Below are 72,089 nucleotides of genomic sequence, written 5' to 3' on the forward strand. Positions count from 1 at the left end.
TTCATTATTGCGCGCACATGAGGCCAGACATTTTTCAAAACTTGTTTCAAGACACAGGAGAGGTTGGGTTGAAATATTACTGATGTTTCACGTTAAAAATGGACCAAAAGATTGATGCTAAACAACGTTTGACATGTTTGAACGAACGTAAATAGATTTTTTTTTTTACTTTTCGTCGTGACTTTTCCCTCCCATTTTGAGTAGCCTACCGAACGCGCTAACAACACGGAACAGCATGGAGTTATTTGGACATAAATTATGAACTTCATCGAAAAAAACAACATTTGTTCTAGACCTGAGATTCCTGGAAGTGCCTTCTGATGAAGATTATTAAAGGTAAGGGAATATTGCTAATGTTATTGATGGTTTTAGATGATTCCAACATAGCGGCTAGCTGTATAGCCTAGTGTATTTTTCTGACCAGAGTACTCAGATTATTGCAAAGTATGCTTTCCCAGTAAAGTTATTTTGAAATCTGTCAATGCTTTGAATAACAGTTTAATACCTTAACCACGTTTTGTAATGAGTATTTATTTGTAAATTCCCTGGCAGTTTTGGGGGAGACACATTTTCTCAACGACACGCGCCGATGTAAAATGCTGTTTTTGGATATAAATATGAACTTGATAGAACAAAAATGCATGTATTGTCTAACATAATGTCCTAGGAGTGTCATCTGATGAAGATTGTCAAAGGTTAGTGCATAATTTTAGCTGCTTTTCTGCTTTTGGTGACGCCTGTCCTTGAATTGAAAATGGATGTGTGTACTTTTTTGGCTATGTACTGTCCTAACATAATCTAACTTTATGCTTTCGCCGTAAAGCCTCTTTGAAAATCGGACAATGTGGTTCGATTAAGGAGATGTTTATCTTTTAAATGGTGTAAAATAGTTGATTGTTTGAGAAATTGAAATTATTAGATTTTTTATGTTTTGAATTTCCCGCCTTGCTAGCAATCCCGTCACAGGGATTAGGTTACCCTCGATCCCCAAGAGGTTTTAACCTGTTATGGCTAGGGGGCAGTATTTTCACAGCCGGATAAAAAAACGTACCCGATTTAATCTGATTATTACTCCTGCCCAGTAACTAGAATATGCATATAGTTATTAGCTTTGGATAGAAAACACTCCAAAGTTTCTAAAACTGTTTGAATGGTGTCTGTGAGTATAACAGAACTCATTTGGCAGGCCAAAACCTGAGAAGATTCCATGCAGGAAGTGGCCTGTCTGACAATTTCTTGCCCTTCTTGATTATCTCTATCCATTACAGAGGATCTCTGCTGTTACGTGACACTTCCTACGGCTCCCATGGGCTCTCAGAAGGCGGCAAAAAGCTGAATCGTGGCTTTGCAGGCTCTGGTTGAAAAAAAGTAGCACGTTTGGGTAGTGGCTGGTTACAGTACTGTGAGACTCAGGCTCGTGCCCGCGTCGACAGAATGCTTTGTTTTCTTTCGTCTGTTTACCTAAACGCAGATTCCCGGTCGGAATATTATCGCTTTTTTACGAGAAAAATGGCATAAAAATTGATTTTAAACAGCGGTTGACATGCTTCGAAGTACGGTAATGGAATATTTACAAATCTTTTGTCACGAATTGCGCCATGCTCGTGACCCTTATTTACACTTCGGATAGTGTCTTGAACGCACGAACAAAACGCCGCTATTTGGATATAACGATGGATTATTTTGGACCAAACCAACATTTGTTATTGAAGTAGCAGTCCTGGGAGTGCATTCTGACGAAGACAACAAAGGTAATCACACTTTTGTAATAGTAAATCGGAGTTTGGTCAGGGCTAAACTTGGTCGGTGTCTAAATGGCTAGCCGTGATGGCTGGGCTATCTACTGAGAATATTGCAAAATGTGCTTTCACCGAAAAGCTATTTTAAAATCGGACATATCGAGTGCATAGAGGAGTTCTGAATCTATAATTCTTAAAATAATTGTTATGCTTTTTGTGAACGTTTATCGTGAGTAATTTAGTAAATTCACCGGAGGTTTGCGGGGGTATGCTAGTTCTGAACGTCACATGCTAATGTAAAAAAGCTGGTTTTTGATATAAATATGAACTTGATTGAACAAAACATGCATGCATTGTATAACATAATGTCCTAGGGTTGTCATCTGATGAAGATCATCAAAGGTTAGTGCTGCATTTAGCTGTGGTTTTGTTTTTTGTGACATTATATGCTTGCTTGAAAAATGGGTGTCTGATTATTTCTGGCTGGGTACTCTGCTGACATAATCTAATGTTTTGCTTTCGCTGTAAAGCCTTTTTGAAATCGGACAGTGTGGTTAGATTAACGAGAGTCTTGTCTTTAAAATGCTGTAACATAGTCATATGTTTGAAAAATGGAAGTTTTCGGATTTTAGAGGAGTTTGTATTTCGCGCCACGCCCATCATTGGATATTGGAGCAGGTGTTCCGCTAGCGGAACGTCTAGATGTAAGAGGTTAACTAAACAGGAATTACTGAGTCTACCATTACATATATCCACTCATAAATCTTTACATAAATGAGATCATCAAAAACACGTTGAAATAGAATTAGGCTGAATTGGCTAAATAGCTTTCTTACCTAAAAGAAGTGCATTGCAGGGAGTCCACCATGTTGCAATGTAGCTGCTGGTTAGCTACCTGGGGATGTAAGCATCATATTGTATGGGTCCTTCCTTCCATTTAGCTAGTAGTGTATGTCGCTTGAGAACCTTTAGATGGAGTTGGCCAGTGCGAGTTCAGAGACAAAAGTGAAGAGGAAGAACCGGTGTTGATAGGTGTGGGGAAGGCTTCCGAGCCTCACCCCAATCAGCAGGAAAATGCCTGAGATGACTCTGGCCCAGTGGGGGAAGTGGAAGTGGAGTCATGTCTTTTGGCTGACCCTTTTCTGGCATCGGACTAGGTGGAGAAGAAGTTGGGTGTTAACACGGTCATAGTATACAGAAGTAGACTTATTTTGATTTTGTGTATGTCTTTCGCCCAGAAGGAGCAGGCGTTTTGCCTCACTTGCGTCGGGATAAGAGCTGTGTCTTGCTTTGCTCTCCAGAGCAGAGCACCGCTGAAAACAGTGATTTTGGGCGTGGCTTTGAGTTTGAAGTTCGATCAATGAAAGTTAAAGATACCTGGAGTCTGTGATGCACAACGTTTGGCGAGATTCAGACTTCGTGGCGAGCACAAGAAAGAAGAGACCCTGTCTCTTCTTTTGAGTTTTCATATTGAGTGTTTGACTGATAAAGTCATGCTAGGATATGTTATCCCGTGAGACCGTTTATTCCAAAGGTTATGGTCATGTAGCAGCAGTGTGTAGCATGAAGATGCCAAAGTGTGAGAAGTGTGCAGGAGGGCATGAGACCAAGGAGTGTGTAGTTTGCTGTGGATCAGGAATGTCCCATGCGAGTGAGACAGGTGGAGGTTGCTAGGGTTCGAACAGTGCAGAGCTTGTCATATGCTGAGGCAGTGAGGAAAGTAAAGGACGACCTGAACAGTTTGTGTTTTAGCAAGGTTGGTTTCTTGGAGTTCATTGCTATGGTAATTAACTGTACAGCACAGATGGAAAGGAAGTCACAGAAACTAAAAGTAGTAGTAGTAGCAGCAGCAGAAAAGTAATTGGGAGAGAAAGATTTTACGGCAGAAGAATTGCAGGAGGTATTGAAGGAAGGAGGTCCCGTCCTCCCACGCCGGTGGCCAGGAATAGGAACGGTTAGGGCAAAGTAGTGGGATACATAGGAGTTTTGGTTTTATAGTTGCAGGGGTATGGGTGGTGCAATTGAACATTTTTCCTGTTCCCTTTAAATGTTTCGTTTTGTCACAATGTGGAATGCACATTATGACCTGAGAAAGGCAGCAATATGCCAAAAAGTGTCTAGTCTGCCGGAAATTCACACAAAGAACAAGAATAACATGTCATTGTAGATTTGCGAGCACACAGAGATATCGCGCAAGCACAGCTGCATTTCAAGAAAGCGCAGGCGGAGGGGAAGGGTAAGAGATGCCCAACTCCGCGAAAAGTCTATGCCCCTACAGCAAGTGGTGCTTTTTCATTGTTTCGTATCCCAGGCAAGGAGTATTTATCAATGAGAGTTTGGTCAACAACCCAACAAATTCTAGGTTATTTGCTACGTTTATATGATGGAATAGAAGTTTCATAAGGCTTCAGTTATGAGTGTACTGATATACGTAAGTAGGACACGTTACATCCTGGCAAAAAAACACAAAACTTTATATCAGAGTTGTTTCGAGATGGCTATGCATATTCAGGGCATGAGGCTAGTAGCATAGCAACTCTCTCCTTACAGGTGGTTCACGTCAACAATTCTCATCTAATAATGAGCTATATCCACCAATCCAAAGAAGGGATAGATGGGATTGTGTCGAGGCACAGATCTGGGGAAGGGTACCAAAAATTGTCAGCAGCATTGAAGGTCCCCAAGAACACAGTGGCCTCCACCATTCTTAAATGGAACAATTTTGGAACCTCCAAGACTCTATCTAGAGCTGGCAGCCCAGCCAAACTGAGCAATCGGAGGAGAAGTGCCTTGATCAGGGAGGTGACCAAGAACCCGATGGTCACTCTGACAGAGCTCCAGAGTTCCTCTGTGGAGATGGGAGAAACTTTCAGAAGGACAAGCATCTCTGCTGCACTCCACCAAGCAAGCCTTTATGGTAGAGTGGCCAGACGGAAGCCACTCCTCAGTAAAAGGCACATGATAGCCCACTTGGAGTTTGCCAAAAAGGCACCAAAAGGACTCTGACAATAAGAAACAAGATTCTCTGGTATGACGAAGCCAAAATTGAACTCTTTGACCTGAATGCCAAGCGTCACGTCTGGAGGAAACCTGGCCCCAGCCCTATGGTGAAGCATGGTGCTGGCAGCATCATGCTGTGGGGATGTTTTTCAGCAGCAGGGACTGGGAGACTAGGCAAGATCAAGGGACAGGTGAACAGAGTAAAGGACAGAAAGATCCTTGGTAATGCACTGTATATACAGTAGAAGTTGGAAGTTTACATAAACTTAGGTTGGAGTCATTAAAAGTTGTTTTTTAACCACTCCACAAATTTCATGTTAACAAACTATAGTTTTGGCAGTTAGGATATCTACTTTTTGCATGACACAAGTAATTTATCCAGCAATTGTTTACAGACAGATTATTTCACTTATAATTCACTGCATCACAATTCCAGTGGGTCAGAAGTTTACATACACTAAGTTGACTGTGCTTTAAACAGCTTGGAAAATTCCAGAAAAAGATGTCATTGCTTTAGAAGCTTCTAATAGGCTAATTGACATAATTTGAGTCAATTGGAGGTGTACCTGTGGATGTATTTCAAGGCCTACCTTCAAACTCAGTGCCTCTTTGCTTGACATCATGGGAATTATTTTTTTTTAAATCAGCCAAGACCTCGGGAAAAAATATTGTAGACCTCCACATGTCTGGTTCATCCTTGGGGGAAATTTCCAAATGCCTGAAGATACCACATTAATTTGTACAAACAATAGTACGCAAGTCACAGCCGTCATACCGCTCAGGAAGGAGTCTGTCTCCTAGAGATGAACGTACTTTGATTTGCACTTTTCGCACCAATCCCAGAAAAACAGCAAAGGACCTTGTGAAGATGCTGGAGGACACAGGTACAAAAGTATCTATATCCACAGTAAAACGAGTCCAATATTGACATAACCTGAAAGGCCGCTCAGCAAGGAAGAAGCCACTGCTCCAAAACCACCATAAAAAAGCCAAACTACAGTTTCCAACTGCACATGGGGACAAAGATCACACTTTCTGGAGAAATGTCCTCTGGTCTGATGAAAGAAAAATAGAACTGTTTGGCCATAATGACCATTGTTATTGTTGGAGGAAAAAGGGGGAGGCTTGCATGCCGAAGAACACCATCCCAACCGGGAAGCACCATGTTGTGGGGGTGCTATGCTGCAGGAGAGACTGGTGCACTTCACAAAATAGATGGCATCATGAGGTAGGACAATTATATGGATATATTGAAGCAACATCTCAAGACATCAGTCAAGAAGTTAAATCTTGGTTGCAAATGGGTCTTCCAAATGGACAATGACCCCAAGCATACTTACAAAGTTGTGGCAAAATGGATTAAGTCAAGATATTGGAGTGGCCATCACAAAGCCCTGACCTCAATCCTACAGAACATTTCTGGGCAGAACTGAAAAAGTGTGTGCGAGCAAGGAGGCCTAAAAACATGACTCAGTTACAACAGCTCTGTCAGGAGGAATGGGCCAAAATTCACCCAACTTATTGTGGGAAGCTTGTGGAAAGCTATCTGAAACGTTTGACCCAAGTTAAACAATTTAAAGGCAACGCTACCAAATACTAATTGAGTGTATGTAAACTTCTGACCCACTGGGAATGTGATGAAAGAAATAAAAGCTGGAAAAAATCATTCTCTCTACTATTATTCTGACATTTCACATTCTTAAAATAAAGTGGTGATCCTAACTGACCTAAGACAGGGAATTCTTACTAGTGTCACGCCCTGACCATAGAGAGCCCTTGTTTCTCTATGGTGTAATAGGTCAGGGCGTGACTGGGGGGTATTCTAGTTTATTATTTCTATGTGGGGTTCTAGTTTATTATTTCTATGTTGGTGATTTGTATGATTCCCAATTAGAGGCAGCTGGGAATCGTTGTCTCTAATTGGGGATAATATTTAGGTAGCCTTTTTCCCACCTGTGTTTGTGGGATATTGTTTTGAGTTAGTGCACGTTCTTTGTTGTTTTGTGCGTTTCTAATATTAAATATGTGGAAACCATATCGCGCTGCACCTTGTTCCAATTATTACAATGAACGTGACAACTAGGATTAAATGTCAGGAATTGTGAAAAACTGAGTTTACATTTATTTGGCTAAGGTGAATGTAAACTTCCGACTTCAACTATGTGTATATATACACACACAATACAATATATATTATAACAGCCTCCACTCTTGTACAAAGGCTTTCCTCGAGATGTTGGAACATTACTGCGGGGACTTGCTTCCATTCAGCCACGAGCGTTAGTGAAGTCGGGCACTGATTTTGGGCAATTAGGTCAGGCTCGCAGCTGGCGTTCCAATTCATCCCAAAGGTTTTTGATGGGGTTGAGGTCAGGGCTCTGTGCAGTCCAGTCATGTTCTTCCACACCGATCTTGACAAACCATTTCTGTGTGGATCTCTCTTTGTGCATGAGGGCATTGTCACGCTGAAACAGGAAAGGGCCTTCCCCAAACAAGGTTGGAAGCACAGAATCATCTAGAATGTCATTGTATGCTGTAGCATTAAGATTTCCCTTCACTGGAACTATGGGGCCTTGCCCAAACCATGAAAAATAGCCCCAGAACATTATTCCTCCTCCACCAAACTTTACAGTTGGCACTATGTATTGGGGCAGGTAACGTTCTGCTGGCATCCTCCAAACACAGATTCGTCCATCGGACTGCCATATGGTGAAGCGTGATTCATCATTCTAGAGAATGCGTTTCCACTGCTCCAGAGTCCAATGGCGGCGAGCTCTAAACCACCCCAGGCGATGCCAGGCATTGCACATGATGATCTTAGGCTTGTGTGCAGCTGCTCGGCCATAGAAAACAATTTCGTGAAGCTCCAGATGAACAGATCTTATGCTGATGTTGCTTCCAGAGGCAGTTTGAAACTTGATAGTGAGTGTTGCAATTTGACGAACTGACTTGTTGGAAAGGTGGCATCCTATGATGGTCACTGAGCTCTTCAGGCCATTCTACTGCCTCTGTTTGTCTATAGGAGATTGCATGGCTGTGTGCTCGATTTTATACACCTGTCACCAAAGGGTGTGGCTGAAATAGCTGAATCCACTAATTTGAAGGGGTATCCACATACTTGTAACCATTATTAAGGTGCAGGGTTGAGTTACGGGGTGGTAGCCGACTAGTGACGGTGACTAAGTTCAGGGCAGGGTACTAGGTGCAGGCCGGTTAGTGATGGCTATTTAAGTCTGATGGCCTTGAGATAGAAGCTGTTTTTCAGTATCTCGGTTCCAGCTTTGATGCACCTGTACTGACCTCGCCTTCTGGATGATAATGGGGTGAACAGGCCGTTGCTTGGGTGGCTGAGGTATTTAATTACATTTTTGACCGGGTGCTGTAGATGCCTTGGAGGGCAGGCAGTGTGCCCCCGGTTATGCTTTGTGCAGACCGCACCACATTCTGGAGTGCCCCGAGGTTGAGGGCGGTGCAATTGCCATACCAGGTGGTGATACAGCCCGATAGGATGCTCTCAATGGTGCGTCTGTAAAAGTTTGTGAGGATCTTATGGGCCAAGCTGAATTTGTTCAGCCTCCTGTGACATGTATGCCGATGAACTTGAAGCTTTTCACCTTCTCTACTGCGGCCCTGTGAATGGGGCCATGCTCCCTCTGCTGTCTCCTGAAGTCCAAGATCAGCTCCTTAGTTTTGTTGATGTTGAGGGAGAGGCTATTTTCCTGGCACCACTCCGCCAGGACTTTCACCTTCTCCCTGTAGGCTTTCTCGTTGTTGTTGGTAATCAGGCCTACAGCAGTTGTCGTCTGCAAACTTGATGATTGAGTTGGAGGCATGCATGGCCATGCCTGAACAGGGAGTACAGGAAGGGGCTGAGCACGCACTCTTGTGGGGCCCCTGTCTTGAGCATCAGCATAGTGGAGTTGTTGTTGCCTACCTTCACCACCTTGTGGCCATCCGGTCAGGAAGTCCAGGACCCAGTTGCACAGGGCGGTGTTCAGACCCAGGGCCCCAAGCTTAATGATGAGCTTGGAGGGTACTATGGTGTTGAAGTCGTAGCTGTAGTCAATGAACAGCATTCTTACATAGGTATTTCTCTTGTCCAGATAGGGCAGTGTGCAATGCAAATTGCAGTGGGTCTATGGTGTCAAATCAAATCAAATTTGTCACATGCGCTGAATACAACAGGTGTAGGTAGACCTTACAGTGAAATCCTTACTTACATGTCCTTAACCAACAATACAGTTTTAAGAAAAATAAGTGTTAAAGTATTTACTAAAGTTAACTGAAGTAAAAAAATGAAAATATCAGTACAGAGTCAACGTTTGGGGGCACAGGTTAGTTGAGATAAATGTGATAATATGTACATGCAGGTAGAGGTAAAGTAACTATGCATGGATAATAAACAGAGTAGTAGAAGCGTAAAAATGGGGGTGGGGTCAATGCAAATAGTCTGGGAAGAAATTTGATTAGCTGTTCAGGAGTCTTATGACTTTGGGGTAGAAGCTGTTAAGAAGCCTTTGGACCTATAATTGCCATGCAGTAGCAGAGTGAAAAGTTTCTGATTAGTGTGGCTGGAGCCTTTGGCAATTTTTAGGGCCTTCCTCTGACACCGCCTGTTATAGAGGTCCTGGATGGCAGGAAGCTTGGCCCCAGTGATGTACTGTGCAGTACGCACTACCTTCCGTAGTGCCTTGCGGCCGAGCAGTTGCCATACCAGGCGGTGATGCACCCGGTCAGTATGCACTCGATGGTGCAGCTGTATAACTTTTTGAGGATCTGAGGACCAATGCCAAATATTTTGTGAATAAGAGTTGTCATGCCCTCTTCACGACTGTCTTGGTGTGTCCAGACCATGATAGTTTGTTGGGGATATGGACACTAAGGAACTTGAAGCTCTCAAACTGCTCCATTACAGCCCCATAGATGAGAATGGGGGTGTGCTCGGCCCTCCTTTTCCTATAGTCCACGATCATCTCCTTTGTCTTGATAAAGTTGAGGGCAAGGTTGTTAACTTGGTTCCACACTGCCAGGTCTCTGACCTCCTCCCTATAGGCTGTCTCATCATTGTCGGTCATGAAGCCTACCACTGTTGTGTCGTCGGCAAACTTAATGATGGTATTGGAGTCATGCTTGGCCATGCAGTCATGGGTGAATAGGGAGTACAGGAGGGGACTGAGCACGCACCCTGATGGGCCCCCGTGTTGAGGATCAGCATGGCAGATGTGTTGCTACCTACACTTACCACCTGGGGGCGGCCTGTCAGGAAGTCCAGGATCCAGTTGCAGAGGGAGGTGTTTACTCCCAGGGTCCTTAGCTTAGTTATGAGCTTTGAGGGCACTATGGTGTTTTACACTGAGCTGTAGTCAATGAATAGCATTCTCATGTAGGTGTTCCTTTTGTCCAGGAGGGAAAGGGCAGTGTGGAGTGCAATATGGAGTCCTGTCTGGGTTGGCGCCCCCCCTTGGGCTGTGCCGTGGCGGAGATCTTTGTGGGCTATACTCGGCCTTGTCCCGAGATGGTATGTTGGTGGTTGGAGATATCCCTCCAGTGGTGTGGAGGCTGTGCTTTGGCAAAGTGGGTGGGGTTATATCCTACCTGTTTGGCCCTGTCCAGGGGTTTCATCGGATGGGGCCACAGTGTCTCCTGACCCCTCCTGTCTCAGCCTCCAGTATTTATGCTGCAGTAGTTTATGTGTCGGGGGGCTAGGGTCAGTCTGTCACATCTGGAGTATTTCTCTTGTCTTTTCCGGTGTCCTGTGTGAATTTAAATATGCTCTCTCTAATTCTCTCTTTCTCTTTCTTTCTTTCTCTCTCTCGGAGGACCTGAGCCCTAGGACCATGCCTCAGGACTACCTGGCTTGATGACTCCTTGCTGTCCCCAGTTCACCTGGCCATGCTGCTGCTCAAGTTCCAACTGTTCTGCCTGCAGCTATAGAACCCTGACCTGTTCACCGGACGTGCTACCTGTCCCAGACCTGTTGTCCCAGACCTGCTGGAACCCTGACCTACTCACCGGACGTGCTACCTGTCCCAGACCTGCTGTTTTCAACTCTCTATAGACATCAGGAGCGGTTGAGATACTCTCAAAGATCGGCTATGAAAAAGCCAACTGACACTTACTCTTGTGTTACTGACTTGTTGCACCCTCGACAACTACTATGATTATTATTATTTGACAATGCTGATCATTTATGAACACTTGAACATCTAGGCCATGTGCTGTTAGAACCTCTCTAGGGTATGTGGGACGAAATCGTCCCACCTACTAAACAGCCAGTGGAATCGAGTGGCGCGATATTCAAATACCTTAAAAATGCTATTACTTCAATTTCTCAAACATATGACTATTTTAAACAATTTTAAAGACAAGACACTCCTTTATCTAACCACATTGTCCGATTTCAAAAAGGCTTTACAACGAAAGCAAAACATTAGATTATGTCAGGAGAGTACCCAGCCAGAAATAATCACACACCCATTTTTCAAGCTAGCATATATTGTCACAAAAAACAAAACCACAGCTAAATGCAGCACTAACCTTTGATGATCTTCATCAGATGACACTCCTAGGACATTATGTTATACAATACATGCATGTTTTGCTCAACCAAGTTCATATTTATATCAAATACCAGCTTTTTACATTAGCATGTGACGTTCAGAACTAGCAAACTTACCGAAAACTTCCGGTGAATTTACTAAATTACTCACGATAAACGTTCACAAAAAACATAACAATTATTTTAAGAATTATAGATACAGAACTCCTTTTTTAAAATAGCTTTTCGGCAAAAGCACATTTTGCAATATTCTGAGTAGATAGCTCGCCATCACGGGCTAGCTAATTTGACACCCACCAAGTTTGGCACTCACCAAACTCAGATTTACTATAAGAAAAATTGGATTACCTTTGCTGTTCTTTGTCAGAATGCACTCCCAGGACTTCTACTTCATCCACAAATGTTGTTTTGGTTCAAAATAATCCATAGTTATATTCAAATATCCTCTGTTTTGTTCTTGCGCTCAAGACACTATCCGAACGGTGACGCGCAGACGCATGTCGTGACAAAAAAATCCAAAATATTCCATTACCGTTCTTCGAAGCATGTCAAACGCTGTTTAAAATCAATTTTTATGCGATTTTTCTCATAAAATAGCGATAATATTCCGACCGGGAGACGTCTTTTTTGTTCAAAGACTGAAAATGTAAAATGGACGCTTCACGTGCATGCGCACCCCCGTCTCATTGTTCTCAGATCGACCACTATCCAAATGCGCTACTGTTTTTCATCCTGGGACTGCAAAGTCATCATTCAACGTTCTGGCGCCTTCTGAGAGCCTATGGGAGCCTTAGAAAGTGTCACGTTACAGCAGAGATCCTCTGTTTTAAATAAAGAGGGTATAGAAGGCCAAGAAATGGTCAGAGAGGGCACTTCCTGTACAGAATCTTCTCAGGTTTTTGCCTGCCATATGAGGTCTGTTATACTCACAGACACCATTCAAACAGTTTTAGAAACTTTAGGGTGTTTTCTATCCAAATCAAACAATTATATGCATATTCTAGTTTCTGTGCAGTAGTAATAACCAGATTAAATCGGGTACGTTTTTTATCCGGATGTGAACATACTGCCCCCTACCCTAGAGAGGATAATCTCCTACCGGCACAGCCAGAAGAGGACTGGCCACCCCCTCATAGCCTGGTTCCTCTCTAGGTTTCTTCCTAGGTTTTGGCCTTTCTAAGGAGTTTTTCCTAGCCACCGTGCTTCTACACCTGCATTGCTTGCTGTTTGGGGTTTTAGGCTGGGTTTCTGTACAGCACTTTGAGATATCAGCTGATGTAAGAAGGGCTATATAAATCAATTTGATTTGAATTTGATTTGAATAGAGATTGCGTCATCTGTGGATCTGTTGGGGGGGTATGCAAATTGTGTGGGTCTAGGGTTTCTGGGATAATAGTGTGGATGTCAGCCATGACCAGCCTTTCAAAGCACTTCATGGCTACAGATTTGAGTGCTATGGGTCGGTAGTCATTTAGGCAGGTTACCGTGGTGTTCTTCGGCACAGGGACTATGGTGGTCTGCTTGAAACATGTTGGTATTGCAGTCTCGGTTAGGGACAGGTTGAAAATGTCGGTGAAGACACTTGCCAGTTGGTCATGCCCTGCAGAATGTTGAACTGTTTAAAGGTCTTACTCATATCGGCTACGGAGAGCGTGATCAAACAGTCGTCCAGAACAGCTGGTGCTCTCATGCATGTTTCAATATTATTTGCCTCGATGCGAACATAGAAGTAATTTAGCTCGTCTGGTAGGCTCATGTCACTGGGCAGCTCTCGGCTGTGCTTTCCTTTGTAGTCTGTAATGGTTTGCATGCCCTGCCACATCCGACGAGTGTCGGAGCTGGTGTAGTATGATTCGATCTTAGTCCTGTATTGATGCTTTTCCTGATTAATGGTTTTTCGGAAGCAATAACAGGATTTTTATTAGCGTCCGGGTTAGAGTCCGCTCTTTGAAAGCGGCAGCTCTACTCTTTAGCTCAGTGCGGATGTTGCCTGTAATCCATGGCTTCTGGTTGGGGTATGTACGTACGGTCAATGTGGGGACGATGTCATCGATGCACTTATTGATGAAGCCAGTGACTGATGTGGTGTATTCCTCAATGCCGTTGGAAGAATCCCGGAACATAGTCCAGTCTGTGCCATTAAAACAGTCCTGTAGCTTAGCATCTGCTTCATCTGACCACTCTCATATTGAGCGACTCCCTGCTTGTACTCCCTGCTTTAGTTTTTGCTTGTAAGCAGGAATCAGGAGGATGGAGTTATGGTCAGATTTTCCAAATGGAGGGCAAGGAAGAGCTTAGTACACGTCTCTGTGTGTGGAGTAAAGGTGTTTTTTTCTCCTCTGGTTGTACATGTAACATGCTGGTAGAAATTAGTTGAAACAGATTTAAGTTTCCCTGCATTAAAGTCCCCGACCACTAGAACCGTCGCCTCTGGGTGAGAATTTTCTTGTTTGCTTATGGCCTTATATACAGTAGCTTGTTGAGTGCTGTCTTAGTGCCAGTTTGGTTTGTGGTAGTAAATAGACAGCTACGAAAAATATAGATGAAAACTCTCTTTGTAAATAGTGTGGTCTACAGCTTATCATGAGATATTCTACCTCAGGCAAGCAAAACCTCGAGACTTCCTTAATATTAGATTTCGTGCACCAGCTGTTATTGACAAATAGACACAGACTGCCACCACTTGTCTTACCGGAGGGAGCTGTTCTAGCTTGCCGATGCACTGAAAATCCAGCCAGCTGTATGTTACCCATGTCGTCGTTCAGCCACGACTTGGTGAAACATAAGATATTACAGTTTTTAATGTCCCGTTGTTAGGACAGACTTGATCGGAGCTCATCCAGTTTAAAAATCCAATGATTGCACGTTGGCTAATAGGACAGATGGTAGAGGCAGATTACCCACTTGCTGTCGGATCCTTACAAGGCACCCCGACCTACATCCCCTATATCTCCATCTCTTCTTCCTGCGAATGTCAGGGATTTGGGCCTTTTCCTGTGTCTGAAGTAAATCCTTTGCGTCCGACTCGTTAAAGAAAAAATCTTTGTCCAGTATGAGGTGAGTAATGGCTGTTCTGATATCCAGAATCTCTTTTCGGTCTCAAGAGACGGTGGCAAAAACATTATGTACAAAATAACACGAAAAACACACAATAGCACACAATTGGTTAGGAGCCCATAAAACGGCAGCCGTCTCCTCTGGAGCCATTCTATCAAAAGAATGTCAGGTAAGGTGGAGGGGATATGATCCTTAACTAGTATACTGTGAGCAGTGCTCAACACTTAATTTATTGCGCTCAATCCCACTTTCTGGCATTTTTGTTTAAGCTCTTATAACTCTCTCTTATAACTCTCTCTCAGCTCCTCAACATCCTCTGCGCCCTCAATGTTTTATCTGAACTTTCAATTCTTTCCACCCGCACTCAACAATATTTTCCACGTTCTCGTCATGCCCCCCTGCGCCATCAAAATGTGAGATGGAAAGGACGCCATAGTAAGGTAGAAAGTAATATCAGCCCAAAAATCAAGTGAACTGACGATTTGTAATGACGGCCAACGCACTCCTATCTTATGGTGAATCCCAAACCACCGCCTCGAACCTACCAACTCACTTGGAGGGCCCTCTGGTGTCACGTGTTTTGGACAAAACACCGAGGGTGACTTCCAGAGAGTGGCAGAGAGGATCAATAAACCCATCATCTTTGGGACACACTTGTGACATGAATGATGCAATTTATGATTTTTTTTTACAAAATATAAACCTTGGTAACAGTTAAACATATTTTACAACATCAGACAAACAAATGCTCGTGTCATATAATTAGGCACGCCTCTCCATTCTTTTGTGTGAAATTGAGCAAACTCCAAGAACGCGGTGCCAGATTCCACTTTGCTATGAAGCCAGCAGTGTTGCAGGCTCAGTCGAAGTACTTACCAGAGGGGCTAATTAGCCCATACACTCTGTCATTTTCACTCCCTCAGCTTCGGGGAATTTGTGCAAATCGCAGAGGTGCACGTGAACGCGGACGTGGAGGTGGAGGGGCGACGAGAAGGGTGTGATTTGGTATACAGCCTTAAACATTTGAACCGGGGACCGATGCTTATCGGTGAAACGTTACATCCCTAATTATTAGGCTAGTCCTGCTGTTTAATAAATGGTGATGAGCTATTTATTTAGTATGCACCCTCCTCTGCAAAGATTGTAACAACTCAGCACTTTTGTAGTTACACAAACTGAGGCCGTACCTCGGTCCCAGATCTATTCAGTGTTTTTCGACAGCCTCTTCTGACTATCCAAGACTGGGAAATCTTACAGCACACAACATCTTCCACCCCCTTACATGTACAGTATGTGAATACTATCCCCCTAATTGGCTGTGTAGGGAGAGACTGAGTAAATGGGAGGGTGAAGGGAAAGTGTAAAGGAGAGACCTTCACTTGGACTAAAGACTAATTTTAAAGTAACTTATTTAACTGTGAAAGCAAGTAATGTTTGTTTATTTTATTTAATTTCCAACAGCAGGATGTTCCATAGTCTGCGCTGATTGTCAATAGCACACACCCCAAATACTAATTGTCTTGTCAATCGTTTGTGTTCTGATTGGTTGTTTCCTTTCATGCTGGCAAACTGACACAAGTGCACATGATTTTAGCTAATTGGAGGTTCTTCAAGCAAGGTGATGGTTGTTACTGCCAATGGTTTTACTTGCGCTGCAGTTTTAAAATAAATTAAGTAATTTTGAACCTTTTTCATTAGTTATTGTTTTTAAAGGCCCTGTGCAGTCAATGTGATTTTCCTATGTTTTATATACAGTATATTTCCACAATGAGGTTGGAATAATACTGGAAAATTATGATAATGCCCTTTTAGTGTAAGAGCTGTTTGAAAGAAACCACCTTAAATTTCAGCCTGTTTTGGTTGGATGGAGTTTTGACCTAAATTAGTTAATAGATCAATAAAATAGAGTTCCAAACCACTAAGCCAATAACAGCTAGTTTTCAGTTTCCCCCTCCTCACTCAGACAGAGAAATTGGTCTTTGCTAAGAAGTAGTACTTTGGGAAATGAAGCTTCCTTAATCAGAGGTTTTGCAGCCAATTGTGTCAAATAGGTTCATTACATTATTTAGGTTGTTGTTCAACGAAACAATCTTCGGACGTCATTGATGACATACTTCTGACAAGGTGAATACAAGCATCGGTACACGTAACATCACTACTAAGAAGTGATTTTTGCTTATTTTTGACCATTTTAATTGAAAACAATCACAGTAAGGTACTTAATTGTCACCCAGAAATGATTTGATATTGAGATAAAACGGCTGCATTGGACCTTTTATGCCTTTTTAAGTGTTAGAGTAGGCCAGCTCTCTCACATGTTGTCAGCAGTGGGATTAGCCCAAGTCTACCACAGTGACCATGTTATTTTTGAGTTCGAACATGAAGCTTTAGCATCTTACAAATAGTTTTCATACTTCCAGTTTTTCCGAACTCCCTTCACTAGTGTATAAGAGGGAGGCTTGCGCTACCGGTACTGGCACATGTGCACATCAAATACACACCCGCTGGAACACTGATTCAACTTTTTACGTGTCCTTATAATTCGAAAGATTGCTCAGAAAACCAGGTGTTTTAATCGGTGTATGCTTACTTCGATTTTGACCTTACGCCGATTAAGATAAGCAGAGTAAGGTGTTTACTACTGCCATAATCAGTTTAATATTGAATTATTAGTGTGCATGTAAACATACTCAATATTTGCAACCATAGGTGATAATGGGCTCGTTTCTCTGCCCAGGCGTTGCTGACGCCTGCCAGAATTTACGACTCGTTAGGTATTTTACGTGTCAGCTAACCATATGTTAAAGCAATCTATCAGTCGATGACACAGTTCATGACGTGGCATGTATCCATTGGTTGATGCATGCAACGTTTGAGCAGGGGAACGCGACCAATATCTTTCTAGGAGCTGATCCGTTGTCAGTATTGGCAAATAATTCTAATGTTAATGAAGATTTTAATGGATGAAGCTAATCCTTGAGCAGTGCTGCCTTTCGATCCTATCAGTATCAACACATGCCTCAACGACGCACTTAGGTAAACGTTGTCTCTGCGTGGTGTTTTAGGAAACCATGTTACATCTTTGGCCATTGTAGGAAAGATGCATCGTTAAAAAACTTGTAAGCATAAATTCCATCGCTGTCGCAAAATCGGGCCCAGAACAGGATCTAACCTTTAATATAACCAGGAAAGTTCCATTGAGGTCAGAAGACATTATTCCCAAGGGATCTAATAGGAATAGGCCTATGTTAAATGTGTGAAAGAGGGAAGTTTCAACTGTGTGGATAATATCCAGTAGTGAGCAGCAGCAGTATGGAACAGAGTATGGAGCCGCTAGGCACACTGGGCTAGCTGAGATTAGATAAGAGGAAGTGCTGAATATGTGCTATACTGTTCCTCTGCCAGGGTCTGGTACACTGGGCAGTAAAGGAGCCAGCGTCGCACCCTCCTCTCAGTACTGCTGATAGACATAATTGAACAACCACGCTGATTATTGATATCTGACAAACACCCCAGCTGACTGTTTTTCGTTACATATTGGACTGCATGAGAGGGAGACATAAGATTCTATTTTTATACTTCGTGCGTTTGAAGTTGGAACATGGTTTCAAATGTATTAATTGTTTAAAATGATAGTGAGAACACACTCCATGTGTCTCTTTTTCACAAGACACAGTAAGTTCCCAAGAAGCCACTTTGATTATGTAGTCACAGTCTCTGACACACTTCTAGCTTCTTCTGTATCTACAACACATACATTTACAGCCAAGAGCTGGTGATGTGCAAGCACTGCCAACTACGCCAACTAGGTTTGAATAATTCCGGTAACTTGAACCTCCAAACCAGAATTTCTGGAATTGCCTTACATTTTACAACCCTAACAACTATTCATAATCCTGTTGGATTTTATGATAGCTTTAGTAATCGTATGAATGTACATAACAACATGTCATGCTACCATTGTTGTCTTAATTTATTGAGATTTGTGGAAGAGCTATGTGCTGTTGGGCAATTGCTAATCTAGCATGCCAATACATCCTCCGTTTCCAAACGTTTTGTTCCCAAGGCACCAAGTGAACACGACAAAGTTGTCCTTGTATCATGGACCCATGAATAACCTCTCTCTGTCCCTGTGTCCTCTCTCTCCCCTCTTCCAGCTGCTGTGCCAACCGTGCCCCGGTGGCTCTCTGCAGCGTGGGGGCAAGGAGGGTCAGCATTACATACCAGTAATGTGGAACACAAGGCCCATGGACAGGGCAGGACAGTCTGGCCCAGGAGGACCCTGAGATGTGGGGCCTGCTGCGGAAAGAGGACAGACAGTGCAGAGGACTGGAGCTCATCGCGTCAGAGGTAAACTGAGCTGTCAGGCTGGCACTGTCAGTTTAGTAATTACAAGACACACTTAGGCCTAATCCCATTCACTCTCAATCGGTGGCTGTATGCATCAAGAGTCTCAGTGTAGGAGTGCTGATTTAGGATCTGTTTAGCCTTTTAGATCACAATGAATACAATTACATGGACAAGGGGGACCTGATCCTAGATCAGCACTCCTACTCTGATACACTTGATAGCCTACATATGACCCCAGATCCTGATCATTAACTGACGTTCACACAGGCAGCCCAATTCTGATCTTTTTTCCACTAATTGGTCTTTTGACAAAATCACATCTGCCCTTTTTACATCAGATCTTTCTCAGATATCCGAACTGGGCTGCCTGTCTAAACGCTAGTCTCGGAAACCTTCCCTAGGCAACACAGTGACTAAGGTCTGGTTTCAATGATATGGGCTCTTTTAGAGGAACTACGTCACTGCCTGGGTCACTAGTTTATCCGCTTGAATAAAATACTAAATAGTAGCTAATGAGTGCATTTCACAAGTGGCTAATTTTCATCAACTACCTTAACCAAAAGAGTCCATCATTGAAACCAGACCCTAGTCCTTGTGTTGCTTAGGTTCAGGTTTTAAAGACTATCTAAATGCAGCCTAACTAATTTCCAATATATTTTCAAATAATATAATCTTTGAGAAGTAGAAACCACCTAAAGAAAAGCTAGACAATCAGGGAGAATCAAAAATTCTAAAAACGATTAATTTGTTTTTGGCATGGCTACCATAACGGAGCACGCAGGGTACATGCCCAATGTCCCCGATTGGGGTCCCCATTGGTTTTGTTATAATGTTTGAGCAGAAGGACACAGAATTAGCCATGGCAAAATGCTTAGAATTGTAAGAAATTAGCTTTCACACTGCAATATTCTCTTAGCTCCATGGAAAAATTCATAGAATTGCATGAAATTACCTGAATAACAGCACATTTTCCTCTGCCTCCAATTTCTGTCCGATTTAAGCCAGGCACCCAACCCCATCCCCCCTCCCCTCCATTGCCTTAGCTAAAAATAAAACATTGGGGGAAACACTGTACACGTCAATAGATAAATCAGTGCATATTTTTGTTTCCATTCCATAAACATTTGACGGAACCAGGAGATTTTTTACTATTCAAACAAAGACACATGGTGAAAGGACGTGACCCAACTCTGTGTTTGCTGGTCTGTGACCCACTGACACTGCCCCCGGTTAGAGGCTAATAAGGGAGCCCAAGAGTTAATACACACAGGAAACTTTATTCAAACACACACACAGAGAGAGAGAGCAAGAGATGTACATGGGGATGGGTCAGTAATACTGAAATGAAAGGAATACACATGGAGTGTGATGAATAGAGCAGGATGAATGTATGCATATCAAATGGAACACAACAGTGAATAGAAATGGAACAGAACAGCAATAGCACAATAGGTAAGGACTGTATCTAAGGTAATATGCATGTATTACACAGCAGTAATGTTAGCAATGGCTGCTAACAGTAATAAATGGCAGCAGTGCAAGAAAGGACTATTTACATGACAGTAAGTAACCTAAAGCAGAGCTACAAGCCAATGAGATGGCATACATACTTAACGTAGTAATTGCTAAATAATGATTACAGAGGTAAAGTATAGCCAAGCTAAACAACAATAACAACATGCACATAAGTCCACCCACGTTCTGAGACTGGAATATCACCGTCCAGGCCCTGGCTGTATTTATACACTTACTAGAGTGTGCCACGGACCTGTCCGGCCATTGCAGTGCTAGCGAGCATGCATGACCAGTGCATGAACAGTGTGTGGATGCATGGGGAGAGTCCAATTGGCTGAAGCAACGAGCTGGAGGGGATCGATATCTCTCAAGTGAGGGGGAGAGCTAAACTACGCGGCGCCAGCCAGACATAAACAAACACACGCTGGTAAATAGTCCTACAGCGCCCTCGGCAGGGAAATTCGTAACGCACGGGTCCTTTATATCCTGTGAGGTTCCTCATCCTCTCTCCTCCTCCCGCCATTCCTCCCTCCTTCCTTCCAGCCCTGCAAAACCTGCTCAGTGGAGTATATCAGCTTCCTCTCAACACAAAACTGGCCCACTTCAGTCTGAGATAAAGCTGATATCTTCATACCGCCTCCTTTCTCTCCTCTGAAACACAGACACACACCCTCGCCTCCTCTCGGCAGGCAGGCCACAGCCAAGGCTTCCTGGTTGAGGTGCCACTAGCTCAGCTTGCTGCTACTCCGCTTGCTTGCTTGTTTTAAAAGGACAACACGCAGGCAGCGATTGCATTTCCAAGTCTAATGTGAGGAGTGGGGTTGTTTCTCAGCATGGCACACGCACACAGCAGACAGCCGTTACGTGTGTGTGTGTGTGTGTGTGTGTGTGTGTGTGTGTGTGTGTGTGTGTGTGTGTGTGTGTGTGTGTGTGTGTGTGTGTGTGTGTGTCTGTAAGCTATTACCTGAGCCTTTATGTTATCTCTCATATCCTTCTCTAGTGGAGGTCCTGAGAGGCATTAGCATACAACCCTATAGGGAGGCCGCTGTGCCAGACATGTGTGTATCAGTGTGTGTGTGTGGCAGAGCGTGACCTGACACCCGACAGGCGCTGTGATAATCTGGGCTGGGAGTGTCAGAATGCCACACTGAGGTGCCTGTCTGTCCCCTGTCATCTCCATGACACTGTGAATAGTGCTTATAGTCCCCTCGCTCTTCATGGGTGGGAACTGACACTGTAGTTATGGTGGTTATAGCAGGCCTAGGATTCCCCACTAGCACCACTGGCAAAAAAAACTGTGAGGGTGTTCAGAATTCTGATTAAACGTTACACGGTGCATTACCACCGCTTAGTCTTCCCCCTACTTTATTTTCCATGCGGGGCCCAAAGGCGAACAAAGTATTATCCAGGACCTCTACCACCAAAACTGTCAATAGAACCCAAGTTCTCTTAGGCGGGGGGCAACCGAGCCAGGTGACTAGGAGGAGAAACTTTGCCACCGCTTATAGAAGTGGTTGTGCTTTTTCGCCCTTTTCTTTTTTGTTGTTGTAGATAAGTGTATGAAGACTGGGTTCGATAGTGTAATGATTGTTACTGGCTCCAGGGGAGACTTCTGCTAATCACTTAGCAGTTTTTAATTTAACAAGGTCTTGTCCTTCTGTCTCCTGCATTGATCTGATCCTGACGTACATGTTTCTTCTGGTTTTTCTCTCCTCCCTACAGAACTTCTGCAGACTGGCTGCTCTCGAGGCCCAGGGATCCTGCCTCAACAACAAGTACTCAGAGGGGTACCCTGGCAGGAGGCAAGACTGTGGATACTGTAGGACTAGGCACAGAACAGTGGTGTAAAGCAGTTTTTGTTGTTGTTAATTATTTGTGTATTTCACATTTTTGGCAGGCATTATGTTTCTCCCTCTCCATTATTTCCGTCCCCAGACGGTCCACTGCATTTACTACGTAATGAAATGGAATTACTGGGATTGTCAGATTGAATGACTAACAGATGGACAGAATATACTCTGTCCCCTGGTCCCCTCCCACCTCCTACACACGCACACCCAAACACACACACCTTTTCACCCAATTCCCATGAACATGTCAGCGCAAAAACCAAGCCATAAGGTCAAAGGAATTGACCATAGAGCTCCGAGATAGGATTGTGTCAAGGCACAGATCTGGGGAAGGGTACCAAAACATTTCTGTAGCATTGAAGGTCCCCAAGAACACAGTGGCCTCCATCATTCTTAAATGGAAGAAGTTTGGAACCACCGAGTCTCTCCCTAGAGCTGGCCAACCGGCCAAAGTGAGCAATCAGGGGAGAAGGGCCTTGGTCAGGGAGGTGACCAAGAACCCGATGGTCTCTGACAGAGCTCCAGAGTTCTGTAGAAATAGGAGAAACTTCCAGGAAGACAACCATCTCTGCAGCACTCCACCAATCAGGCCTTTATGGTAGAGTGGCCAGACGGAAGCCACTCAGTAAAAGGCACATGACAGCACGCTTGGAGTTTGCCAAAAAGGCACCTAAAGGACTCTCAGAATATGAGAAACAAGATTCTTTGGTCTGATGAAACCAAGATTGAACTCTTTGGCCTGAATGCTAAGCGTCACGTCTGGAGGAAATCTGGCCCCATCCCTACTGTGAAGCATGGTGGTGGCAGCATCCTGCTGGTCAGGATCGAGGGGAAAGATGAATGGAGCAAAGTACAAAGAGATCCTTGATGAAAACCTGCTCCAGAGCACTCAGGACCTCAGACTGGGGAGAAAGTTCACCTTTCAACAAGACAATGACCCTAAGCACACAGCCAAGACAACACAGGAGCGGCTTCGGGACAAGTCTCTGAATGTCTTTCAGTGGCCCAGCCAGAGCCCGGACTTGAACCCGATTGAACATCTCTGGAGAGACCTGAAAATAGCTGTGCAGCGACACTCCCCATCCCACCTGACAGCGCTTGAGAGGATCTGCAGAGAAAAATGGGAGAAACTTCCCAAATACAGGTGTGCCAAGCTTGTAGCGTCATACCCAAGGTGCTTCAACAAAATACTGAATACTAACATAAATGTGAAATTTCAGTTTTGTATTTTTTTAAATAAATTTGCAAACACATTTTTTTTATTTTTATAATACATGTTTTGTAATTTGGGGTATGTGTGTGTGTGTGTATATAAATGAGGGGGGAAAAAGCATTTTAATCCATTTTATTATTTTTATTTTATTTTTATTTTATTTTTATTTAACCAGGTAGGCCAGTTGAGAACAAGTTCTCAATTACAACTGCGACCTGGCCAAGATAAAGCAAAGCAGTGCGACACAAACAACACAGAGTTACACATGGGATAAACAAACGTACAGTCAAAAACACAATAGAAAAGTCTATATACAGTGTGTGCAAATGGAGTAAGATTCGGGAGGTAAGAAAATAAATAGGCCATAGTGGCGTAATAATTACAATTTAGCAATTAAACACTCGAGTGATAGATATGCAGAAGATGAATGTGCAAGTAGAGATACTGGGGTGCAAAGGAACAAAAAATAAATAACAATATGGGGATGAGGTAGTTGGGTGGGCTATTTACAGATGGGCTGTGTACAGGTGCAATGATCGGTAAGCTGCTCTGACAGCTGATGCTTAAAGTTAGTGAGGGAGATATAAGACTCCAACCAAGTCATTGGCAGCAGAGAACTGGAAGGAAAGGCGGCCAAAGAAAGAGTAGGCTTTGGGAATAAATAAGGCTGTACCGTAACAAAATGTTTTGTGCAATTAAAATAAGTAATGATTTAATTGAATTTAATGTTTACAAATTCGATGTGCTCAAATTAAAGCAATTTCCGAAAAGGAACACTCGGATTATAGTGATATTAATATCTTATCTTGAAAACAATGTAAAGTATGTATAGATGGGTGTAATTTAGAGCAAAGCATTTCGATTTTAAATTGTGTGGGTAACCTCTTGTTGAATTATGAGAGAGAATGTGACAACAGTAATGAATTATTAATGAGGCAGTCTAGACAGCGCAGTTTATGATTAGAGGTAGGCCTAGACAGAGGATGTTTTTGGTGGTTTCAGCCCTGTTCCAGCCCTTTATGTGAATTTAGTCATGTATGCAAATACAGCTAGTGTATTAGGCACATACTGTTCTTCATTTTTTTCAAAGTATAACAAAATACCAGATATACAAAAAAAGTATACAGGACCAGTCAAAAGTTTGGACACCTAGTCATTCAAGGGTGTTAACTTATTTTTACATTTACATTTTAGTCATTTAGCAGACGCTCTTATCCAGAGCAACTTACAGTAGTGAATGCATACATTTCATACAGTTTTCTCTGTACTCCCTACTGGTCCCACGTGGGAATTGAACCCACAACCTTGGCGTTGCAAACACCATGCTCTACCAACTGAGCCACGCAGGACCACATTGTAAAATAATAGTGAAGACATCAAAACTATGGAATCATGTAGTAATCAAAAATATATATATTTCTGATTCTTCAAAGTACCAACCCTTTGTCTTGATAACAGCTTTGCACACTCTTGGCATTCTCTCAACTAGGAGTTCCCACGTATGCTGAGCACTTGTTGGCTGCTTTTCCTTCACTCTGTGGTCCAACTCACCCCAAACTATCTAAATTGGGTTGAGATCGGGTAATTGTGGAGGCCAGGTCAACTGATGCAACACTCCATCACTCTCCTTCTTGGTCAAATAGCCCTTACACAGCCTGTAGGTGTGTTGGGTCATTGTCCTGTTGAAAAACAAATGATAGTCCCACAAAATGCAAACCAGATGGGATGTTTTTCCTCATAATCCTGGATTATCAGACCACCATTTTATTGCGTTTGCAATTGCAACAAATAATCTGCTCAGACCCCAACCAAGGAGCATTAAAAGTCGTGCTATAAATTCTCAGACAACCCAAAGATTCCTTGATGCCCTTCCAGACTCCCTCTGCCTACCCAAGGACGTCAGAGGACAAAAATCAGTTAACCACCTAACCGAGGAACTCAATTTAACCTTGCGCAATACCCTAGATGCAGTTGCACCCCTACAAATTAAAAACATCTGTCATAAGAAACTAGCTCCCTGGTATACAGAAATACACGAGCTCTGAAGCAAGCTTCCAGAAAATTGGAACGGAAATGGCGCCACACCAAACTGGAAGTCTTCCGACTAGCTTGGAAAGACAGTACCGTGCAGTATCGAAGAGCCCTCACTGCTGCTCGATCATCCTATTTTTCCAACTTAATTGAGGAAAATAAGAACAATCCGAAATTTATTTTTGATACTGTCGCAAAGCTAACTAAAAAGCAGCATTCGCAAATGGAGGATGGCTTTCACTTCAGCAGTAATACATTTATGAACCTCTTTGAGGAAAATATCATGATCATTAGAAAGCAAATTACGGACTCCTCTTTAAATCTGGGTATTCCTCCAAAGCTCCATTGTCCTGAGTCTGCACAACTCTGCCAGGACCTAGGATCAAGGGAGATACTAAAGTGTTTTAGTACTATATCTCTTGACACAATGATGAAAATAATCATGGCCTCAAAACCCTCAAGCTGCATACTGGACCCTATTCCAACTAAACTACTGAAAGAGCTGCTTCCTGTGCTTGGCCCTCCTATGTTGAACATAATAAATGGCTCTCTATCCACCGGATGTGTACCAAGCTCACTAAAAGTGGCAGTAATAAAGCCTCTCTTGAAAAAGCCGAATCTTGACCCCGAAATTATAAAAAATTATCGGCCTATATCGAGTCTTCCATTCCTCTCCAAAAAATGTTGAAAAAGCTGTTGCACAGCAACTCACTGCCTTCCTGAAGACAAACAATGTATACGAAACGCTTCAGTCTGGTTTTAGACCCCATCATAGCACTGAGACTGCACTTGTGAAGGTGGTAAATGACCTTTTAATGACGTCAGACCGAGGCTCTGCATCTGTCCTCGTGCTCCTAGATCTTAGTGCCGCTTTTGATACCATCGATCACCACATTCTTTTGGAGAGATTGGAAACCCAAATTGGTCTACATGGACAAGTTCTGGCCTGGTTTAGATCTTATCTGTCGGAAAGATATCAGTTTGTCTCTGTGAATGGTTTGTCCTCTGACAAATCAATTGTACATTTCGGTGTTCCTCAAGGTTCCGTTTTAGGACCACAATTGTTTTCACTATATATTTTACCTCTTGGGGATGTCATTCGAAAACATAATGTTAAATTTCACTGCTATGCGGACGACACACAGCTGTACATTTCAATGAAACATGGTGAAGCCCCAAAATTGCCCTCGCTAGAAGCCTGTGTTTCAGACATAAAGAAGTGGATGGCTGGAAACTTTCTACTTTTAAACTCGGACAAAACAGAGATGCTTGTTCTAGGTCCCAAGAAACAAAGAGATCTTCTGTTGAATCTGACAATTAATCTGGATGGTTGTACAGTTGTCTCAAATAAAACTGTCAAGGACCTCGGCGTTACTCTGGACCCTGATCTCTCTTTTGAAGAACATATCAAGACTGTTTCAAGGACAGCTTTTTTCCATCTACGTAACATTGCAAAAATCAGAAACTTTCTGTCCAAAAATTACGCAGAAAAATTAATCCATGCTTTTGTTACTTCTAGGCTGGACTACTGCAATGCTCTACTTTCCGGCCACCCGGATAAAGCACTAAATAAACTTCAGTTAGTGCTAAATACGGCTGCTAGAATCCTGACTAGAACCAAAAAATGTGATCATATTACTCCAGTGCTAGCCTCCCTACACTGGCTTCCTGTTAAGGCAAGGGCTGATTTCAAGGTTTTACTGCTAACCTACAAAGCATTACATGGGCTTGCTCCTACCTATCTTTCCGATTTGGTCCTGCCGTACATACCTACACGTACGCTACGGTCACAAGACGCAGGCCTCCTAATTGTCCCTAGAATTTCTAAGCAAACGGCTGGAGGTAGGGCTTTCTCCTATAGAGCTCAATTTTTATGGAATGAAGACTTATCTCTTCAGTAGGTCCTATGATTAACCTGTTGGGGATAGGGGGCAGTATTTACACAGCCGGATAAAAAACGTACCCGATTTAATCTGGTTACTACTCCTGCCCAGTAACTAGAATATGCATATAATTATTGGCTTTGGATAGAAAACACCCTAAAGTTTCTAAAACTGTTTGAATGGTGTCTGTGAGTATAACAGAACTCATATGGCAGGCAAAAACCTGAGAAGATTCTGAACAGGAAGTGGCCTGTCTAACAAATTGTTGTTCATCTTGGCTCTTTATATTGAAGACTGAGGATCTTCGCTGTAACGTGACACTTCCTACGGCTCCCATAGGCTCTCAGAACCCAGGAAAAAGCTGAATGATATCGAGGCAGCCCTAGGCTGAAACACATTAGCGCGTTTGGATAGTGGCCTGTCAGAGGACCATTAGACTGGGGCTGCCTGTTTTTATTTTCCCTCTCTTTGAACGAAAACCACCACTCCCGGTCGGAATATTATCGCTTTTTTATGAGAAAAATGGCATAAAAATTGATTTTAAACAGCGGTTGACATGCTTCGAAGTACGGTAATGGAATATTTCGATTTTTTTGGTCACGAAATGCGCCGTGCTCGTCACCCTTCTTTACCATTCGGATAGTGTCTTGAACGCACGAACAAAACGCCGCTATTAGGATATAACAATGGATTATTTGGGACCAAACCAACATTTGTTATTGAAGTAGAAGTCCTGGGAGTGCATTCTGACGAAGAACAGCAAAGGTAATAACATTTTTCTTATAGTAAATCTGCCTTTGGTGAGTGCTAAACTTACTGGGTGTCTAAATAGCTAGCCCTGTGATGCCGGGCTATCTACTGAGAATATTGCAAAATGTGCTTTCACCGAAAAGCTATTTTAAAATCGGACATAGCGAGTGCATAGAGGAGTTCTGTATCTATAATTCTTAAAATAATTGTTATGCTTTTTGTGAACGTTTATCGTGAGTAATTTAGTAAATTCACCGGCAGTGTTCGGTGGGAATGCTAGTCACATGCTAGTCACATGCTAATGTAAAAAGCTGGTATTTGATATAAATATGAACTTGATTGAACAAAACATGCATGTATTGTATAACATAATGACCTAGGGGTGAAATCTGATGAAGATCATCAAAGGTTAGTGCTGCATTTAGCTGTGGTTTGGGTTTATGTGACATTATATGCTAGCTTGAAAAATGGGTGTCTGATTATTTCTGGCTGGGTACTCTGCTGACATAATCTAATGTTTTGCTTTCGTTGTAAAGCCTTTCGTTGCAAGCGTCCCACCTAGCCCAGAGAGGTTAAGTATAGTCTGGCCCAGGAGTGTGAAGGTGAACGGAAAGGCTGGAGCAACGAACCGCCCTTGCTGTCTCTGCCTTGCCGGTTCCCCTCTCTCCACTGGGATTCTCTGCCTCTAACCCTATTACAGGGGCTGAGTCAGTTGGCGTACTGGTGTTCTTCCATGCCGTCCATGGGAGGGGTGCGTCACTTGAGTGGGCTGAGTCACTGACGTGGTCTTCCTGTCTGGGTTGGCACCCCGTCTTGGGTTGTGACGTGGCGGAGATCTTTGTGGGCTATACTCGGCCTTGTCTTAGGACGGTAAGTTGGTGGTTGGAGACATCCCTCTAGTGGTGTGGGGGCTGTGCTTTGGCAAAGTGGGTGGGGTTATATCCTGCCTGTTTGGCCCTGTCCGGGGGTTTAATCGGATGGGGCCACAGTGTCTCCTGATCCCTCCTGTCTCAGCCTCCAGTATTTATGCTGCAGTAGTTTATGTGTCGGGGGGGCTAGGGTCAGTCTGTTACATCTGGAGTATTTCTCTTGTCTTATCCGGTGTCCTGTGTGAATTTAAATATGCTCTCTCTAATCCTCTCTTTCTCTCCTTCTTTCTTTCTCTCGGAGGACCTGAGCCCTAGGACCATGCCTCAGGACTACCTGGCATGATGACTCCTTGCTGTCCCCAGTCCACCTGGCCGTGCTGCTGCTCCAGTTTCAACTGTTCTGCCTGCGGCTATGGAACCCTGACCTGTTCACCGGACGTGCTTGTTGCACCCTCGACAACTACTACGATTATTATTATTAGACCATGCTGGTCATTTATGAACATTTTCACATCTTGACCATGTTCTGTTATAATATCCACCCGGCACAGCCAGAAGAGGTCTGGCCACCCCTCATAGCCTGGTTCCTCTCTAGGTTTCTTCCTAGGTTTTTGGCCTTTCAAGGGAGTTTTTCCTAGCCACCGTGCTTCTTTCACATGCATTGCTTGCTGTTTGGGGTTTTAGGCTGGGTTTCTGTACAGCACTTTGAGATATCAGCTGATGTACGAAGGGCTATATCAATACATTTGATTTGATTTGGATGGCGTATCGCTGCAGAACGCTGTGGTAGCCATGCTGGTTAAGTGTGCCTTGAATTCTAAATCAATCACTGACAGTGTCACCAGCAAAGCACCCGCACACTTTCACACCACCTCCTCCATGCTTCACGGTGGGAACCACACATGCGGAGATCATCCGCTCACCTATTCTGCGTCTCACAAAGACACGGCATGTTGCTTAAACTCTGTGAAGCATTTATTTGGGCCACAATCTGAGGTGCAGTTAACTCTAATGAACTTATCCTCTGCAGCAGAGGTAATTCTGGGTCTTCCTTTCCTGTGGCGGTCCTCATGAGAGCCAGTTTCATCATTGCGCTTGATGGTTTTTGTGACTGCACTTGAAGAAACGGGAAAATTATTGAAATTTTATGGACTGACTGACCATGTCTTAAAGTAATGATGGACTGTCGTTTCTCTTTGTTTATTTGAGCTATTCTTGCCATAATTTAGACTTGGTATTTTACCAAATAGGGCTATCTTCTGTATACCACCCCTACCTTGTCACAACACAAATGATTGGCTCAAATGCATTAATTAAGAAGGAAAGAAATTCCACTGTCACGACTTCCGCCGAAGTCGGTCCCTCTCCTTGTTCGGGCGGTGTTCGGCGGTCGACGTCACCAACCTTCTAGCCATCACTGATCCATTTTTCATTTTCCATTGGTTTTGTCTTCTTTCACACCTGTTTCCAATCCCATAAATTACATGTTGTGTATTTAACCCTCTGTTTCCCCTCATGTCCTTGTCGGAGATTGTTTGATTGTATGTTTGTGCAAGTTATGTGTTGGTGCGCGACGGGTTTTATACCCACTTTGATTAGTTTATATATTTTGGTTTTTGGAGTTTTGTTAACTTTTATTAAACGACTCCATTTATACCAAGTTCGTTCTCCTGCGCCTGACTTCCCTGCCACCAACACACACCCTTTACAGAATCTCCGACCTAAAATATGGAGTCAGCAGGAGAAGGTACCCCGGCCATGGAGGTGGAGGAGCACGTCCAGGAGCATGCGGCTATGCTTCACCATCTGGGCGCCGCCATGGATCGCGTTGTCCAGACAATGGACCGCTGGGAGAGACAGGGAGTTCTTCCAGCGCCTCCACCAGCACAACCGGGGTCTCCCCTGAGCGCCCCTTTTCCGCCTGAGCCCAGTGGGATCCGTCTCTCCTTGCCACAGGAGTACGACTGGAGTGCTGCCAACTGCCAGGGTTTCCTCCTCCAACTAAACCTCTATCTGGCCACAGTCCACCCAGCTCCATCGGACCATGAGAGGGTGTCCGCCCTCGTCTCGTGCCTCACCGGGAAAGCCCTGGAGTGGGCCAACGCCGTGTGGACAGAGGGAGATGCGGCGTTGACCATTTTGAGGAGTTCACTCGCCGTTTCCGGGCAGTCTTCGACCATCCGCCCGAGGGCAGAGTGGCGGGGGAGCGCCTCTACCATCTGGGGCAGGAGATGAGGAGCACCCAGGAGTTTTCCCTGGAGTTTAGAACCCTGGCTGCCGGCGCGGGATGGAACAACAGGGCCCTGATCGACCACTACCGCTGAAGTCTGCGCGAGGACGTCCGTCTGGAGCTGGCCTGCAGGCGACACCACCCTCACTTTCGACCAGCTGGTGGACCTGTCCATCCGGCTGGACAACCTGCTGGCTACTCACGGATGTCCAGATCGGGGTCTGGTGGTTCCATCCTCCCGCAACCCCTCTCCGATACCCATGGAGCTAGGAGGGGCGGTGCGCAGGGAGACCGGAGGGGGTTTTTGCTTGTGCACAGGTCACACTGCTGGTCGGTGCCGGGTTGGTTCCTCTGGGAATCGTGGCAGCAGGCAGGGCGCTCTGGCATCACCCCAGGTGAGCTGGCACCATTCTCACCCAGTCCTCTGTTGCACATATGTTTGTCTGTCACTTTTCCTGAGTTTTCCCCGCATTCCCAGCATAAGGCGCTCGTAGATTCAAGCGCGGCTGGGAATTTCATTGATAGAGCATTAGCTCATAGTTTAGGGACCCCCATTGTTCCCGTGGATGTGCCCTTCCCCGTTCACGCCTTAGATAGTCGACCATTAGGGTCAGGGTTAATTAGGGAGGTCCCCGCTCCTTTGGGCATGGAGACGCAGGGGGGGTCACACGGAGAAAATTAGTATTTTTCCTTATAAGACTCTCCTGCGTTTCCTGTGGTGCTGGGCCTACCCTGGTTAGCTTGTCATAACCCCACTGTTTCTTTGCTACAGAGGACTCTCACGGGGTGGTCGCGAGAGTGCTCAGGTAGGTGTTTAGGGGTTTCCGTTGGTGCTACTACGTTGGAGAGTCCAGACCAGGTCTCCACCGTGCGCATTCCCCCTGAATATGCAGATTTGGCTCTCGCCTTCTCTAAAAAGAAGGCGACTCAATTACCATCTCATCGACGGGGCGATTGTGCGATTGATCTCCTGGTAGATGCTGCACTTCCCAGGAGTCACGTGTATCCCCTCTCACAAGCAGAGACGGAGGCTATGGAAACATATGTCTCTGAATCCCTGCGTCAGGGGTACATTTGGTCCTCCACTTCGCCCGTCTCCTAGAGTTTATTTTTTGTGAAGAAGAAGGAGGGAGGTCTGCGTCCGTGTATTGACTACCGGGGTCTAAATCAGATCATGGTGAGGTATAGTTACCCGCTACCACTCATAGCTACAGCGATAGAGTCAATGCACGGGGCGCGCTTTCACCAAACTAGATCTCAGGAGCGCTTACAATCTGGTGCGTATCCGAGAGGGAGACAAGTGGAAGATGGCTTTCAGTACCACCTCTACGCACTATGAGCACCTTGTCATGCCGTACGGTTGATGACTGCGCCATCAGTCTTCCAAGCTTTTGTAGACAAGATTTCCAGGGACCTGCACGGGCAGGGTGTAGCGGTGTATATTGATGACATTTTGAAATACTCCACTACACGCGCAGAGCATGTGTCCCTGGTGCGCAAAGTGCTTGGTCGCCTGTTGGAGCATGACCTGTACGTCAAGGCTGAGAAATGCCTGTTCTTCCAACAGACAGTCTCCTTCCTAGGGTATCGCATTTTCACATCAGGGGTGGAGATGGAGAGTGACCGCATTGCAGCCGTGCGTAATTGGCCGACTCCCACCACAGTAAAGGAGGTGCAGCGATTCTTTGGGTTTGCCAACTACTACCAGAGGTTTATCCGGGGTTTTGGTCAGGTAGCGGCTCCCATTACTTCACTGCTGAAGGGGAGCCCGGTGCGCTTGCAGTGGACAGCTGAGGCGGACAGGGCTTTCAGTCACCTGAGGGCTTTGTTTACCTCGGCTCCCGTGCTGGCCTATCCGGATCCCTCTTTGGCGTTCATAGTGGACGTGGACACGTCCGAGGCTGGGATAGGAGCTGCGCTCTCTCAGCGCTCGGGTATGCTACCGAAGCTCGCCCTTGTGCCTTCTTCTCGAAGAAGCTCAGCCCGGCGGCGCAAAACTATGACGTGGGGGACCGGGAGTTGTTGGCTGTTGTCAAGCCCTGAAGGCATGGAGACATTGGCTTGATGGGGCTAGACACCCTTTTCTCTTCTGGACTGACCACCGCAATCTGGAGTACATCCGGGCGGCGAGGAGACTGAACCCTCGCAGGCAAGGTGGGCCATGTTTTCCACCCGTTTTGTGTTTACCCTTTCTTACAGACCAGGCTCCCAGAACGTTAAGGCAGACGCATTGTCCCGGTTGTATGACACAGAGGAGCGGCCCATGGATCCCACTCCCATACTCCCCGCCTCTTGTTTGGTGGCGCCGGTAGTGTGGGAGCTGGATGCGGACATTGCGCGGGCATCACGTGCAGAGCCCGCTCCCCCTCAGTGTCCAGCTGGGCGTCTGTATGTTCCGTCTGCTGTCCTTGGCCCGGCTGATCTATTGGGCCCACACGTCACCCTCCTCTGGTCATCCTGGGATCGGTCGGACGGTGCGGGAAGTACTGGTGGCCCACCTTGGCTAAGGACGTGAGGGTTTATGTTTCCTCCTGCTCGGTGTGCGCCCAGTGCAAGGCTCCTAGACACCTGCCCAGAGGTAAGTTACAAACCTTACCCGTTACACAACGGCCGTGGTCGCACCTGTTGGTGGATTTCCTATTCGATCTTCCACCTTCACAGGGTAACACCACGATCCTGGTCATTGTGGATCGTTTTTCTAAGTCCTGTCGTCTCCTCCCTTTGCACGGTCTCCCTACGGCTCTACAAACTGCAGAGGCTCTGTTTACACACGTCTTCCGGCACTACGGGATGCCTGAGGATATAGTTTCTGACCGGGGTCCCCAGTTCACGTCAAGGGTCTGGAAGGCGTTCATGGAACGTCTGGGGGATTCGGTTAGCCTTACCTCAGGTTTTCACCCCGAGAGTAACGGGCAGGATGTGGGTAGGTTTTTGAGGTCTTATTGCCAGGACCGGCCGGAGGAGTGGGCGGCGTTCGTGCCCTGGGCAGAGATGGCCCAGAACTCGCTCCGCCACTCCTCCACTAACCTGTCTCCCTTCCAGTGTGTTTTGGGGTATCAGCCGGTTCTGACCCCTTGGCATCAGAGTCAGACCGAGGCTCCTGCGGTGGATGACTGGTTCCGGCGCGCGGAAGAAACATGGGACGCCGCCCATGTCCACCTTCAGCGCGCCGTACTGCGCCAGAAAGTTGCCGCAGACCATCACCGCAGTGAGGACCCGGTGTTCGCACCGGAAGACAGGGTCTGGCTCTCGACCCGAAACCTGCCCCTCCGCCTGCCCTGTCGGATGTTGGGTCCGCGGTTTGTGGGGCCATTTATAGTCCTGAGGAGAGTGAACGAGGTATGTTACAGGTTACAGCTTCCCCCCGATTACCGCATAAACCCCTCGTTCCATGTGTCTCTCCTCAGGCCGGTGGTGGCTGGCCCACTCCAGGAGTCAGAGGTACGGGAGGTTCCTCCACCCCCTCTGGACATCGAGGGGGCACCGGAGTACTACGTTCGATCCATACTGGATTCGAGACATCGGGCGAGGTGCCTTCTGTACCTCGTGGACTGGGAGGGGTATGGTCCGGAGGAGAGATGCTGGTGGGTTCCGGTGGAGGACGTGTTGGATCCTTCCATGCTGTGAGATTTCCACCGTCTCAATCCGGATCGCCCTGCGCTGGAGCCGCGCGTCGGGGGGGGGGGGGGGGGGGGGTGTCATGACTTCCACTGAAGTCGGTCCCTCACCTTGTTCGGGCGGTTTTCGGCGGTCGAACAAGGTGAGGGACCGACTTCAGTGGAAGTCATGACAGCACCCCCCCGGCGCGCGGCTCCAGCGCAGAAGTCTAACCATCACTGATCCATTTTTCATTGGTTTTGTCTTGTCTTCCTTCACACCTGTTTCCAATCCCATCAATTACATGCTGTGTATTTAACCCTCTGTTTCCCCTCATGTCCTTGTCGGAGATTGTTTGATTGTATGTTTGTGCAACTTGTGTGTTGGTACGCGACCTGTTTTGTACCCACTTTGATTATTTTATATATTTTGTCTTGACACTGAGCCCGCCTGCCTGACCACTCTGCCTGCCTGCCGTCCTGTGCCTTTGCCACTACTCTGGATTACCGACCCGTGCCTGACTTGACCTGTCGTTTGCGGGCCCATTGCTGTATTAAACATTGTTACTTCAACACAGTCTGCGTTTGCGTCTTGCCTGAAACGTGATACTGAGTTAGTGGTAGTCAGTGTATCTTTTACTATCATACTGTGTTCCATATTTTTTCAAAGGTATTGTCTTGTTAATTTAGATGACATGGACAACGTATATTAAGAAAAAAATATTGTGTATACATTACACTTATTGTAAGTTACAACATGTTATGTAAATATATACCAAATAACCTAATGTCATGATGCCTAACACGTTGTTGTTGTTGTCCTTCTGCAGTCTGACCCATGGTTATATGTCTGACATGAACAGGATCTCTGCTACCTCTATCTATTTTGAGTCCCTGCCCTACAAGCTCAATGCAAGTAGAGACCCTCTCTACCCCCACCCCAGGTTACTAGGTTTTTTTCTCAATTTGCCTTTCCTCGATTTCTTGTGTCCTCTCTCCTCACCTCCGTCCCTTTGGGGGAGAAGGTCTGAGGGACGGGACCTTGGATCCTTTCCTCCAATATGATTTGAGAAAGATGAATTGAGAGCCCTAATGTAACCCTGTCCAGTGTCCACACTCTCTGATCTATACACCCTTGCACCCTCACTGCTCACATTTCACGTCTGCTACGCTAGTGGGGAACATTCATGGCCTTACTTCTCCTCATCCGTAGTCGCAGTATTACTACTATAAATGCTACTCGTCACTGATATAATATAATAGACATTAACAGTAGATATCCTACTCTGCCCTGTTAGATCTATTTTACTGGTTCATATTGGTCAGTGCTGTACTTAGTTCTGTCTCATTGAGCACTTACTGGTTTGTATCTATTCCTGATATTTTCCTGATAACTGTTCTTGTCACGTCCTGACCAGTAAAGGGGCTATTTGTTATTGTAAGTTTGGTCAGGACGTGGCAGGGGGTGTTTGTTTTATGTGTTTCGTTTTTTTTTTGGTTAATGTTCTATGTTAGTCTATTTCTATGTCTGTGTCTAGTTATTCTATTTCTATGTTTAGTTTATTGGGTTGACCTTCAATTGGAGGCAGCTGTTCCTCGTTGCCTCTAATTGAAGGTCGGTCCTATTTAGTAGGGGTGTTTTTTCATGGGTTTTTGTGGGTAGTTGTTCTATGTGTAGCTGTGTGCCTCACAGGACTGTTTCTTTGTTGTTGTTTTTGTTCAAGTGTTTTGTTTCATTTCTTTAATAAAGAAGAAGATAAGTATACACATTCCCGCTGCGCCTTGGTCCTTTCTTTACGACCACTGTGACAGTTCTTCTGGCCTGTGTAGTGTTCAGGTTAGTGTTTCCCCTATATTTTTATTTACTGCCGGCGGGTCACCGTTGCAAATGTTTTGTATATTAATATTTCTGCAGAGATGTGCGAGATTTTGGTAATTAAGCCCTTTCTTTACTTACTCAGAGTCAGATGAACTTATGGATACAATTTTTATGCTTTTGCATGCAGTTGGAAGGAAGTTGCTAACTAGTGTTACTGCAATGACAGGCTGTTCCTGTAGACTTCCAGTCATTTTGGTAACACTAGTAGTTAGCAATGGCTCGCGAAACTACTTTCAACTTCCTTCAAATTGCACACAGAGACATAAAAATGGTATCCATGAATTAATCTGAGTCTAGATAAGTAGAAAAAAGGCTTAATATCCAAAATCCCACAGTATCCCTCTGATATCAGAGTGACAAGTTACTACTTTTGTAGTAAACAGAGCGAGCAGGGGTGCGAATGAGACCCACAGCCACTGCTTGTTCCTCATCTCCCTACAGTGCAGTGGTGCTACCTTTGCCATCTCTGCTGAAAAAAATCTTAGGGGAATCACTGCAGGTGATTAATGTAGTGTGTTGTGCTGATCAAGGCTTTGGTGTGTATGTGTGTGTCTGCGCTCCAGTGTGTGCAAAGTTTGGGTGTGTGTGTGTCTATCCGAGTGTGTTGTGATGGGGATGTGATCAATGGTGTGTGTGTCTCCTCTACTCTGCGTGTGTGTCTGTGTGATGGATGAATGGGCAGGCCCCCACTGTAGGAGAGATAATAGGAAATCAACATGCTGGCCGGCAGGGACCACTCTATCCTACTTTCTCACTCACACCACTTTGTCCTATTCTCTCTGTCCTCCATCCTCAAAATGATCTTTACCTTGATGTAGTGAGGGGCGGTGTGTGTGTGTGTGTGAGAGAGAGACACCACCTTAATGGAGTGAGGAGGGATCTAGAGATGGGAGATTATTCCTCTGTCTAAATAAAGCACGTTGCCCTGTCCTTAGGAAGCTGTAGGTGCAAAGCTTTGGGGTTGATGACAATTGAATGGGACCGATATGGAGAAATGTATACCTTTTCAGTGCATTCTGCCTGTATGCATAGGTTTCTCACTCCCTCATTTAGCTGTAAAGCTTCAGTCTCGAACAGGTGTTTGTGTACTTGTTCATCCCTTTTTCCCTCCATCTCTCACACTTGCCCTCCATCTCTCTTGCCCTCTCTCCTTTCCTCCCTCTCACCAGCCTACCATATGACTCACTGACTACAACCAGCTGGAAGTGACTGCCCGTCTCTTCCGGCCCAAGGTGATCATTTTAGGTACCAGCGCCTATGCATGCGTCATTGACTATGCTCGCTTTATGAAGGTACAGACACTTTCTTTTACTACCTCTCTGTCTCTCTCGCGCTTTCTGTCTTCTCTGTCGGTCTTCTATATCTCTCATCTCTCTTTCTTTCTTGGTCTTCTCTCTCTCTCTTTCAGATTAGATATTATAGCATGAATGACAAGGCCACGGATGCTAAAGCGAAGTGAGATGACATCAGCAATAACAGTAAATAATTAAATAATGTTGATTAGAGAAAGGGGAAAACATATACTGAACAAAAATATAAATGCAACATGTAAAGTGTTGGTAACATGTTTCATGAGGTGAAATAAAATATCCCAGAAATGTTCCATACACACAAAAAGCTTATTTCTCTCAAAAGATAATCCATCCACCTGACAGGTGTGGCACATCAAGAAGTTGATTAAACAGAATGATCATTACATAAGTGCACCTTGTGCTGGGGACAATAAAAGGCCACTCTAAAATGTGCCGTTTTGTGACACAACACAATGCCACATGTGTCTCACGTTTTGAGGGAGCATGCAATTGGCATCCTGACTGTGGGAATGTCCACCAGAGCTGTTGTCAGAGAATTTAATCCTTTCACACATACCATCACACAGGTGTGATCGTTCTACAGTGGTCCCTGAAGCATATGATCACACCCGTGTGATTAGAACGCTTATTTAGAATAGCCAGTTTCGAATGACGCAACAATCAGCATTTGAGCTGGCCACACTTTTTTTCAGAAACGATTTACATAAACACAGTCCTTACAAAGTTATGTCCAGAATGTGAGCAGTTTATTTTTGGATGCAATGTTCAGATATTCACAGAAGTATTTATAGCTTAACACAATCATCCAAATCGGAAAAATGTAGACTACAGTTGTCCTAGCGCTAACTGAGGAAAGATTGACGCAACACAAGCGGTCATATTTTCTAACTCTCGGCTGACAAACTACAATATGAATTAGCTAATAGCAATTACTATGTATAATTAATCACATCACGGGTGAGCTCACCATTGATCTAAATAATTGAGTAAAACACTTTCTAGAAATCGAAAGTAATCCGACGATGATTAGTTTCAGCGCACAGACATGCTTTTTTTCCTCACAGAAACCAAAGATAATAGAAGACAAGATGAGTTTGGTCTGTTAACAGTATGCATGTTGAAGGGGTGTGTCGTCTACCATCGTTCACATCCCACCATTCACTTCCTGAAGTTCTCAAAAAATGAGTGAACCCTTACCTCATTTTGTTATAACATCTTTGGTCCGACAGAAGATTACGTGAAACCCAGAATGCATTGTATGTCAACAAACATGGCTTCACACATAGCTGGAATTAGCTTAGCTCATCATAATCAGTACAACCTTCAAAAAATGTATTTTACACACAGATGCCCATTACAATCTATGCAAGAATCGGAATGCATGATTTATCACCAGTAATTGAAAAACATGTGAATAAAACAGTAAATATATCAATAATTACCACACAAAACATTTTCTGATAGTGATTTATTGATACAAATGGCGCGTGCAGGCAGTCAATCACGTAACCTCTTACTCCCACTCTCAGCCATTCAGTGTTGTTGTTTATGTATGTAGCTGGTGAGCTAAGCTGTAGCATTAGCAATGTCTTTCAAAAGGAGACAACTTCTGGAGATTTAAAAAAAATTCTGACAATGAGTCTGAAAGTCAGGAATCAGATTCTGACCGTGACAGTGAGGAGCTGCCCCCCCAACAATTGAGAACACTGAATCTGAGGACCCCTTGTCCACTGACAAAGTCCCAGTTCCCTTTGAAGATGCTGGTGGTGATGGAGCAGACTGACAGTGGATGAAGTACAGGAGTTCTGTGGTAGCTGGAAGGCTGCCAGCCATTTCACCCCTCCTGGCCCTGCTGTTTGCTTTGAGTCCCAGTCTGGAGTGCAAAGCCCCTTGCCATTTCCATCTGGGGCAGAGTGCTTCAAGTTGTTTTGGACAGAGGAGCTGGTGGGAGACATAGCAGAGACCAATCGCTATGCCTTGGAGCTACAGGAGAAGAGAGAGCAGCCAGGAGTGGGGAGGACAACCACAACTAGAGAAATGTATACCTTCCTGGTGACAGTCATTCTCATGGGGATAGTAAAGAAGAACTCCCTAAGAGAATACTGGAGCACAGGTCCTATGTTTGCAACTCCCTTCTTTGCCACCCTCTTTTCCCAAGACTGCTTCCTAGTTCTGCTGCGATGGCTGCATTTCAACAATGCTACTGCCATCCTAAATGACCCGTCATACGAAATAAGAAATGTCAACAGCTGGCAGTAAAGTGGCATGACAAACAAGACATCCATGTCCTTTCCTTTCTACTGTCCATATAGCAACCATGTCGGCCACAGGGAAGGTGGACCACCTGACAGGAGAGAGAAAAATCAAACCAGACTGCGTGCTTGACTAAAACCTCAAAATGGGGGCAGTGGATAAGGCGGACATGATAAACAGCTTTGTGGAATGCACTCAGAAAACAACCAAGTGGTATAAGAAGATATTTTTCAATTTTTCCAGGGTAGCATCAAAATACAAGCCAATACGTCTCTGACGCAATTAGCATTGTTTTACAGAGCTAATCGTAGAATGTAGCTAGCAACATAAGCACGATTGAATATAACACCATAAAGGTTATGAAATGAGTAACGTTACCTCGCGTGTCCGCGGTTATAAAGAATATACACAAATATATTATGCTCCATACATACAGTGAGCTACAGTGGAACACGACATACAGAAACTATTATAACGTAATGAGGTACTTGCTTTGATAGAAACACAGTCTGGATATGAACATGGGTGTCTCTAGTGACGCCTCTAGCACTGAGACACTGTGCCTTAGACAGCTGCGCCACTTGGGAGTCATAAGGCCAGGGTAGCTTCAAAATACAACACATGCTAATACTTCTCTGATGCAATTAGCATTGTTTTCCAGAGCTAATAGAATGTAGCTAGCTACGTAAGCATTGAGTATAACATCATAAAGGTTATGAAATGAATAACATTACCTCACGTGTCTGCGGTTATAAGGAATATACACAAAAATATTATGCTACAGTAGAAACGACAACACGACATGCAGAAACTATTATAACGTAATAAGGCACTTACTTTAACCTCTATGGGCTCTCAGATCGACCACTATCCAAATGCGCTACTGTTTTTCAGCCAGGGACTGCAGAGTCATCATTCAACGTTCTGGCGCCTTCTGAGAGCCTATGGGAGCCTTAGAAAATGTCATGTTACAGCAGAGATCCTCTGTTTTCAATAAAGAGGCTAAAGAAGGCCAAGAAATGGTCAGAGAGGGCACTTCCTTTTTGGAATCTTCTCAGGTTTTGGCCTGCCATATGAGTTCTGTTATACTCAGACACCATTCAAACAGTTTTAGAAACTTTAGGGTGTTTTCTATCCAAATCAAACAATTATATGCATATTCTAGTTTCTGGGCAGGAGTAATAAACAGATTAAATCGGGTACGGTTTTTATCCGGCCGTGAAAATACTGCCCCCTATCCATAACAGGTTAATCTTGATGGTTGTACAGTCGTCTCAAATAAAACTGTCAAGGACCTCGGCATTACTCTGGACCCTGATCTCTCTTTTGAAGAACATATCAAGACTGTTCCAAGGACAGCATTTTTCCATCTACGTAACATTGCAAAAATCTGAAACTTTCTGTCAAAAAATGATGCAGAAAAATTAATCCATGCTTTTGTTACTTCTAGGTTGGACTACTGCAATGCTCTACTTTCCGGCTACCCGGATAAAGCACAAAATAAACTTCAGTTAGTGCTAAATACGGCTGCTAGAATCCTGACTAGAACCAACAAAAATGTATCATATTACTCCAGTGCTAGCCTCCCTACACTGGCTTCCTGTTAAGGCAAGGGCTGATTTCAAGGTTTTACTGCTAACCTACAAAGCATTACATGGGCTTGCTCCTACCTATCTTTCTGATTTGGTCCTGCCGTACATACCTACACGTATGCTACGGTCACAAGACGCAGGCCTCCTTATTGTCCCTAGAATTTCTAAGCAAACAGCTGGAGGCAGGGCTTCTCCTACAGAGCTCCATTTTTATGGGATGGTCTGCCTACCCATGTGAGAGACGCAGACTCGGTCTCAACCTTTAAGTCTTTACTGAAGACTCATCTATTCAGTAGGTCATATGATTGAGTGTAGTGCTGATGCTGATCCCGCCCTGGCTTACATTCATGGCGGGTTGTAAATGTGGAAAAACTAAACAAAAAAACAAAAAACTAAAAAATTAAATAAAATAAAAAACGAAGTAACTCCGCCAGAGTGTCTCTTTAGGGTCCCTTTTGCCGGTCCCAAGCCCGGATAAAGGAGGAGGGTTGGAATTGTGACATAAAAAAAACAAGAATCGACAGAAGAAAGTTCATTTGTAGTTCTAAACATATTTAAGGTGTTTTTTACTCACTTTTTGTCTCTCCCACGATGTTATTCCTCTCCTACAGCGTCCATCACAATTACATGCACATGGCCAATTATGCACATTATGTGATGACGTCATTTAGAGACTTCTAGCAACTTTTAGGACAGCCAATAGCTACTTTCCTTACTGAGGGGTTGGCAACACTGATAGGATTGACCAAGCAATGCATGCTTCCAGCTAGGTTGAAGATGGGTATATTTTGAACCTAGGCTTCCAGCAGGATGCTGTAAATTATGGCTTGCATGCCCTGCCGAAGGAATAGGTTGATCCCCAGTGGTGGTAAGTATAGATCATACTGTAGACTGCTGGTTATGTATATTGTCATAATCATTATCACTAGCTAGTTGGCTAACGTTAGCCTACCTCAATACAACTTGAATTTGCCTTGGAAACTCAATAACACTTCAAAAGAAGGCAAATGATTTTGACTTTAGCCAGCTAACTAAGATTGAGGGGACCACCATATTTTAGCTAGTTAACATTAGCATTGCTAGCTATTTTTGACGAACTTTGCTAGTAACAGTAACATCTCTAAAGTAATTTTGACAACATCATAATGTGGCAAAGTTGTTTCCTACTAATTATTTGCCTACTTTAGCAATGCCATCGTATTTCCATGCCACTCTAAGTTAGTTTAATTTAGACAACAGTCACATTAGCCTCCAAGGTGCAAGCCATGTCTATGGCACAATTAAATATTGGATGCCACTATGGTGGTACTAGCTAACTCATGTCTGACTACAACAATGTATTAACTAGTAGCAACAAACTCAAACCAATCAAGGGCCATATCAAAACATGTTAGTTGTTTGCATAGTGTAACGGGGTCACCGGCCTGACTAATCCAATATGGAGCTAGTCAGTCTACATCTGTAAAGCATATAATTAGCTTCCAAATGAGATTACATTATTTCTCAAGCTATGTTTATAATTGGAGGGATGATGATAATCGTTTACCTGTTTTTTTCGGTTAGACAAAATGAACAGTTGGGTGCCAGACTGACCCCCTGGTCATGGACAGATGCCAGGACCAACCCGAAGGAGCAAAGGCTATTTTCACAATTTGGCAAGCAAGGCCTCAGAATAAAAGTGTGTCATGTGACACAAGTACCCTTGTGACACCACCTCCATTGTTGCCGGAGTCTCCCCCGACTCCAATAAAAAGGACACGCCACCATGAGGCCTCTGATAGTGACCCGAGACACTGTCCTGATGACACAGACGGCTTCAGCGACAGGTAATATGTGTTATGTGAAAGTTGTATAAAACAACCCCTGGCTTGATACAATAGTAGGCTAATTTCCCAGCCAAGCAGATACTGTACAAGTAGTAGTCATTTTGGTTGTGAAGTGCATTAGCAAAAAGCTTTGTCCGTTCTTTACAACAAAATGTAATGGACCAATTAGGCTGTCTATTATAGCACCCTAGGTCTGTGTGGAAAGCGGCATGGAGAGAGAGCGAGAGCAGAGAGGGAGGACTCAAGTAGCAGTGTAAAGTATAAAAATGGGCGTCACACACAGCATATCACATTTAACAAGCCAAACATTCAAATAAAGAAGGTAAAGTAAAAACCCAAACCGGTCTGTGCAGCAATACTGGTATATAGTAAAATACGGTATACTGCCCAGCCCTAGGATCAGGGAACTCCTGCTGTATAGGGGACAACACACTGGAGTGTTTGACCACTGACATGTTTGCCAAGGTAGCCCTGTTAACACCAGACAAAATGCCGATAGGCACAGTATCTGTATCGGCTGGGAATGAAAGATGAAAGGAGCACATTGTTAATATTAGCAGAAAACTGCTTCTATGGTATTATATAAAGGTTGTTTATTTTACATGGACCTTTTACTTCATTTTGAATGTTATCAAAGCACTTACTTTAGAATATCTTGTTACTTGTTAATGTTACTCATTGTGTATTTATTCCTCATGTTATAATTTTTATATTTTTCTCTCCATTGTTGGGTAAGTAAGCATTTCACAGTTAATCTACAATTGTTGTTTATGATGCATGTGACAACATTTTATTCGATTTTTGAAAATGTAACTACATAAATTCAGCAATTGCATTCTTGTCATATTACTCAGTAGGCTAATGACCTATTAAAAGCTTCCTCCGGCATTTCACCATACATCTGCCGATAGTTACTAATCTCAACCTGCAGGAGGTTTGTTTGTTGTGATTGACAGTTGTCGTCAAGGTTCTGACGGATGGGTGTGTCTTGGTGGCAAGGATACACCCAAGAAACACCCATATCAAACCACACTTTCAACCCATCTTGCTTTTGGCTTCTTTCATGGCCGCCAGCATTTCTTGAAGAGCAAGCCAAAAAACAAGGTCAAATCAGCGGGTACAGTCCCCCTTAAATGCACACAGCTTTTTCTCATTTGCATAGTTTTAATTCTTTAATTCCAGAGTTCACTTCCAGCATTTCAAGAAATTGCTTTTTACATACTGTCACCTTTCTTTTGTCTTAGTATGCCCCACCAACAATAAAAAAACGACTTCTCCTTGACAATTATTCTTCTCTTTGACTGTGCATTTGTCAGTTATTACTTTAGCCACTAGAGGGAGATCAGCCAATTTTTAGGGTTCTATACTCCCGAAGTTGACTATTTTTGTTGTTACCAGTTAGCTAGCAGTTCTTAACTGTTATCCGTCAAAGCAGGTTCTTACTGGCGATTAAAAACGGATGATTGACAATTTGAGTCATTACTGAATTATTTAATGTAACGAATCAAACAAACCTCAAACAACTCATGGTAATTCATGATAACTTCGTAAACAATTCATTTACACCCAGCATTTATTTGAAACTGCTGATTATTTGCTGAAATGTGTGCCGTTGCTATTTGAGACTGCATTTAATTGAAGTTTTACAGTTATTTTAGGATTATCCATGTTCAATTTGAATTCCTTCATTTTGGTTTGTCCATTTAATGTTTGGTTTTAGTGAATATAGTTTTTCTACAGGTAGGAGGTTTGCTGATTGTTTGTCAGACACTTGACGGTATAGCACCCTTTGGGAGTGGTCAGACAAAGGAATTGATTGATTTAGGAGGTATGTCTGTGATGGCGAAGTCCACCACACTACATCCTAAAGCTGAGCAGTATGTAAATCTCCTGAGAGAATCTACTGCCATTCACTATGTAGAAACCCAAGACTTTACAGAGGTGCACCACTGGTTTCCGACTTGTTGACTACACTGTTACTATTGTTTCTGTTAGTTGTATTTTAGGTGGGATATAGTTTGGTGTTTCGCTCCCTTTCTCTTACTCTTTCTGTCTCTTACACACTTTCTACTCTTTCCCCCCCCTGCAGTCTCTCCACTATCAATAAGGCCGTTCTATTCTTCCGTAGGGCTACAGTAAAGTTGTACTACGTCCTGTATTTTAACTCTCCTAGTAAATCTACCACTGGCTTGATTCTTTAGCTGATATATTGTGCGATTGGGGGAGAGATAATCATGATAATGCATATTTAATCAATTCTCTATATAGCTTGCCAAGGAACCAGTTACATTTTATCTATTGACTGTTTGGTGCTCTATCAGTAAGAATTAACAGGGAGAGGCATTGCACTATTAAAGATACCATGCTGTTGCTTTTCTTGTTTAGAAAGCCCATACAGGATATTCTCACTCTTTTGTGATGAAAAGTGTGAACCCTTATCAAAAGTCAAGTTCATTGTATCCTTGTTTCGATATGATGTTATCAGCAATATAAACTGTGTGTTTTCTTTCTTTGTGGTGCTGGGAATAAAAATACCCAATCCTTAGTGATCAATGATAAACTGTCTTCTGATCTGTTCACCTACAGTATTTACCACTGTCTGCATGTTTGTCTCTTCTCCTACCCATCCAGTTGTGTAGAGAGGTGAAGGCCTACCTGCTTGCTGACATGGCCCACATCAATGGCCGGGTGGCTCGGAAGGCTGCCCCGTCTCCCTTCGAGTGCGCTGACATGGCCACCTCCATCACACACAAGTCCCTCCGAGGAGCTAGGTATGCGTTTGCAGATGGGAATAGTATCAATGAATCAAAAAGAAATGGGCTCCATTCCGATTCTGTGTGCACACTTTCTTAGCCAGGGTCTCTTTGTCAATTAAGTTGATGCTGACCTGAATGTGTCTTAACCTAAACTCCAGATTGAGCTGTCCGTATCTCTTGCTCTTCTCCAGGGCTGGCCTGAACTTCTACCATAAGGGTGTGCGTTCTGTGGACAAGGGGAAGGAGATCCAGTATGACTTGGAGGACAGGATCAACTTCTCTGTGTTCCCCTCTCTGTACTGGGGCTACCCACAACCATGCCATCATAGGGTGGCTGTCACAAACAGGTACGCCATGCAGTCTCTCTCGCTCCATACATCCACAACCCCACACAAAACAATTTATCAGACCAAAATTATAATTTACAAAGGTATATTTATTCAGCCACCCAAAAAAAAGAGAACTATGCACCTTCACCTGATGAAATTGAGAAAGAAGTAGAGCTTGTTATCTATTATTCTATACTTCCTAATCGGTTCCCTGTTTACCATTTCTGTTCTCCTCAAGTGGGACAGAGAACCACCTGGTGCTGGTGGACCTGAGGCCATTGATGGGGCCAGAGCAGAAAGGCTCCTGGAGCTGGTGTCCATCACAGCCAACAAAAACACCTGCCCCTGGGACAAGAGTGCTCTGACACCTGGAGGCCTTAGGCTAGGTGGGTCACACACCAGCACAACATACAAAACGCATCATACCAGCTGTATTTCTGCTTGCTTGAATGCTGAATTGCTCAGATACACATGAAAACATGAAATTATCCCAGGAATCGATGGAAAGTAGCAGAGAGAAGCACAAATACGATATTTAACATTGGTGAATCTGTACTTTAACACTTTTCCATTCAATAAAAAACAGCTTAGTATGCAACAACAAAAAACTATTATTGGTAGGTTATTCATAAAAATAAAAAAAAGTTCCAACAATCGATCCTTGTGGAACGCCACATTTAATGTCAAGAGGGTGGGAGTTTACCATTCGATTATAATCTAATCTAACATGAGCATACCCTGTAACCCTGTTCTACTATATATATATAAAACACCTGATCTCACTAACTCTTGTTATCACTGTCTGACATCCCTGTTCCTGACTCCCAGGTGCCCCGGCGCTGACCTCCAGACAGTTCAAGGAGGCCGACTTTGTCTAGGTGGTGGAATTCATGGATGAAGGCTTCAAGATCGGCCTTGACGTCAAGAGGAAGACTGGTGAGTGCTCATTAGCACTTAATCAGTTAACCTAATCAGTCTCCCCATCTTGCCTTTTCATGGCCACAATTTAGAATGTACAAACACGCAGATTTGGGATGCGCTAAACTGACTGATTAATCCTCCGTTTCGATCCTCCTGAAATCTTATCAGAAACATGTTGGGTCATTTACACAGCTTTCGATTTCCTTACAAAATCGGTCAAACTGATGTAGCTGAGTTATTGCATTTTCTCCCGGTCCCTAAACGTCTTTGCTCCCGATAGAAGCAGAGATGACAGAGAGAACTTTACCATTGTCAACTAGATTGACACATTAATTCTATAAATTTATGGCATTATTCTGGTGTGCACGTTTTGGTTTTGGCCCTAGCACTACACAGCTGATTCAAATAATCAACTCATCATCAAGCTTTAATTATTTGAATCAGCTGTATAGTGCTAGGGTAAAAACAAAAACGTGCACCCGGGGGTGCTCTGGGACCGAGTTTGGGAAACCCTGTTCTAGGACAACATATAATGACTGAAGAGAAGCTGCATGTATTTAATTATACACAAATAGCCTACCAAAATGTCTGAAATTATAAGCAGAAATATCAAAATCGGACAAAGAATCCCGTACCCTCTGTCAAAAAATCGTTCTGCCGTCTTAAATATGGCCTACAGTGAATTCTCTTTATTGGCAGGTCAATTGGGGTCGGGTGCGGCCGGGTGCAGGCCTCAGATTTTCACTTTATGACATATAGTCGGGCGGTTGCAGATGGGTTATTAGCAATTGCAGGTAAACAAACAGCTGACCCGCGCACAACTACTGTGGGGCTAGTTAGGAACCATCAATAAATTACACAAAGTAAATGGGACAATATTTTCACACCTCGTATTTCTCATTAAATTCTTTCTGTATTTGTATACGAATTTCTACAATTTATAGTTCATTCTGAGGTTGAGTCATTTAAATGTTTTATTATTTCCCCATGTACATTGTGTAATTTACTGATTTGTCCCTAACTAGCCCCATAGTGATATCCCTTGTCAAACCAAATTTACCACGGGCATTACAATCGGGTCGCGTGCAGCCGATCTCTGAATTGATTATTACATTTGAGTGCTGCCGGTAGAATATAAATAAACCCAACCCAAGGAAAACTGTGGCGTACCCTTAATTCCATGACATAAAATGTTTTCCTAACCATCTCCCAATTCTCAGTTATGGATGAGACTGACTTTTATCACCAATTATCCTATTTACACTTCATAGTCAATTTTGACACTAAAATAAATGTTTCTCACTCATATCGATGCCACATAGAACCTTTTTTTTAACAAGAGAAGTCGTTGTTTTCGATTCAGTCACTCATTAATATTTTTTATTTAAAGTCAGTTTCTTTCTAATCACTGTTTCTCCATCTTCTGTAGTGATCTGGAAGAAGTTCAAGTTATGTTCATTTGCTAGGCCAAAGAGATGCCAAGTATAGCAAGTTACACAGAAGTTGTAAACATCTTCTCACGTCTCCAGGGAAGCTCGCAAACTTCAAGAACTTTCTGCCAGAGGACCCAGAGACAGTGGCCGGAATGGCAGAGCTGAGGAAACGAGTGGAGGCCTTCGCATGGCCCTTCCCCATGCATGGCTTCAAGGATCACTAGAACCTCCACAAACAGAGAGAGGGAGTGTGCCCTTGAAATGAAACCCTATTCTGTATATAGTGCACTACTCTGGGACCTGTTTAAAAGTAGTGCACTATGTTGGGAGTAGGGTGCCATTTTGGACGCGGGACAGTTGGTTATGAGTGGTGATTGGTTGGTGAGATGGCGCTGAGTGATTGGAGGAAGACTCAGCGGAACCTCAGACTTCCCTGTTAGGAAATGAGACAGGAGACATTGCTTAATCCTTTAATGTAATTTGCTGACCTCTGACCTAACGTGAGGGTGACAGTTGATTCGCCAGTATTTCTGTAGAGCTTTGACCCCCTTTGTACATTTCTACTCTGTATGTCCCTGAATCCCTTGTGATGTTGCTCTCTCCGCACCGGTAGTGACTTCGATTACATTTTTAGAAGCACAGAGAGAGTCTTAAATTAAATTGTAACACAGAAAAAATGCAACATTTACTTGGAGTGAACTCTGAAAATAGCACTGCTGGGTGATTTGATTAGTCATAGTCAATCGATCAATAATATAATAATACTCTTAGCAAAGGTTCTTCTTTCATTTACAATCTGTAGAAACTATGAGAATAGAAAGGTTCAGAACTTTTGTGAAACATCACACAGCACAGTAGAAAAAACTGGATGGTCATCAGAGATAGATGGGAGGGCTTGAAGGTAGCTGAAGGCTGGGATTGAAAAGAAACAAAAGGTAACTGGAAAATATACTGTCCGTGAAATGTATGTATAAGCTTGAAGTGGAAGCATATGTTATGTTGTCCATTAGTTTACTCCAATTAGGGGAGGGGTGGTAGAGTTAGGGTAAAATAATAAAGAAGGAAAATATATACACTACCATTCAAAAGTTTGGGGTCACTTAGAAATGTTCTTATTTTTTAAAGAAAATCACAATTTTCTGTCCATTAAAATAACATCAATTTGATCAGAAATACAGTGTGGACATTGTTAATGTTGTAAATGACTATTTTACCTGGATTTTTAATGTAATATCTATGTACCCCTATGTACGGAGGCCCATTATCAGCAACCATCACTCCCGTGATCCAAGGGCAAGTTGTGTTAGCTAATCCAAGTTTATCATTTTAAAAGTCTAATTGATCATTAGAAAACCCTTTTGCAATTATGTTAGCACAGCTGAAAACTGTTGTACTGATTAAAGCAGCAATACAACTAGCCTTCTTTGGACTAGTTGAGTATCTGGAGCATCAGCATTTGTGGGTTCGATTACAGGCTAGAAACAAAGACCTTTCTTCTGAAACTCGTCAGTCTATTCTTGTTTTGAGAAATGAAGGCTATTCCATGTGTGAAATTGCCAAGAAACTGAAGATCTCGTACAACGTGGTGTACTACTCCCTTCACAGAACAGAGCAAACTGGCTCTAACCAAAATAGAAAGAGGAGTGGGAGGCCCCAAGTACATTAGTGTCTAGTTTGAGAAACAGATGCCTCAGAAGTCCTCAACTGGCAGCTTCATTAACCTCTCTAGGGTAGGTGGTACCAAATCGTCCCACCTACGTAACAGCCAGTGTAATCCCGTGGCGCGTTATTCAAAAACCTCAAAAATGCAAAAACTTCAATTTTTCAAACATATCACTATTTTACACCATTTTAAAGACAAGACTCTCGTTAATCTAACCACACTGTCCGATTTCATCAAGTTTACATTAGCATGTGACTAGCATGTCCTCCACAATAGTATGGGGCTTGCCTGTCCTAGCCACTCAGTAGCTCACCCTATAAAGACGCGTCTAGCCCCTTATTAATGGTATCTGTTGCTTTTATACAGGTCTTACTACTCAAAAGTCATCTTTTTTTCTCGCTCAAAAAACTCTTGTGGCTTATTTTTCAAATTGTCATGTTTCGTTTCTAAATGTCTGTGCAAGAGTGAAGGTTTCCTGCAAGAGAGTAATGGTTAATAATGTGATTGGATGTTAATTATTTGACAAGGCTACCTGTATTTGACATTGTGTTGTTATTTCGCTGAACACTAGATGGTTTAATTTTACTTTTGGCAGTGAAACGAGGCTACTCAGGCGAGAAAAAAACCTCACCCAAATGTATAGCCCCGTTGGAAAATAGAAATATACTGTTGTGAAAATGTGAAGAAATATATATGTATATATATTTTTTTATGTTAATCACATTTTTATTTTGGGTACCCCCAACAGCACACAACCCCAGTTTGGGAATACTTGGTCTACAGTATCTATACTTTCACGGTATCTAGTCTCGAATCTCTATAGTCTCTCAGTGTCTGTAGTCTCAGCAGTGTATGTAGTCATAGAAGGCCAGCATCCCGGCGTCACCTCTTCACTGTTAACGTTGAGACTGGTGTTTTGCGGGTAGTATTTAACCTGTTAGGGCTAGGGGGCAGTATTTACACGGCCGGATAAAAAACGTACCCGATTTAATCTGGTTATTACTACTGCCCAGAAACTAGAATATGCATATAATTATTGGCTTTGGATAGAAAACACCCTAAAGTTTCTAAAACTGTTTGAATGGTGTCTGTGAGTATAACAGAACTCATATGGCAGGCAAAAACCTGAGAAGATTCTGAACAGGAAGTGGCCTGTCTGACAAGTTCTTGTTCATCTTGGCTCTTTTTATTGAAGACTGAGGATCTTTGCTGTAACGTGACACTTCCTACGGCTCCCATAGGCTCTCAGAACCCGGGAAAAAGCTGAATGATATCGAGGCAGCCCCTGGCTGAAACACATTATCGCCTTTGGCAAGTGGCCGATCAGAGGACAATGGGCTTAGGCGCGTGCACGAGTCGACCCCATGCTTTATTTTCTTTCGTCTTTTTACCTAAACGCAGATTCCTGGTCGGAATATTATCACTTTAACTAAACGCAGATTCCCGGTCGGAATATTATCACTTTACAAGAAAAATGGCATAAAAATTGATTTTAAACAGCGGTTGACATGCTTCGAAGTACGGTAATGGAATATTTAGAATTTTTTTGTCACGAAATGCATCGTGCTCGTCACCCTTCTTTACCATTCGGATAGTGTCTTGAACGCACGAACAAAACGCCGCTATTTGGACATAACTATGGATTATTTTGAACCAAACCAACATTTGTTATTGAAGTAGAAGTCCAGGGAGTGCATTCTGACGAAGAACACCAAAGGTAATAACATTTTTCTTATAGTAAATCGGACTTTGGTGAGTGCTAAACTTGCTGGGTGTCTAAATAGCTAGCCCTGTGATGCAGGGCTATCTACTGAGAATATTGCAAAATGTGCTTTCACCAAAAAGCTATTTTAAAATCGGACATATCGAGTGCATAGAGGAGTTCTGTATCTATAATTCTTAAAATAATTGTTATGCTTTTTGTGAACGTTTATCGTGAGTAATTTAGTAAATTTTTTGTAAATTCACCGGATGTTTGCGGGGGGTATGCTAGTTCTGAACGTCACATGCTAATGTAAAAAGCTGGTTTTTGATATAAATATGAACTTGATTGAACAAAACATGCATGTATTGTATAACATAATGTCCTAGGGTTGTCATCTGATGAAGATCAAAGGTTAGTACTGCATTTAGCTGTGGTTTGGGTTTATGTGACATTATATGCTAGCTTGAAAAATGGGTGTCTGATTATTTCTGGCTGGGTACTCTGCTGACATAATCTAATGTTTTGCTTTCATTGTAAAGCCTTTTTGAAATCGGACAGTGTGGTTAGATTAACGAGAGTCTTGTCTTTAAAATGGTGTAAAATAGTCATATGTTTGAAAAATTGAAGTTTTTGCATTTGAGGTATTTGAATAACGCGCCACGGGATTACACTGGCTGTTGAGTAGGTGGGACGCAAGCGTCCCACCTAGCCCATAGAGGTTAAAACAAAACAAACATGATAACTTTCTCCATATTGGAAGGCATTGTTCTCATTTTAGTATACCTTCAAAAAGTGACTCTGTATTTTTATTATCAATCTATGTTGGATATTCACTTTCTGCTTCAATATTTATTAAATGTTTATTATTTTAAGATTCATATGTAGTGCTTGGGAGGGATCAATATGTATTAACTGGGTTGCACTGTTTTAGTAATCTTCCTCATTATCCCCAGTATTTATACCTCTGTTCTCTGTTTGTCTGTTGCCAGTTTGTCTTGTCAGGTCTTACCAGCATGTATTCCCGTCTACCTGCTCTCTCAAGTTCTGTTCCCTAGTTAACCGGTTCTGAACATTCTGCCTGCCCTGACCCCAAGCCTGCCTGCCATTCTGTACCTGCCTGACTCTGCCTGGATTACGGACCTCTGACTGCCTTTGACCTGTTTTTTGCCTGTCACCTGTTTGGGTCAATAAACATCTGTGACTCTAGCTGTCTGCATCTGGGTCTTATTGTGAGCTCTAATAGAGACAACGGGGAAAGAGATGCAGTCTCCATTTTGCCTACTCACAAATTGGTTTAGAACGTCATCATTTGGGATGTCAACGGAAACTTTAGTTAACAGAAAATCATGTTCAACATTCATTGGTTCTATTTGACAGGGTATGGACTTCAAATGTGCCGAATACAACAGGTGTAGACCTTCACAAAAAACATAACAATTATTTTAAGAATTATAGATACAGAACTCCTTTGTGCAATCGAGGTGTCCGATCTTAAAATAGCTTTTCGGTGAAAGCACATTTTGCAATATTCTCAGTAGATAGCCCAGCCATCACGGCTAGCCATTTAGACACCCACCAAGTTTAGCCCTCACCAAAGTCAGATTTACTATTACAAAAGTTTGATTACCTTTGTTGTCTTCGTCAGAATGCACTCCCAGGACTGCTACTTCAATAACAAATGTTGGTTTGGTCCAAAATAATCCATCGTTATATCCAAATAGCGGCGTTTTGTTTGTGCGTTCAAGACACTATCCGAAGGGTAAAGAAGGGTGATAATTGTCTATGGCGGCTCAAATGCAGTCCACCTAACCTTAACCTCCAGCATAGGAGGCGGCTCCGGTTCTGGGCGTACTCCCCGCTCCACTCGTTAATCCTTCCGCTTTATTACCACCGGACCGTGGATCGTCGTCGAAGGAACCGGACTGTAGATCATTGCTGGAGGTTCTGGGCTGCAGTCCGCCACTGGAGTTTCTGGGCTGCGGACCGCCGCTGGAGGTTCCGGACTGGGGAGCGCCGCTGGAGGCTCCGGACTGGGGAGCGCCGCTGGAGGCTCCGGACTGGGGAGCGCCGCTGGAGGCTCCGGACTGGGGATGCGCCGCTGGAGGCTCCGGACTGGGGATGCGCACTGGAGGTCTGATGCGTGGGACTGGCATAGGTGATGCCAGACTGGTGACACGCACCTCAGGTCGAGTGCGGGGAGGAGGCACAGGATGTACTGGGCTGTGGAAGCGCACTGGAGGGAGAGTGCGAGGAGCAGGCACAGGACGTACTGGGCTGTGGAGGTGCACCGGAGGTTTGATGCGTGGGACCGGTACAGGTGGCACCGGGCTGATGACACGTACCTCAGGTCGAGTGCGGGGAGGAGGCACAGGACGTACTGGGCTGTGGAAACGCACTTGAGGGAGAGTGCGAGGAGCAGGCACAGGACATACTGGGTTGTTGAGACTTACTGGAGACCTAGTGTGTATCGCCGGTATCACTTGTTCCGGAACTTCCACACACTTCTCAGGATGAGTACGGGGAGCTGACTCAGGTGGCACCAAACTGACGACACGTTCCTTTGGGAAAAACACGTGCGTCCTCCACCAACTTAATAACGCTCCCATTTCTCCCTTCTCCAAATTTTCTTTCTTCTCCCGGATTGTCTCTGGTTTACTCCTCGGCTCCGCCGACTGCTCCATGTGCCCCCCCCAAAAAAAATGATTTGGGTTTCTGTAGCCTCTCGTGCCTCCCTGACAGCCTTCTATATCTGTCTATTACTTGGCCCCACATCCAGTTTACCCTCTCTAGCCTCTCCTTCAGAGACCAGGTATCTATTTCCTCCCGAGCACGCTGCTTGATCCAGTTGTGGTGGATAGTTCTGTAACGGGGGTCGTATAAAGGGGACCAAGGCGCAGCGTATAGAGTGCTCATATTTACTTTTAATGAATATACTTTTTAACAAAAACAACAAAACGACCGACAACAGTTCCGTCAGGTGACATACAGAAAACATCTACCCACAAAACCCAGGAAGAAAAACCCCTACTTAAATATGATCTCTAATCAGAGGCAACGAGGATCAGCTGCCTCCAATTAGAGAACAACCCAAACAATCCCAACATAGAAATAGAAAAACTAGAACTTAAACATAGAAATAGAAAAACACAAAAACACCCCCTGTCACACCCTGACCTACTCTACTATAGAAAATGACATCTTACTCGGGTCAGGACGTGAGACGCTGACAAAAAACGAAACATAAGTTAGCAACCTAACAGCTAGACTAGTTTATGTACAATGTACCACATCTCTGGTGAGCCCAAGAGTCTCCAACTCAGGAACTCGGGCCTCTTTCTAGAGCTCTGACATTCCGACCTGAAGATCATTGACGTCATGATTTTACCTAGTGTTTTTCCAAGTTCACAGTTGTCTTGAAAGCACCATAAGTCAGTCGAGAGAACTACACCTTGTTAAAACATCTTGGGTCTGACAGACGCTTACGTGAAAACCAGAATGCATTGTATGAAGACAAACAAACATGGTGCCACACATAACCGGCAAATAGCTTAGCATTAGCTCATCATAATCAGTACAACATTCAAAAAAGTATTTTACACACATCATACGAGTCCATTACAATCTATGCAAGAATTGGAATGCATGATTTGTCACCAGTACTTGAAAACATGAATAAAACAGTAAATACATTATGATCCATACATACATACATACATACTACATACATACATACATACATACAGACATACATACATGCATACATGCATACATACACACGGTGTGCTACAGCAGAAACGACAACACGATAACATAAATTGTCCGCAACAGTGAAATGGGCTACTTCTTATGTGAATTAACGAGGAAGCAGAACACATCTCAATTCAAACTGTTGATAGAAAGTAATTTGAAATTGACAAACTGAAACATAGCCTATAAATAATTAGCAGGCAACTTGCCTTGGTTTGAGGGCAGTGCGGATAACTGTCTTGTTGCCTACCAATCACATTTTGGAACAGTGAGAGCATTATGCCATCACGCTCATGAAAAAACGAATGCAGGGGCAACGGTTAGAGATATTTGTAACTCACGCGTAAAAAGGTTAATGTCTGGACCGTAATCTGTCATTTGTGTCTTCTATAAAAACACATGTTTAAACCTTTTCCAGAATGTACATATCGTCTATAATTATGTCTGGATGGCTGCAGCAGCAGTCTTATTTAACAGTAGGTAATGAATGCACTCAAGCCTTACTAAGTGGAGCTGTCTGGCTGCGTTTACACAACCCCACGCTAATGCACAATAATTATATCATAATAAAACATAGGTGGTGTGTTCGTTGGTGGCGTAATAGTGGTCTGTCCCTGCCAGTCTAGTGTGTGTCCGACTGTGTGTGAGTGTAAGCTCTGCTTTCTCTGTTTGTGTTTAATTCTATTTTGTATACATGGCAGCTAAAAGCTGAAGTACAAACAAAAAATAACTGATGAATCAATAAATTATGACAGGAACTTGAAGGGATGATGGATGATGATGATCTGGGAGAAGCAGATAGGATGGCATTGTTTACTGTCAAATGTCATGTTCGAGTGATGCGTGCGCATTCCAACATCAAAAAGCTCTTTAGCAGGATAGCTAACCCTGATTTTGGGACTTTGACAAACTTACAATGAGTGCTGAAGACCAATGATTATATGAATGGACAAAGCCATTGATCACGTGACGTCATTCATTCCTATGTGAAGACTCAATAGCTCATTTGAAGCCAAAGAAGTCTGGTTAAGATGGCGGTTCATGGAGACATAGGCCACGTTAGACGTTAGACTCTTAGACGTTCCTGATGCCTGACAGATGTTACAACACCTGGATAGGTATTTTAAGTATCAAACCACATATGTTATAGTTGATTACATAGTCAATGATGTGGCACACAACCACTAGTTATTCCTCCGGCTCCTGGGAAGTTTTATTAATGCTCTGAGAATGGAAATTATAGGTTATTTGGAGGTTTTTCAGTATTTTCCTTAAAATGTTCACTGAATGTTTCAATAAGACTTTTAATATCACTGCTAGCTTATTTTGGGTTAACTTTTTTGAACTCGAAGCACAGGAACATGGAAATACATTTCCTTAGGCATTACTCATGCAAACATATATATTTTTCGTGACACGACATAACGGCACCTCCAGGATGGAGCTAGCATTGTCATGTCTACTCCCACTCCCCCTCTCCAGTGCTCGACGTTGCCAGTTTACTAATCACTGGCTCTGACAACCATCATTACGCACACCTGGCACCATCATTACACACACCTGCGCCCCATCACGAGACACACTTGTACTCCATCACTTCACTGATTACCTCCCCTATAACTGTCACTCCCTTAGTTTCAATCCCCAGGCAGTATTGGTTATGTGTTCCTTGTCCAGACGCTACTCTTGGTTTGTATCGGTCCTTGTTCATTGTATTATTAAACTCACCAGCTGCACCTGCATCTCGACTCCCAGCGTCTCCGTTACAGAATACTGCCTCAACAAATGGAAGCAGCAGGAAATTTGGACATGTCCAACTACGGCAGGATGACCAGACCGCTGCCGAGTACGCACTCACCTTCCGGACAGTAGCAGCATCCAGCGGATGGAATGAGCCGATGCTCCATAAACTATTCAGAACAGGACTGCGCAAGGAGGTCCAGACAGAACAGGCGTGTCGAGATGACAAGCTCTCCTTGGACAAACTCATCGCAATGGCCATCCGGCTGGATAACCTACTTCGGGAGCATTGGTACCCTCATCGCTTATCTCCCTCCCTCAGTGAACACTCTGTATCAGAGCCTGAACCTATGGCAGTAGGGGTCACATGGCTCCCCGTGGCGGACCGACGCAGATGGAAACAGCTGGGGCTCTGTCCCTATTGTGGTCAAGGTGGGCACCAGCTTCAGCAGTGTCCGGTACGTCCCAACTTGGGAACCACGAGAGCAGAGGGATGGTCACGTGATCTTCCACCTCCTGGGGAAGGTGTGAGTATCCTATCTTCATCACTTGCTTCCAAACCCTTTTTAGTGTCGCTCACGCTAGCTGACTGTCCCTCATGTACTGTTTCTACAGCGCTAGTGGATTCGGTTGCCGCGGGGAACTTTATTGACCAGACCCTTGCCTCCTTTCTTATTAACATCACCTCATACCCACTCTCCTCTCCGTTTCCGGTTCAAGCCCTTGATAATCAACCACTAGAATCCAGGATCATCACACACATCACCACACCACTCACCCTCACTGTGGAGTCCATCCATCAGGAGAACATTCCCTTCATCATTAGTGCAGCAGGTCACAAGATCATCCTCAGCCTCCCATGGCTCCAACACCATAACCCCAGCATCTCATGGTCGAGGATGAAAATCCCAGACTGGGCACCCGAATGCCGGAGGACCTGCTTTCCCGTCCACCGGGGTTCCACATCACTTGAGAGTCCTGTGGTTGCACTTCAGCCCAACATCCCGGAGGTATACCAGGACGTGCGGAGGTTTTTTCCAAAACCCGCACCACCTGTCTCCCTCATAATTGTCCCTGGGACTGTGCCTTCGACTTGCTTGCATGCTCTGCACCCTCGCGCAGACTCATCTACCCTCTGTACGTGACTGAAACCAAGGCTATGGAGGAATACATCATGAGGCACTCCAACAAGGTTTCATTTGCACGTCCACCTCTCCTGCGTCTGCAGGCTTCTTCTTCGTGGTAAAGAAGGATGGAGGATTATGCCTGTGTATTGATTACAGAGGACTGAATGAGATCATCACCAAGAACTGTTACCCTCTCCCGTTGGTGCCGTCAGCCATCGAACAGCTCCGCGGGGCCCAGTTCTTTACCAAATTGGACCTGCGGAATGCATACAATCTCATTCGCATCCGGGAGAGGAATGAATGGAAGACAGCTTTCAGCACAATGTCTGTTCATTACGAGTACTTGGTGATGCCTTAGGCAATGCTCCATCAGTGTTCATCAGCATTCATCAGCGAGGTGTTCCGGGACATGCTCGGACGCCAGGTGCTCATGTATATCGACGACATCCTGGTCTACTCGGCTACCTTGGAGGATCACATCGCTCAAGTCCGAGTAGTCCTAGAACGCATCCTGGCCAACCAACTATATGTCAAGGCAGAGAAGTGCCAATTTCATCAGGAAGTGGTCTCATTTCTAGGCTACCAGATCAGCCCGCATGGAGTGATGGATGTTAGCAAGGTAGATGCAATCAGGTTATGGCCAGTCCACACCACCATAAAGGGGTTACAATGGTTTTCGGGTTTTTCAACTTCCACCGCCGTTTCATCAGGAACTTTAGCTCCATCGCCTCTCCTCTCTCCTCAAGGGTGGTCCCCGTCAGTTGGTGTGGAGTCTAGCACCTGACGAGGCCTTCCGCCTACTGAAGGGACGTTTCACCTCCGCCCCATTGCTCAAACGCCCAGATCCTACGCTACCCTTTTTGGTGGAGGTAGACGCTTCAGAGTTGGGCGTGGGGGCTGTCCTGTCTCAACGACAAGGTAATCCATAAATTGTATCCTTGTGCATATTACTCTATGAAACTGTCTCCTGCAGAGGAATTATGACGTCGGCGATCAAGAGCTCCTGGTGGTGAAGTTGGTATTAGAGTGGAAACACTGGCTGGAGGGTGCCAAGGACCCATTCATCATCCTCACCGACCATCGGAATCTGGAGTACATACGGACAGCGGGGAGGCTGAACTCCCACCAAGCAAGGTGGGCCCTTTTCTTAACCTGTTGGCGGTAGGGGGCAGTATTGACACGGCCGGATAAAAAACGTACCCGATTTAATCTGGTTACTACTCCTGCCCAGTAACTAGAATATGCATATAATTATTGGCTTTGGATAGAAAACACCCTAAAGTTTCTAAAACTGTTTGAATGGTGTCTGTGAGTATAACAGAACTCATATGGCAGGCAAAAACCTGAGAAGATTCCTTTACAGGAAGTGGCCTGTCTGACCATTTGTTGAACTTCTTTTCCATCTCTATCATTTACTAAGGATCTCTGCTCTAACGTGACACTTCCCACGTCGTCCATAGGCGCTCAGAGCCCGGGAAAAAACAGAATGTCGTCATTCCAGCCCCAGGCTGAAACACATTATCGCCTTTCTCAAGTGGCCCATCAAGAGACACTAGCTTATGCGGGTGACCCCGACCGCCCCCGCCTTTGGGATTTTTTCCTCTGTTTGCCGAAAAGGAGATTCCCTGTCGGAATATTATCGCTTTTCTACGAGAAAAATGTCGTAAAAATTGATTTTAAACAGCGATTGACATGCTTCGAAGTACGGTAATGGAATACTTAGAATTTTATTGTCACGAATTGCGCCAAGCGCGTGACACTTCTTTACTATTTCGGATAGTGTCTGGAACGCACGAACAAAACGCCGCTATTCGGATATAACGATGGATTATTTTGGACCAAACCAACATTTGTTATTGAAGTAGCTGTCCTGGGTGTGTATTCTGACGAAGACAACAAAAGGTAATGAAATTTTTATAATAGTAAATATGATTATGGTGAGTGCTAAACTTGCCGGGTGTCTAAATAGCGAGCCCGTGATGCCTGGGCTATGTACTTAGAATATTGCAAAATGTGCTTTCACCAAAAAGCTATTTTAAAATCGGACATATCGAGTGCATAGAGGAGGTCTGTATCTATAATTCTTAAAATAATTGTTATGCTTTTTGTGAACGTTTATCGTGAGTAATTTAGTAAAATGTTAGCGAATTCCCCGGAAGTTTGCGGGGGGTATGCTAGTTCTGAACGTCACATGCTAATGTAAAAAGCTGGTTTTTGATATAAATATGAACTTGATTGAACAAAACATGCATGTATTGTATAACATAATGTCCTAGGGTTGTCATCTGATGAAGATCATCAAAGGTGAGTGCTGCATTTAGCTGTCTTCTGGGTTTTGGTGACATTATATGCTGGCTTGAAAAATGGGTGTCTGATTATTTCTGGCTTGGTACTCTGCTGACATAATCTAATGTTTTGCTTTCGTTGTAAAGCCTTTTTGAAATCGGACAGTGTGGTTAGATTAACGAGAGTCTTATCTTTAAATGGCTGTAAAATAGTCATATGTTTGAGAAATTGAAGTAATAGGATTTTTAAGGTTTTGAAAATCGCGCCACAGGATAGCCGTGGCTGTTACGTAGGTGGGACGAATTCGTCCCGCCTAGCCTAGAGAGGTTAATCTAACCACACTGTCCGATTTCAAAAAGGCTTTACAACGAAAGCAAAACATTAGATTATGTCAGCAGAGTACCCAGCCAGAAATAATCAGACACCCATTTTTCAAGCTAGCATATAATGTCACAAAAACCCAGAAGACAGCTAAATGCAGCACTAACCTTTGATGATCTTCATCAGATGACAACCCTAGGACATTATGTTATACAATACATGCATGTTTTGTTCAATCAAGTTCATATTTATATCAAAAACCAGCTTTTTACATTAGCATGTGACGTTCAGAACTAGCATACCCCCCGCAAACTTCCGGCGAATTCACTAACAATTTACTAAATTACTCACGATAAACGTTCACAAAAAGCATAACAATTATTTTAAGAATTATAGATACAGAAATCCTCTATGCACTCGATATGTCCGATTTTAAAATAGCTTTTTGGTGAAAACACATTTTGCAATATTCTAAGAACATAGCCCAGCCATCACGGGCTAGCTATTTAGACACCCGGCAAGTTTAGCACTCACCAATATCAGATTTACTATTATAAAAGTTTGATTACCTTTTGTTGTCTTCGTCAGAATGCACTCCCAGGAATGCTACTTCAATAACAAATGTTGGTTTGGTCCAAAATAATCCATCGTTATATCCGAATAGCGACGTTTTGTTCGTGCGTCCCAGACACTATCTGAAATGGTAAATCAGGGTCGTGCGCATGGCGCAATTTCGTGACAAAAAAAATCTAAATATTCCATTACCGTACTTCGAAGCATGTCAACCGCTGTTTAAAATCCATTTTTATGCAATTTTTCTCATAAAAAAGCGATAATATTCCGACCGGGAATGTCCATTTAGCTAAACAGAGGAAAGAAAACAAAGCCGTAGGAAGTGTCACGTTAGAGCAAAGATCCTCAGTCTTCAATAAAAAGAGCCAAGATGAAACACAACTTGTCAGACAGGCCACTTCCTGCATGGAATCTTCTCAGGTTTTGGCCTGCCATATGAGTTCTGTTATACTCACAGACACCATTCAAACAGTTTTAGAAACTTTAGGGTGTTTTCTATCCAAAGCCAATAATTATATGCATATTCTAGTTACTGGGCAGGAGTAGTAACCAGATTAAATCGGCTACGTTTTTTATCCAGCCGTGTCAATACTGCCCCCTAGCCCTAACAGGTTAATGTTGTTTTGTTCGATAAAGTCCATAATTTATGTCCAAATAACTCCTTGTTGTTTGCGCGTTCAGTAAGCTACTCCAAATGTAGGAAGCGCGCCCAAAATTTCACAACGAAAAGTAAAAAAGAAAGTTCTATTTACGTTCGTTGAAACATGTCAAACGTTGTATAGCATCAATCTTTAGGGCCTTTTTAACATAAAACTTCAATAATATTCCAACCGGACGATTCCAATGTCTTGAAAAACGTTTTGGAACAGCTGCCTCTCACGTGAACATGCGCTAATGAACTCATGTCCTTTCCTGAGTCACCAACTTCCCGGCCTTCTTGTTCGCTCTCTGTTCACTGCAAAAGCCTGAAACTAGGTTCTAAAGACTGTTGACATCTAGTGGAAGCCTTGAGAAGTGCAAAATGAACCCTAAGTCCCTGTGTGTTAGATAGGCAATGACTTGAAAAGACTACAAGCACCAGATTTCCCACTTCCTGGTTAGATCTTTCTCAGGTTTTGCCTGCCATATGAGTTATGTTATACTCACAGACATCATTCAAACAGTTTTAGAAACTTCAGAGTGTTTTCTATCCACATCTACTAATAATATGCATATTCTAGTTCCTGGGCCCGAGTAGTAGGCCGTTTAATTTGGGTACGTTTTTCATCCTGCCATGAAAATACTGCCCCCTACCCTAGAGAAGTTTTAAGGTAATGAAATACCAAGAAGATAACCTTTTTGTCAATTTCCTTAAATAGTCTGAGAATGTTCCAAAGCCAAGCAACTACGCTGCACCATTCCCCGGAAGTTGTGGGAAGGTTTTATTCAAAAAGCAAGCTCTAAGAAAAATATCAGAAGGGAACCGTTCAAGACAGGGAATTTAGGCTTATGAGTGTTTTAACATGCATCTTTTCATACAACAGCCAAAGATGTTAACACGCATTTCCAAAAACACTACATAGAGAGAGCGAATGTTTAGGCGGCTTATTCTAATGCTTACCCAATAATAATTGCACACGTTAGGCTACACATAATGAAACATTTGAGACAAACTACAGGTAGCTTACGAGTAGCAAAATATACAGTTGAAGTCAGAAGTTTACATAAACCTTAGACAAATACATTTAAACTCAGTTTTTCACAATTCCTGACATTTAATCCTAGTAAAAATGCCCTGTCTTAGGTCAGTTAGGATCACCACTTTATTTTAAGAATGTGAAATGTCAGAATAATAGTAGAGAGAATGATATATTTCAGCATTTATATCTTTCATCACATTCCCAGTGAGTCAGAAGATTACATACACTCAATTAGTATTTGCTAGCATTGCCTTTAAATTGTTTAACTTGGGTCTTACGTTTCTGGTAGCCTTTCACAAGCTTCCCACAATAAGTTGGGTGAATTTTGGCCAATTCCTCCTGACAGAGCTGGTGTAACTGAGTCAGGTGCTCGCACACACTTTTTCAGTTCTGCCCACAAATTTTCTGAAGGATTGAGGTCAGGGCTTTGTGATGGCCACTCCAATACCTTGACTTTGTTGTCTTTAAGCCATTTTGCCACAACTTTGGAAGTATGCTTGGGGTCATTATCCATTTGGAAGACCAATTTGCGACCAAGCTTTAACTTCCTGACTGATGTCTTGAGATGTTGCTTCAATATATCCACATAATTTTCCTACTTCATGATGCCATCTATTTTGTGAAGTGCACCAGTCCCTTCTGCAGCAAAGCACCCACAGAATATGATGCTGCCACCCCCGTGCTTCACGGTTGGGATGATGTTCTTCGGCTTGCTTGTGTCCCCCTTTTTCCTCCAAACATAATGATCGTCATTATGGCCAAACAGTTCTATTTTTGTTTCATCAGACCAGAGGACATTTCTCCAAAAAGTATGATCTTTGTCCCCATGTGCAGTTGCAAACCGTAGTCTGGCTATTCTATGGCGGTTTTGGAGCAGTGGCTTCTTCCTTGCTGAGCGGCCTTTCAGGTTCTGTCAATATAGAACTCATTTTACTGTGGTTATAGATACTTTTGTACCTGTTTCCTCCAGCATCTTCACAAGTTCCTTTGCTGTTGTTCTGGGATTGATTTGCCCTTTTCGCACCGAAGTACATTCATCTGTAGGAGACAGAACGCGTCTCCTTCCTCTGCCGTATGATGGCTGCGTGGTCCCATGGTGTTTATACTTGCGAACTATTGTTTGTACAGATGAACGTGGTACCTTCAGTCGTTAGGAAATTGCTCCCAAGGATGAACCCGACTTGTAGAGGTCTACAATTTTTTTCTGAGGTCTTGGCTGATTTCTTCTGATTTTTCCCATGATGTCAAGAAAAGAGGCACCGAGTTTGAAGGTAGGCCTTGAAATACATCCACAGGTACACCTCCAATTGACTCAAATGATGTCAATTAGCCTATCAGAAGCTTCTAAAGCCATGACATCATTTTCTGGAACTTTCCAAAGCTGTTTAAAGGCACAGTCAACTTAGTGTATGTTAACTTCTATGGGCTAGGTGGGACGTTTGCTTCCCACCCTAGTCAACAGCCAGTAGAATCGCGTGGCGCGAAATACAAATACCTAAAAAATGCTATAACTTCAATTTCTCAAACATATGACTATTTTACACCATTTTAAAGACAAGACACTCGTTAATCTAACCACATTGTCCGACTTCAAAAAGGCTTTACAGCGAAAGCAAAACATTAGATTATGTCAGCAGATTACCCTGCCAAAAATAATCACACAGCCATTTTCAAAGCAAGCATATATGTCACAAAAACCAAAACCACCGCTAAATGCAGCACTAACCTTTGATCTTCATCAGATGACATTCCTAGGACATTATGTTATACAATACATGCATGTTTTGTTCAATCAAGTTCATATTTATATCAAAAACCAGCTTTTTACATGATAAACGTTGACAAAATACATAATTATTTTAAGAATTATAGATACAGAACTCCTTTATGCAAATGCGGTGTCAGATTTTAAAATAGCTTTCGGCGAAAGCACATTTTGCAATATTCTGAGTACATAGCTCGGCGATCACAGGCTAGCTAATTTGACGCCCACCAAGTTTGAGGCTCACTAAACTCAGAATTACTATTAGAAAAATTGGATTACCTTTGCTGTTCTTCATCAGAATGCACTCCCAGGACTTCTACTTCAACAACAAATATTGTTTTGGTTCCAAATAATCCATAGTTATATCCAAATACCTCTGTTTTGTTCATGCGTTCAAGTCACTATCCGAAGGGTAACGCACGAGCGCATTTCGTGACAAAAAAATTCAAAATATTCCATTACCGTACTTAGAAGCATCAAACGCTATTTAAAATCAATTTTTATGCTATTTTTCTCGTAAAATAGCGATAATATTCCAACCGGGCAACGTTGTATTCATTCAAAGGCTGAAAGAAAAAAAATGGAGAAGTCTCGTGAACGCGCATCTCAGTCTCACTGTCCCCAGGCTGACCACTCACAAACTCTGCTGCTGTACTTTGCCCAGAGACAGCAGACATCCAATTCCACTTTCTTGCGGCTTTAGAGAGCCAATGGAAGCCATAGAAAGTGTCACGTTACAGCACAGATGCTGTATTTTCGATAGAGATGCAACAGATGGACAACAAATTGTCAGACAGGGCACTTCCTGTATGGAATCTTCTCAGGTTTTTGCCTGCCATATGACTTCAGTTATACTCACAGACACCATTCAAACAGTTTTAGAAACTTTAGAGTGTTTTCTTTCCGCATCTACTAATTATATGCATATTCTTTTTTCTGGGCAGGAGTAGTAACCAGTTTAAATCGGGTACGTTTTTTATCCGGCCGTGAAAATACTGCCCCCTAGCCCCAACAGGTTAACTTCTGACCCGCTGGAATTGTGATACAGTGAATTATAAGTGAAATAATCTATGTATAAACAATTGTTGTAAAAATTACTTGTGTAATGCACAAAGTAGATGTCTTAACTGACTTGCCAAAACTATAGTTTGTTAACAAGAAATTTGTGGAGTGGTTGAAAAACGAGTTTTCATGACTCCAACCTAAGTGTATGTAAAATTCCGACTTCAACTGTAACACACTTGATTGAACATGAAATGTATTTCAATATTATTGAAATAGGCCTATAGCCCTACTGCTTATATTTTAATGCATTCTTCTTGATTTTCATTTGAATCATCTTTTTATACGTTGCTTGTTTGTATCAATTGCAAAGAAAATGGCAACTTTCTATTTATTTGTAGTCAACTTTGTTATGAGATTATCGGAGGTCACAAAGATGGATAAACCATGTGCTTTTATGTTTAGTGGACATTTTCTCTTCTCTGGGAGGGCAAAAAAGCATTTAACGATGCACTTTCAAGTGCAACGTTAATAACCATGGTTTTGGGAAACAGTTTGGAGATTTAACGCTGCTCCTACAAAGGTTCTAACAATGAATTTAACCTTAAGATGCTTTTGGCAAACCGGTTTTCATTTGAAGCATCTTTTTAGACGTTGCTTGTTTGTATCAATTGCAAAGACATTGGCAACTTTGTATTTGTCGTGTTGGATTCTAGCTTGAAATGAACTTATTCATGTTACCATACCAGAACATATTGATTTCTTTACATGTATAATGAAGGGTGGATAAGAACTAGGTGTATGGAAAGTTACTGAGTGAGACAATGGGGTGAGGCAGGAAGTTTACGTTTTGTCGAACATGTTATTGTTAAATCTCATGGATTATATGGGGGGAGGAAAAGGGCAACAGTCTGGTTTCAGTCACTGATAAGGTAGGACAGCCGTTGATTAGGGAAGAGTGAGGAAATTCGTCCCGAGGTCAGGTCAGATGACGTGAGAAGGAACAGTCCTGTTACACACACATATACGTACATGCCCACAAAGGTTCTAGTCTGGGGCGGGGCCATGACTACACCGGTGAGAGGAACCAATTAAGTTCCTGACTAGGAACAGCGATGTGTTGGCTATCTAGATGTGCACGGAGGTGACTCCTCCTAGTAGGAGGGTATAAATATATGTGCTTGTGTAGACATGTTTGATGCACTTAGTTGTTCTATGAGTGGACTGAGGCAGGCATTATATTACGAGCGTTTTCAAGTTCAACATCAATAACGATGGTTTGGGGAAACAGTTAGGAGATTTAACAATGCTCCTACAAAGGTTCTAACAATGAACTTAGCCTTAAGATGCTTTCGGGAAACCGGGCCCAGGTAGTCTCAGCAATGCACCTTGCTGTTCCCTCACGTCGTCCTTGGCTTCAGTCTTTAAAATGGTTAGCTGGCTAGCCAGTCGCCACTACTCTCCACTGTCACTGTATAGCACCCACTTGAGTGATGCTATTTATGCTGCCACAAAAGCACTGGTAGTATCTCACCACACAATGCTAGTGGTTAGAGTAGTCTAGCAATCTTCACTAGCCATCTAGCCATCCTCTTTGACTAGCCATCCTCTTTCAGTCCTCTCACTTCTGCTGCTTCATCCGATGTTGTGGCATTATTCGAATCCAAACAGTCACCCCAGCTAGCTAGAGAAAACGGGCAACATTTGTAATAAAACTCACTCAAGATTGTGTGTGTGTGTGTGTGTGTGTGTGTGTGTGTGTGTGTGTGTGTGTGTGTGTGTGTGTGTGTGTGTGTGTGTGTGTGTGTGTGTAAGTGGAGGCTCCTCAGAGGAGGAAGGGGAGGACCATCCTCCTCAGTGAATTTAATACTTATAGTGAAAGACTAAACATTTCCTTTTTAGATGAAACAATACTAAATATATTCACGTCACCAAATAATTGATTAAAACACAATGTTTTGCAATTAAGGTCTACAGTAGCCTCAACAGCACTTTGTAGGGTAGCACCATGGTGTAGCCAGAGAACAGCTAGTTTCCATCCTCCTCTGGGTACATTGAATTACACAGTTATTATGGCAACTTCCAGAGGACGTACTCCAACCTATCAGAGCTCTTGCAGAATGACATGTTGTCCACCCAATCAAAGGATCAATAAATTAATCAAGTACTGAAAGCATAAGCTACAGCTAGCTAGAACTACAGAGCATAACATGTGAATAGTTGACTAACCTCTCTGGGCTAGGGGGGACGTAATCGTCCCACCTACGCAACAGCCAGTGTAATCCCGTGGCGCGATTTTCAAATACCTTAGAAATGCTATTACTTCAATTTCTCAAACATATGACTATTTTACACCATTTTAAAGACAAGACTCTCGTTAATCTAACCACACTGTCCGATTTCAAAAAGGCTTTACAACGAAAGCAAAAAATTAGATTATGTCAGCAGAGTACCCAGCCAGAAATAATCAGACACCCATTTTTCAAGCTAGCATATAATGTCACAAAAACCCAGAAGACAGCTAAATGCAGCACTAACCTTTGATGATCTTCATCAGATGACACACCTAGGACATTATGTTATACAATACATGCATGTTTTGTTCAATCAAGTTCATATTTATATCAAAAACCAGCTTTTTACATTAGCATGTGACGTTCAGAACTAGCATACCCCCCGCAAACCTCCGGTGAATTTACTAAATTACTCACGATAAACGTTCACAAAAAACATAACAATTATTTTAAGAATTATAGATACAGAACTCCTTTGTGCAATCGAGGTGTCAGATTTTAAAATAGCTTTCGGCGAAAGCACATTTTGCAATATTCTGAGTACATAGCTCGGCGATCACAGGCTAGCTAATTTGACGCCCACCAAGTTTGAGGCTCACTAAACTCAGAATTACTATTAGAAAAATTGGATTACCTTTGCTGTTCTTCATCAGAATGCACTCCCAGGACTTCTACTTCAACAACAAATATTGTTTTGGTTCCAAATAATCCATAGTTATATCCAAATACCTCTGTTTTGTTCATGCGTTCAAGTCACTATCCGAAGGGTAACGCACGAGCGCATTTCGTGACAAAAAAATTCAAAATATTCCATTACCGTACTTAGAAGCATCAAACGCTATTTAAAATCAATTTTTATGCTATTTTTCTCGTAAAATAGCGATAATATTCCAACCGGGCAACGTTGTATTCATTCAAAGGCTGAAAGAAAAAAAATGGAGAAGTCTCGTGAACGCGCATCTCAGTCTCACTGTCCCCAGGCTGACCACTCACAAACTCTGCTGCTGTACTTTGCCCAGAGACAGCAGACATCCAATTCCACTTTCTTGCGGCTTTAGAGAGCCAATGGAAGCCATAGAAAGTGTCACGTTACAGCACAGATGCTGTATTTTCGATAGAGATGCAACAGATGGACAACAAATTGTCAGACAGGGCACTTCCTGTATGGAATCTTCTCAGGTTTTTGCCTGCCATATGACTTCAGTTATACTCACAGACACCATTCAAACAGTTTTAGAAACTTTAGAGTGTTTTCTTTCCGCATCTACTAATTATATGCATATTCTTTTTTCTGGGCAGGAGTAGTAACCAGTTTAAATCGGGTACGTTTTTTATCCGGCCGTGAAAATACTGCCCCCTAGCCCCAACAGGTTAACTTCTGACCCGCTGGAATTGTGATACAGTGAATTATAAGTGAAATAATCTATGTATAAACAATTGTTGTAAAAATTACTTGTGTAATGCACAAAGTAGATGTCTTAACTGACTTGCCAAAACTATAGTTTGTTAACAAGAAATTTGTGGAGTGGTTGAAAAACGAGTTTTCATGACTCCAACCTAAGTGTATGTAAAATTCCGACTTCAACTGTAACACACTTGATTGAACATGAAATGTATTTCAATATTATTGAAATAGGCCTATAGCCCTACTGCTTATATTTTAATGCATTCTTCTTGATTTTCATTTGAATCATCTTTTTATACGTTGCTTGTTTGTATCAATTGCAAAGAAAATGGCAACTTTCTATTTATTTGTAGTCAACTTTGTTATGAGATTATCGGAGGTCACAAAGATGGATAAACCATGTGCTTTTATGTTTAGTGGACATTTTCTCTTCTCTGGGAGGGCAAAAAAGCATTTAACGATGCACTTTCAAGTGCAACGTTAATAACCATGGTTTTGGGAAACAGTTTGGAGATTTAACGCTGCTCCTACAAAGGTTCTAACAATGAATTTAACCTTAAGATGCTTTTGGCAAACCGGTTTTCATTTGAAGCATCTTTTTAGACGTTGCTTGTTTGTATCAATTGCAAAGACATTGGCAACTTTGTATTTGTCGTGTTGGATTCTAGCTTGAAATGAACTTATTCATGTTACCATACCAGAACATATTGATTTCTTTACATGTATAATGAAGGGTGGATAAGAACTAGGTGTATGGAAAGTTACTGAGTGAGACAATGGGGTGAGGCAGGAAGTTTACGTTTTGTCGAACATGTTATTGTTAAATCTCATGGATTATATGGGGGGAGGAAAAGGGCAACAGTCTGGTTTCAGTCACTGATAAGGTAGGACAGCCGTTGATTAGGGAAGAGTGAGGAAATTCGTCCCGAGGTCAGGTCAGATGACGTGAGAAGGAACAGTCCTGTTACACACACATATACGTACATGCCCACAAAGGTTCTAGTCTGGGGCGGGGCCATGACTACACCGGTGAGAGGAACCAATTAAGTTCCTGACTAGGAACAGCGATGTGTTGGCTATCTAGATGTGCACGGAGGTGACTCCTCCTAGTAGGAGGGTATAAATATATGTGCTTGTGTAGACATGTTTGATGCACTTAGTTGTTCTATGAGTGGACTGAGGCAGGCATTATATTACGAGCGTTTTCAAGTTCAACATCAATAACGATGGTTTGGGGAAACAGTTAGGAGATTTAACAATGCTCCTACAAAGGTTCTAACAATGAACTTAGCCTTAAGATGCTTTCGGGAAACCGGGCCCAGGTAGTCTCAGCAATGCACCTTGCTGTTCCCTCACGTCGTCCTTGGCTTCAGTCTTTAAAATGGTTAGCTGGCTAGCCAGTCGCCACTACTCTCCACTGTCACTGTATAGCACCCACTTGAGTGATGCTATTTATGCTGCCACAAAAGCACTGGTAGTATCTCACCACACAATGCTAGTGGTTAGAGTAGTCTAGCAATCTTCACTAGCCATCTAGCCATCCTCTTTGACTAGCCATCCTCTTTCAGTCCTCTCACTTCTGCTGCTTCATCCGATGTTGTGGCATTATTCGAATCCAAACAGTCACCCCAGCTAGCTAGAGAAAACGGGCAACATTTGTAATAAAACTCACTCAAGATTGTGTGTGTGTGTGTGTGTGTGTGTGTGTGTGTGTGTGTGTGTGTGTGTGTGTGTGTGTGTGTGTGTGTGTGTGTGTGTGTGTGTAAGTGGAGGCTCCTCAGAGGAGGAAGGGGAGGACCATCCTCCTCAGTGAATTTAATACTTATAGTGAAAGACTA

General features: G+C 43.3%; 1 pseudogene; it reads left to right on the plus strand.

Annotated features, from left to right (window-relative positions):
- Positions 1 to 14,350: 14,350 nt before the first annotated feature.
- On the plus strand, positions 14,351 to 49,168 carry LOC106582600 (serine hydroxymethyltransferase, mitochondrial-like; annotated as a pseudogene).
- Positions 49,169 to 72,089: the final 22,921 nt, after the last annotated feature.

Source organism: Salmo salar, chromosome 22, assembly GCF_965601325.2.
Source record: "Salmo salar chromosome 22, fSalSal1, whole genome shotgun sequence".
Classification (NCBI taxonomy): Eukaryota; Metazoa; Chordata; class Actinopteri; order Salmoniformes; family Salmonidae; genus Salmo; species Salmo salar.